This window comes from Pyrus communis, chromosome 5 (assembly GCF_963583255.1).
Source record: "Pyrus communis chromosome 5, drPyrComm1.1, whole genome shotgun sequence".
Classification (NCBI taxonomy): Eukaryota; Viridiplantae; Streptophyta; class Magnoliopsida; order Rosales; family Rosaceae; genus Pyrus; species Pyrus communis.
Window position 1 is genome coordinate 11,504,876 of NC_084807.1, and position 72,089 is coordinate 11,576,964.

At 39.3% G+C, this 72,089-nt stretch overlaps 1 protein-coding gene across 1 annotated transcript; it reads right to left on the reverse strand.

Annotated features, from left to right (window-relative positions):
- Positions 1-31,103: 31,103 nt before the first annotated feature.
- On the reverse strand, positions 31,104-50,555 carry LOC137734284 (uncharacterized). Its single transcript, XM_068473576.1, has 7 exons — positions 49,871-50,555; positions 49,419-49,504; positions 48,335-49,295; positions 42,573-43,505; positions 32,087-32,623; positions 31,544-31,708; positions 31,104-31,346 (listed from the first exon to the last, which is right to left on the reverse strand). The coding sequence occupies exons 1-7, from the start codon at positions 50,543-50,545 to the stop codon at positions 31,104-31,106; spliced, it is 3,600 nt and encodes a 1,199-aa protein (XP_068329677.1). The 5' UTR covers positions 50,546-50,555.
- Between the last annotated feature and the right edge of the window lie 21,534 nt (positions 50,556-72,089).

Below are 72,089 nucleotides of genomic sequence, written 5' to 3' on the forward strand. Positions count from 1 at the left end.
TGGGAATGCATGTGTTGTGCATGGTTGTGAAGCTGGAATTAAGGGGGAAAGCCACGGCAATGAAGATGGGTGCATGTGTTGGATGATTTGTTTGTTGGTTAAAGCTTGTGAGTGAATGATTAAAGATGCATGTGGATGAATTATACAATGGAAAAGTATGGGAGTGACACTAGGTTGAATGATGATGAGTGCATGTGAGTTGAAATGCATGTGGAATGAAGATGGAGAAGGTGGTGTAATGATGCATGGTTGTAGTTTAGGGTGTTGAATATGGATTTGCATGGCTTTTGAAGTGATTGTGGGTTTTGGAATTGGAAGGAAATGCATGGCCTTGGGGTTGGTTTAAGAGAGAATGGGCTAGGCCCTTTGTTTTATGTCCAAAGTGAATACAAGGTCTTCAAATTCGTCCAACACTTTGGCTCCAATCATATGCTATCCATTCCAAGCCCAATTTTGCTCCAAAATGCTCCAAAATGCATCTTTTTGCTCCCTTAGCCATATGAACCTAAAAACACACGAAAATGGCTTAATCTACTAAAACAACCATGAATTAACAACAAAGATGCACGAAAACAAGCTAAGTAAGTCGCCTAAATATGCTCCTATCATGGCTAAGGGTTGTTGATTGGGCTAAAGGTTTTGCATGGCTCAAAGGATTGTTTGATTGGGCTAGGCCCTTTGTTTTATGTCCAAAGTGCATACAAGGCTTTCAAATTCGTCCAACACTTTGGCTCCAAGCACATGCTATCCATTCCAAGCCCAATTTTGCTCCAAAATGCTCCAAAATGCATCTTTTTGCTTCCTTAGCCATATGAACCTAAAAACACACGAAAATGGCTTAAACTACTAAAACAATTATGAATTAACAACATAGATGCACGAAAACAAGCTAAGTAAGTCGCCTAAATATGCTCCTATCAAATTCCCCCACACTTAGCTTTTGCTAGTCCTCGAGCAAAACAAAATAATAACAAATAAACAAAACGACACTAAACAAGTAAAACACAACCTAAACCTTCCAACAACCGTCTTAGGGATTTCCAATGCACATGACAAGTTAAAAATCATTATTCTCACAGATTTTAGCCATCTTTACACTTAAGTACATTCTTAATCATAGTCACCACATACTAGTTCACAATTAAGCAATTAAAACACATTTCAAATGTAGTAACATGCTTTAGAGAATTTACTCAATTCCTTACTAGAATGCACTCTATTTTCACACAGATTTTCTGACTACACACCCTACACTAGTTATATGTGAGAGATTGATGTAAACATGAAAGACTAGTATCTCACATATGTTATAACAAAGAAAGAATTTTCTGGATTTACGATAATGACATGAATATGATCTCATGAATGGAATGCTACTACTTAGAATGAGAACCAGTGATTCCATAAGCTCATATCAAATCCAAACTCCACATTATTGAACACATAACGATCAAGATAGAAGTCAAAGGGGTGTAACGGGGCTAGGGTACTGGTTAACAATGAAAGGTGAAGGATAAACAAACATTCTTAAAGCAATAGTGAGCAAAGTATTGAATTAGGCACTTAGAATTCCCTTTAGAGCGCGGAAAACAACTTTTAGACTAATAGGGGAAATTCAAACAACTCTTATTTTTCTTTTCTTTTTTTTTTCAAATTTTTTTTTTTCTTCTTTTTTTTTTTTTTTTTTAGCCGTGCCTATGGCACAACAATTCTCATCAATAATCCTTCCCCCACACTTATTTTCTGCAACATATTAATAAAAAAGGAATTCATTTTCCGTCATGCTTACTATGCTTTAAGAACAAAGGCATGGATGGTCCTATTCTAGGCTAGGTAAGGATAACATGGGTTAACAAAGAACATAGGCTAAACAAGGCTCAAAGGGGTTAAAACTTACAACAAATACGAAATATGGGAAGTAAGGCTATTTGGCTATGGTGGCAACTACACAACTTTATCTTGATATATGTTATGCAAATCAATGTCATGCTTTGAATGAAATGGATATAAGTTCTAGCATTTAGTTCTATCATGATACAATTGCATTCTAAGTAGCAACCAAGCAAGGAATAATGAGATCATGCAACAACTTTAGAAAACAAAGAATCACAGAAAATAACTCTCCAAAGAAGGTAATGGCTCGAGTCTCACAGGGTTGTAGCGTTTGTTTGAGTTCCTTCCTTCAAGCATGTTACAAAAACGAATTTTTCTTTTATGATTGCATGTGAAGTCATACATTATAACCATAACCAAGCATATACCAAGAGTAAATCAAACTTTCATCCATGTTTATAACTCTTTTTAACCGTCATGCAATTACAAACCAAATCCTTATCATTGTGTTGGAAGGTACCCTAAGACACAAACACACAAAAAGCACTTAAAACACTCTTTTTAGGCTTTTCAAAACATTTTTTTCAAATTTTTATGTGATTTTCGGAGTTATAAAACAAAACACACTAAAACACTCTAAAACAATTTAAAAACACCTTAAAACAGCAAGGAACAACATTTGAAGTTATGGGTGATAAAATCCCACGAATTTGCATTAACAACATTAGTTACCCCCCCACACTTAAATCAAACATTGTCCTCAATGGTTTAAGCATAGATTCACACAAAACATAAGTAAACACACAAAAAGCACTTAAACATACTAAACATGGCAAAATGTAATTAACAAAGAGAAGAGTTTAGGGACGCAAATCTGGTTATGGAGTGTAAATTCCCTCTTCTCCTTGGTGATTGCATTGAGGCTTTTATCTTTGTGATTCCATAGGCTTACTCTTGAACTGGTTTCCGCCCATCGTTGATTTTCCTTTGTGCTACATAATCTTGAACTGGGCAGCAGGATTCTTTTGGTCTTCCCCAAAGGTCTGAGCTTCCTCCTTTTATCTGTTTCTTTGTTCAATCTCTCCAATTCGTATTGAAGAGGGTTAGAGGATAGCTCAGCATTGCTTGTCTCTACATGCTTCAATGCTCTACTTTCACTTGCCTTACTTACTCCCCTTTGCAGAAGTGGTCCCTTCTCTGGAAGTGTATCAATCGTTGAAGATGACTACTCGAGAGCAACGCTAGGTAAGCAATCAGGAATAGATTCCAGGCAGTTGGCCCCAGAACAGAAGACTGACTCTAAGTGCCGGCTGATTGCTTCTTTTACTTTGCCATGCGAGTAAGAACAAGGACAAAGAAAAAGACAGGGAAAGAGCATGATATGAGATACTTTTGCTTTTGACCTTGATGATATGAGATACCTTTGCTTTTGACGAAGCGGTGAATGACTCAGCACACTTCAATCCGCCGTTTCCTCCTGGGTCATCTGTACTCCAGGCATCTGGTATCATCTTTGGGGAAGAAGAAAGAATTGAGTATTTCGAAAGGCTTTGCTGGGAGTGCGCCCTCAGAGGCGAGGGAGAGTTGGGCATTTTCTTCAGGTTTTCCTTGCCATAAAAGACGAAGGTCGACATATATAGAGATAATATCAAGTGGTGGTACTGTTCTTTTACCATTGTCGACAAACGTTTTGATCCCGCAAATCCGGCTTTTTGAAATAGCAGGCGCCTCTTCGATTTCTGAACGACGCCCCTTCGATTTCTGAGCAAACGCCCCTTTGCTTTCTGAACGACACGTAGTAGTGCGGATGCGGTTTCTTTTGACAAAGCTGCACGCGTCTTCTGAAAAGCAGAGAAAGCGTCGCCGGACTTTGCGCTTGTCCGCTAAAGATGTGTAGTTGCGATGATGGCCTTCACGTGTTTTCAGCTTTGTCAGAAATCTTTTGACAAAGTTGAACGCGTTTTCTGAAAAGCCGAGGGAACGTCGCCTAACTTACGCCGGAAAATCCGGCTCTTTGAATCGGTGGATGCGTCGCCTTGGCTTTTATAGAGCTATCGATCACCGCCAACATACACACTCTGAAGATCTCCCATTCTTTGAAAATCGTCTCCGGCCCTTTGAAAATTTACTCCCTCCACCCCTTCTCTTTGAACACTTTTGAAAAAAATGGCAAACTCATCGAACCTTAGCTTAGATTTGAGTCTCAGCAGAGATCCGGTTGCGCCCCGTCAAGGTAATGTATGGCGCCCTTCTTTTTTATCTTCTAACGGTCTTCTTACAGGTGAAGACTCCGTGATGCAGGATGCCACAACAGCTACAATAGTAGCTAGGAACCTCCTCACTCCAAAAGATAGTAGGCTGCTGTCAGGACGGTCCGATGAGTTGGCCGTTCAAGAGTCCCTCGCACTTAGTGTTCAGTGTGCGAGCTCTGTGTCCAACATGGGCCAACGCCTGCTTGCCCACTCCCGTCAGGTGGAATCATTGATGGCAGAGGTGGAAAGTCTTAAGCAAGAGATACAGCAGCTTAAGCACGAGAATAGAAGTTTGCATGTGCTTGCAAATAACTATTCGTCGGGCATGAAGAGGAAGCTTGATGAGCTGCAAGAATCTGAGGGTCGAATTCACAGTGACCGTCAAAGGCTTGCGGCTTATCTCCAGAGGCACCTTTTTCCTGGGTCATCCAGCGTTTGGCCAAGTATTGAGGCCTGGAATGCTCTAGCTCTGATGCCTCCCGCTTCGACGCCTTCTGCTCCGACGCCTTCTGCTCCGACGCCTCGTAGTGGGGCTTCACGTAAACATCCTTTGTGAAGGCTCCATCTTTCTGCCATGTTTATTTTTATTCTTTTTTTTTTTTTATTATGAACATGCTTTGCTTTATTAAGTGCATTGGGTTGCCTCCCAAGTAGCGCTTTCTTTTACGCCTTGCAGCCGGACGAAGAACCCAATCACTCCAGGATATGTTCACGAATCGGATGAAAACTCCGAGTCATAAACTAGTACCTAAAACAAGAAACAAAACAAGATTAAGAATCTGGAATAAAAAAAATAAAAAGATCAAACGAAAATAAAACAATCCAAGGGATTAGCAAATTTTCTAATCCCCGGCAACGGCGCCAAAATTTGATGCGAGAATTATACGCACACAAATTAAACCCTCTTTTTGACAATTGTAGTAAGTATGTAAGTAGGGATCGTTCTGGACCGGGGATTAGGAGGGATTGTTAATCACTTGGATTTGACTCAAAAACGCTAAAAACACAATCTAAAACACTATACTAGACTCAAAGAATGCAAAACTAAACTTTAAAACACTAAGACAAACCAAAGACTCAAAATGCTTTAAAGCATAAACTAAATTGATTTCTAACTAAATTGAACAATAAGGTAAAGGGGGATTTAGGTTTTGATTAAACTAAATGACAGATTGTAAATTAAAGCATAAGGAAATGAAGTAAACACAAAATGAATGAATCAACAGCTAATAAAAAGAGATAGCACAAATGGAGATGAAGCTAGAGATTCGATTTCACCATTGCTAAGCCAAGTCCATGCTTGTTAAGTCAGATTATACTCATCCCTCTACTTATTTCTTGGGTTTGTTTCACTTAGATATGATCAGCCATATGATGTGTGGATTTGATCAAATGTCTCTAATCATGAGCCTAATTATGATGTGCAACTTTGGTTCCTAATCAAGACTATGTAGTGCACAAGAAACTTTCACAAAACCAAAGGGAACACTCGGCAGGATGTTTGCAAAACATTCCCTTCATTCATTCACATATCTACCAAGATTATGCATGATGTGTGCTTTAATCTTGGCTAAACAACCTGTGGTTAATTCAAATGATGATCAAACATTAAAATCAACACACTAAGTCACAATTAAATCGGAGAATGAAACAAGAAATAGATAGATTAAATGAGAATTCCGAATTAACTACATGGCAATCTTGCAAGGCTACATCGAATCCCTAGAGAGAGATTAGTTACACTTCATGTTTACAAAAGGTTTGACATAAAAATATATAACATGAGTGAACATAGGATTAAGAAGAAAGAACCCTTGAAGCAAAACTGATGTCGAAATCCTTTAAGAAATGGGAGAGTGTATCTAATGGAATGAAGCCGAGAGGAAGTTCCTCATGGTACAAAACAAAGAGAATGAAAGAAACACGTAAACATTCCAACAACTCAAACTTGAATTGTATGAATGTTTAGGCCCTCTTATCTTCCTCTTCGTCGTAGCACAAGGTCTAAGGGATGTTGTTGGTGTGTTGAATGGATTGGGGAATTATGGAAATGGATGAGGAGTGGTGTTTGGATTATAAGGGAATGGTAGCTCAAGGCAATGAGGGAAGATTGGATGTGTTTGTGATGTGTTGTGTATGAAAATGAGATGTGATTTTTGTGTATGAATGCATGGGTTTTTATAGGGGGAATGGGAGAATATGTGGGTGATTGTTTAAGAGTGAATGTGGTTGTTATGATTGAGAGTGCATGTGGATGAAATGATGAAGTAGGAAGGTGGAAATGCATGTGTATGTGGGTGATTGTTTAAGAGTGAATGTGGTTGTTATGATTGAGAGTGCATGTGGATGAAATGATGAAGTAGGAAGGTGGAAATGCATGTGTTGAATTGGTGGTGCAATGATGAAAGAGTAAGTGCATGTGTGTGTGAATGGTGGTGCAATGATGAAAGAGTAAGTGCATGTGTGTGTGAATGGTGTTTCTTGATGGTTTTGGGGTTGTGATGCATGTGAATGCATGTGGCTAAGGGTTGTTGATTGGGCTAAAGGTTTTGCATGGCTCAAAGGATTGTTTGATTGGGCTAGGCCCTTTGTTTTATGTCCAAAGTGCATACAAGGCTTTCAAATTCGTCCAACACTTTGGCTCCAAGCATATGCTATCCATTCCAAGCCCAATTTTGCTCCAAAATGCTCCAAAATGCATCTTTTTGCTTCCTTAGCCATATGAACCTAAAAACACACGAAAATGGCTTAAACTACTAAAACAATTATGAATTAACAACATAGATGCACGAAAACAAGCTAAGTAAGTCGCCTAAATATGCTCCTATCACTCCACGCGTTTTCAACTTTGTTAGAGATCTTTGACAAAGTTGCACGTGTTATCTGAAAAGCCGAGATTGTATCTGAAGAGCGTTGCCCAACTTTACGCAGGAAAATCCGGCTTTCTGAATCGGTGGTCGTGTCGCCTCTCCTTTTTATAGAGGTATCGATCACCTCCAACATGGACACTTTGAAGGTTGCTCATTCGTGAAAATCGTCTCCGGCCCTTTGAGATTTTGCTCTATCCACCCTTATCTTTTAACACCTTTGAAAATGGCTAACCCATCTAACCTTTGCTTAGATTTGAGTCTCAGCAATGATACGGGTGCGCCGCGTCAAGGTAATGTATGGCGCCCGTCTTTCTTATCTTCTAATGGCCCTCTTACAGGTGAAGACTCCGTGATGAAGGATGCAACAACAGCTACAATAGTAGCTAGGAACCTCCTCACTCCTAAAGATAGTAGGCTGCTTTTAGGATGGTCTGATGAGTTGGCCGTTCAAGAGTCCCTAGCTCTCAGTGTTCAGTGTGCGGGCTCTGTGTCCAACATGGGCCAACGCCTACTTGCTCGATCCCGTCAACTTGAATCATTGATGGCAGAGGTGGAAAATCTTAAGCAAGAGATCAAACAGCTTAAGCACAAGAATAGAAGTTTGCACGTGCTTGCAAATAATTATTTGACGGGCATGAAGAGGAAGCTTGATGAGCTGCAAGAATCTGAAGGTCAAATTCAAAGTGACCGTCAAAGGCTTACGGCTTTCCTCCAGAGGCACCTTTTTCCTGCGTCATCTAGCGTTCCACCAAGTATTGAGGCCTCGAATGATCCATCTTTGATGCCTCCCGCTCCTGGAGTTTTGCCAAGTAGTGGGGGTTCACGTAAACAACCTTTGTGAAAGTTACATTCTTTTTTTTTTTGTTTTTTTTTTTCGCACTTGTAACTTCTCGGAGATCAATGCTTTATTTTATTCAGTGTATTGGGTTGCCTCCCAAGTAGCGCTTTCTTTATCGTCTTGCAGCCGGACGATGGTATGCTCATTCCTCACTTAGAGGCCACGGCATGGAGGGGTATGTCCTCCACGGTATGCTCCTTGAACATTTTCATAATAAGGCTCACTGAATGGGCGGGGATAACGATCCTCCCTGATGGTGGTGTTTTGGTTCCGAACGTCCATGTACATGCTCCCACCACCTTGAAATTGATTGGGTACCTGCACCAAAGAAGGTAACAACCTATTAGTTGAAATGGGGATCAGAATTGGGATTGGAGACTTACTAGGATGTTGTGGCAATGCCCCTAGGGCAGCCACCATCTCGCCAATTTTAGCACAAGGCACGGGCATATTGGATGGTTTTAGGGTAGTGGCGTGCTCTTTTTGGTCCAATCCAATTCCTTCCTCGATGGTGGTTCTAGATGCATCCTTCTTGATTGGTGCTGAACGTTCCGGCCCTATATTTTTCATTGTACCAATGGCAAAACAAGAACGAACATCATTAGTATTCTCAATGGATTCAGAAACTTTAAAGTTAATCGTATCACCACCAAACTCCATAGTTAAGGCTCCCCTGGCCATGTCAATCTTGGTGTGGGCTGTTTTCATGAAAGGTCGTCCAAGTAAGAGTGGCGATGGTGGAGAGTGGGTTGAATCCTCCATGTCAAGCACATAGAAATCTGCAGGAAAAATCAAGTGGTCCACCTGCACCAAAACATCTTCCAAAACTCCTCTCGGGTATGCATTAGATCGATCAGCTAATTGAATAATGACACCATCATTTTTAAGCTCTCCTAGATTCATAGATGCATAAACAGAGTATGGCATGACATTAATTGATGCACCTAAATCTAGCATAGCATGTTCGAACCTTGTATTACCAATTACACAAGGGATAGTGAAACTACCTGGATCTTTGCATTTAGGTGGCAGCTTTCTTTGCAATATGGCAGAGACATTCTCACTTACATGTACCACCTCTTTTTCCCGAATCCGTTTCCTTGTTGTACAAATCTTCTTCAAAAACTTCGCATACTTCGGAATTTGCTTTATTGCATCAAGGAGCGGGATATTGACATGCACCTTCCTAAACGTCTCCAGGATGTCTTTTGCATCCTCCTCTATCTTGGCTTGCATAAACCTGCTAGGAAAGGGCACGTTTGGTGGAATCCATTAGAAACAATTGAGTTTGGACCTACCTTACATTTGCTGGACGGCCTAGAAGCTTGAAGTGGTTGCGGCAAAGGTTGCTCCACCCTTGCCGTGGCTTTGCCCTTCCTCTCTTCCTCTTTCAACAGCTTTTCCTCCTCGTCTTGGCTTGATTTTGGTGGTTGTGAGGTGGTTCCAACTTCCTTGCCACTTCTTAAGGTGATTGCATTGGCGGTTTCAAAGCCACCCTTTGGATTGACCACCGTAGTGCTTGGTAACTTACCATTTTCACGAAATTGTCCCAAAAATTCGGCCATTTGGCCCATTTGCTACTTTAGCTCATTAACCTCCTTTGCTTGGTTCTGCATTCCCTGCGCCATTGTGGTTAGTAACTGATATGTTTTATCATCATTCATAGACGTACCTGAGTTGGTTTGGGATGATTGTGCTTGAGGAGGTGGTTGTGGTGCCATTGGCCTTGGAAAGAAACCCGGGGGTTGTCGGAATCCACTTTGTTGGGCATATTGTGGTGCATCTCTCCATCTGAAATTGGGGTGGTCACGCCATCCCTGATTGTATGTGTTGGAGAAAGGATCACCCCTTGGTTGGTTCTGATTCCCATAGCCCATAGCATTGGCAGATTCCCACCCTCCGTTCTCAATTAATTGAGGGCATTGATCAGATTGGTGTCCTTAAATGGAGCATACACCACAGATTGTAGTTCCTTGCATTTTAGGGCCTTCAACAAACTACGATAACATAGACGTAAGGTTAGCCATCTGGGATTGTAACTCAGAAATAGAACTTACCTCATTTACATGCTGTGGCCGTGGGGTGTCTCTCTGCCCAACACCTTCATATTGTTGTGCATTGACTGCTCGATTAGCAATGAGAGTTTTGGCATCCCTAGGTGTCTTGTCCACTAGAGCTCCTCCTGCGGATGCATCCAACATTTGCCATTCAAGTGGTAAAAAACCTTCGTAAAAATATTGAAGAAGTAGCTCCTCCTTCATCTGGTGCTGTAGACATGAAGCAACAAGAGTTTTAAAAAGTTCATAATAAGTTGGAAAAGATTCACCTTGGCTTTGCTGAATTCCACTAATCTTCTTGCAAAGAAGAATGACTCGTGATGTCGGAAAGAACTTCTCTAAGAAGGCTCGCTTCATACTCTCCCATGATGTGACAGTTCCGGGAGCCAACTCATACAACCAATCCTTGGCCTTCTCCAACAAAGAAAAAGGAAAAGCCTTCATCTTCAATATGTTGCTGTCCACGTTCACCGGTGTCATACTTGAGCATACGACTTCGAACTCCTTTAAATGCTTATTGGGGTCCTCCATTGATAACCCATGGAACTTGGGTATATGATGTAGCAAGCTAGATTTCAACTCAAATTCATCGGTCTTCTCAGGGGCTGCCCTAGGGTATTGGATGCAAAGAGGGGCTGCATTGGCCAAACCCGAGGCAGAAAGCTCTTTGATGGTTCGATTGTCCACTGCCATGGTTGGTACTTCCTCTTCAACCTCAATTTCAACTTCTTGCTCCTTTAATTCAGGTTCGGGACTAGGAGGATTAGACTCTTGCAATTTCTTGTTCCTTCTCAAAGTCCTCTCGAAATCGCCGTCAAAGTCGGAGATATGCTCACGAACAGGTTGTGAGCTACGGGTCATAAATTAGTACCTACACACAAGAGTAAACAAGATAAGTAACCAACTTAATAGACTCGGCACAAAAACAAAACACATACACACGGTGCAAAAATTAAAACAAAACAGAAAGTAAACAATTTAAACAAGACTCAAGACAAGGGATTAGCAACTTTGCTAATCCCCGGCAACGGCGCCAAAATTTGATGCGTTACGAATGTGACACACACAAATTAAACCCTATTTGTGACAATTTTAGTAATGATGTAAGTAGGGATCGTTCTAACCGGGGATTAACTAGGGGTGCTAATCTAATATAAATTGACTTAAAAACACAAAAACTAAACTTAAAGACTCTTAACAAGACTACTATGACTCAAAACAGATTTGAAACACTCAAACTGCCTAAAACAAACAAATTGACTCAAACAGAACTAGAACTTGATTTGGACGAATTTGAAAGTGTTTATGACTCCAAATGCTTAAAGACACAAAATAAACAGATTTGAATGACTAAGACTCAACAAAATATGGGGGGATTGTGTTTGGACGAATTTAAATTAAATGGACAGATTGTAAAGAAAACATATTGTAAGATAAATTGTGATAGAATTGAATGGATGGGAAGCTAGCTAAGGGGTTCATCTCCACACATGTTATACTTGCATATAAAACGATTTCCAATTACTTTTCAATAAACCAAGAATTCTCAACGCCCCAGATTAACCGTGAATTGCACTAATTAACCCTCAGATTTTCCTAACGTTATTGAATTGGATGATTGCATACGACAACCCAAAACATTCCCCACAAGTCCCCTACATGATTGCATAATAGAGATACAAGCAAGAATCATTAAGTTCTATGAAAACCATAAGCATTGACGAAGCACTTGTTACTATGATTGCATGAAACTTATGCCAAGAATTTACTTAACGCGATTGAAATCATCAACCTTTACTACTTGTGAATATAATTCCATAACGATTAGGTGAAATTTCCTTATATCCTAGCATCCAATTTATGCATGATAATTAAGCGTGCACTCTCAACCAACACACACAAATCAATGTAATTCACGTAGATAAGTAAATTGAATTCACAACTTATGAAACACAATTAGAAGTAATCAAATCATATCGCAAGCATAAACATGTATTTCGAATCCCCCCCTAGCCAAGGGGGGTTTAGTTCCTCATACGCACAAAACAAAGAGAAGTGAAATTAAACATTGAAATCAAAGGAAAAGAAACACCTAAAAATTCCAACAACTCAAACTTGAATTGTATGAACGTTTAGGCCCTCTTCTCTTCCTCTTTGTTGCGGCACAAGGTCTAAGGATAGGTTTTGGGGTGGTATTTGTATGGAGGAATGGATGTGTGATGGTAGGGTAGTGTTTTGGAGGGATGGGGAGTGGTTGGAGTGGTTGCAATGGAGGAGAAAAGTGTTTGGTGGCTGCGGCAAGGTGGTAGAAATGCTGGAAATGGGTATGAAATGCACGGCCAAGGATTCTTTTCCTTGGTGTGAAGTGTGTATGGTTTTTATAGGGAGAGAATGGATGGGAGAGCATGTGAATAACAGCTAGGAGGGAATGATTAAAGAGGGAATGCATGTGGAAGTGTGGCTGATTGTTTTATGAAGGGGGAAAGCTGGAAATGCAAGGGAATGTGCACGGCAAGGCTGGAATTGGTGGTGAATGTGGCTGCCATCATGAAGAGTGATTAATTAATGTATGTAGGGTGCAGCTAGGTTGGAAAGGTGTGGAAAATGGCTGGAATTAGGGGAAGGAAATAGGTTTAATTCAGAAATAAAAGGGCAAGGTGGCTGCAATGATGAAGTGGGAAAGCTGGAAATGCAAGGGGATGTGCACGGCAAGGCTGTGCATGAATGGGCTAGGCCCTTTGTTTTATGTCCTAAAGTGCATACAAGGCCTTCAATTTCGTCCAACACTTTGGCTCCAAGCATAAGCTATCCATCCTTAGCCCAAAAGTGCTCCAAAAGGCTCCAAAATGCACTTCTTTGCTCCTTTAGCCCTTAGAACCTGAAAACATACGAAAATAACTTAAAAGACTTAAAGAACTAAGAAATAACAACGTAAATGCACAAGAACAAGCCAACTAAGTTGCCTAAATATGCTCCTATCACTAATCCAATGAAATAAGGAAAATCTGATGGTTAGTTGTGCGATGCAACTAACTTGGGGCGTTGTCATTCATAGTCTAACGGAATAATAACTGGAAATTGGTTTGTATGCATATATCATGTGTGGAGAAGGACCCTCTAACTAGCCTTTCACCCATTTATTTCACTTAAATTCATTTTTCCAAAGTTTTTTCTACAAAGCTTTTGTTCTAAATTTTAAATTCGTCAAAAACAATCCCCCTTTCATTTAGTCTTGTTATTTGAGTCAAAATCTGTTTTCTTTGAGTCTTTTGAGTCAAGTCAAAATCTTACAATACATATGCAAAGGGTAAGGCTTTTTGGCTTTGGGCTTAAACTAAACAAATTCATCTTGTTATTTGTTATGCTAATCAATTTCATGCTTTGAATGAAACGGGTATGAGTTCTAGCATTTGGAACTATAGTGATGAAACGCATTCTAAGTAGCAACCACGCAAAGAATAATGAGATCATACAACGACTTTAGAAAACAAAAAGTTCACAAATTAATAACTCTCCAAATAAAGTTTAGGCTCAAGTCTCTCTGGGTTGTAGCGTTAGTTTGAGTTCCTTCCTCCAAGCATGTTACAAAAACTGATTTTTTTCCTTTTTGTGATTACATGTGAATTCGTTAAAGACAACTACAACTAAGCATAACCCAAAGAGCATATCAAACTTCCATCCATGTTTGTAACTTTCTTTAACCGTCATGCAATTAAAAACCAAATCCTCATCATTGTGTTGGAAGGTATCCTAAGACACAAACAAACACCAAAACAAAAATGACTCTAAAAACAACTCTTTTTGGGTTTTTCAAACACTCTTGTTCGATTTTTTTTTCAAATTTTCAAATTTTCAAATTTTCTGTTATATGACACAAAAACACTTCAAAACACACTAAAAACACTTAAAAACAGTGAGTAACAACTTTAGAAGTGATAGGTGATAAAATCCCACAAAAATCATGCAAAAACAGCTTGTTTACCCCGCCCCCCAACACTTAAACCAAACATTGTCCTCAATGTTTTAAGTATAGACTCACAATCAAACAAAACAAATAACACAACTAACAAACATGACAATCATGGCAAAGTAAAAGCAATAAAGAGTAGGGTTTAGGAATGCAAATCTGGTTGTTGGAGCTGGAATTCCATCATCTCCTCGTTTGAACACATGGGTTGCCTCCCAAGAAGCACTTGCTTTAACGTCTTCCAGCTGGATGATACCTCCTTTTAAGCTTCAATAAGGCTCACGACATGGAGGGGTATGTCCTCCATGGCATGCTCCTTGAAATTCTCATAGTAGGGCTTCAAACGGTGTCTATTCACTTTAAATTCATGTCCCGTCTTCAAACTTTGAATTTGGACTGGACCATAAGAAAAGACATTAGTAATAACAAAATGACCAATCCATTTAGAAGGTAACTTACCCGAAAACAAACGAAGGCAAGAATTGAAAGGTAACACTTTCTGCCCTATGGAGAACGTCTTGCTATAAATCATCTTGTCATGGAAAGCCTTTGTTTTCTCTTTGTAAATGCGAGCGTTCTCATAAGCCTCATTCCTTATCTCCTCAAGCTCATTCAATTGAAGCTTCCTATGAATTCCAGGGGCATCTATGTCCATATTGAACGTCTTAACGGCCTAATATGCTTTATGTTCCAATTCAACGGAAAGATAGCATGGTTTCCCATAGATGAGCCGAAATAAGGACATTCCAATTAGTGTTTTGTAGGCGGTATGATATGCCCATAATGCATCATTTAAATGCAAACTCCAATCCTTCTGAGTTGGCCCAACGGTTTTCTCCAAAATCTGCTTGATTTCTCGATTACAAACCTCGGCTTGCTCGCTTGTTTGAGGATGATAAGGTGTTGAAACCTTATGCGTGACATTATACTTCTTGGGCAACGCCTCAATGGTCGGATTACAAAAGTGCGAACCTCCATCACTCATAAGAACCCTTGGCATTCCACATCTTGCAAATATGTTAGTTTTCACAAATTCTGCAACTACTTTGGAATCATTAGTGCGGGTGGCTTTGGCTTCCACCCATTTAGAAACATAATCAACCGCAAGTAAAATATAAACAAAACCATGAGTGGAAGGAAAAGGACCCATAACATTAATACCCCAAACATCAAAAATTTCGACAGAAAAGATAGCGTGTTAGGGCATTTGGTCTTTGGGACCTATATTGCCCATTCTTTGACAATGATCACAAGTCACACAAAAAGTTCTAGCATCCTTAAATATAGTAGGCCAATAAAATCCACATTCTAAAACTTTATGTGCTGTTCTTTGTGTGCCAAAATGATCCCCACATGCATAAGTGTGATAGAAAGTTAAAAATTGAATTAAACTCCATTTCATGCACACACCTACGTAGAATCTGATCAAGGCAACATTTCCACAAATATGGGTGGTGCGTTACGAATGTGACACACAAATTAAACCCTATTTGTGACAATTGTAGTAATGATGTAAGTAGGGATCGTTCTAACCGGGGATTAACTAGGGGTGCTAATCTAATATAAATTGACTTAAAAACACAAAAACTAAACTTAAAGACTCTTAACAAGACTACTATGACTCAAAACAGATTTGAAACACTCAAACTGCCTAAAACAATCAAATTGACTCAAACAGAAACTAGAACTTGATTTGGACGAATTTGAAAGTGTTTATGACTCCAAATGCTTAAAGACACAAAATAAAACAGATTTGAATGACTAAGACTCAACAAAATAAAGGGGGATTGAGGTTTTGACGAATTTGAAAACAAAACTTAAAACTTTGTAAAACGAATTTGGATTTAATGAATGGAATGAAGGCTAGCTAAGGGGTTCATCTCCACAAATGTTATACTTGCATATAAAACGATTTCCAATTGCTTTTCAATAAACCATGATTCTCAACGCCCCAGATTAACCGTGAATTGCACTAATTAACCCTCAGATTTTCCTAACGTTATTGAATTGGATGATTGCATATGACAACCCAAAACATTCCCCACAAGTCCCCTACATGATTGCATAATAGAGATACAAGCAAGAATCATTAAGTTCTTTGAAAACCATAAGCATTGACGAAGCACTTGTTACTATGATTGCATGAAACTTAAGCCAAGAATTTACTTAACGCGATTGAGATCATCAACCTTTACTACTTGTGAATATAATTCCATAACGATTAGGTGAAATTTCCTTATATCCTAGCATCCAACTTATGCATGATAATTAAGCGTGCACTCTCAACCAACACACACAAATCAATGTAATTCACATAGATAAGTAAATTGAATTCACAACTTATGAAACGCAATTAGAAGTAATCAAATCATATCGCAAGCATAAACATGTATTTCGAATCCCCCCCCTAGCCAAGGGGGGGTTTAGCTCCTCATACGTACAAGACAAAGATAATTAAATTTAACCATTGAAATCAAGGAGAGGAAACACCTAAAAATTCCAACAACTCAAACTTGAATTGTATGAACGTTTAGGCCTCTTCTCCTCCTCTTTGTTGTGGCACAAGGTCTAAGGAAAGGTTTTGGGGTGGTGTTTGTATGTGGAATGGAGTGGGGAGTGGTTGGAGTTGGAAGGGGCATGCATGGCTTTGAAAGGGAAGTGCTGGAATGCAAGGTTATGCACGGCAAAGGCCTCCCTTTGGTGTGAAGTGTGTATGGTTTTTATAGGGAAAGAATGGATGGGAGAGCATGTGAATGACAGCTAGGAGGGAATGATTAAAGAGGGAATGCATGTGGAAGTGTGGCTGATTGTTTTATGAAGGGGGAAAGCTGGAAATGGGATGGGAGTGCACGGCACACCAAGGATGTGCTGGAAATGAATGTGAAAGCCACGGCAAATGATTGTTTAGGTGCATGTGGCTGAATTATTTGTTGGGAAAGCATGTGAGTGAATGATTAAAGATGCATGTGGATTAAAGAGGGAATATGGAAGAGAATGTGCTGCAATGATGAAGTGGGAAAGCTGGAAATGCAAGGGGAGGCCACGGCAAGGTGTGGATGGTGCTGGAATTGGTAGGTTATGCACGGGTTAGGATGGTTTTTGGGAAGAGAATGGGCTAGGCTCTTTGTTTTATGTCCTAAGGTGCATACAAGGCCTTCAATTTCGTCCAACACTTTGGCTCCAAGCATAAGCTATCCATCCTTATCCCAAAAGTGCTCCAAAAGGCCCCAAAAGGCTCCAAAATGCATCTTTTCGTCAAATACGTCTTATGATCCTGAAAACACACAAAAGAAGCTTGAAGAATTAAAATAACTAAGAATTAATAACATAAATGCACGAAAACAAGCAAACTAAGTCGCATAAATATGCTCCTATCAAATTCCCCCACACTTAGCTTTTGCTAGTCCTCGAGCAAGACAGAAAAACAAAACAAAACCTAAACCTTCCAACAATGGTCTCAGGGATTCTTAATGCACATGACATGTTCAAGAACATTACTCACATTGATTTTAGTCATCCTTATGCTTAGGCACATACGTAATCATAACCACTCCTTACTAGTTCTCATTTAATCAATTTAAAACAACATTTGAATGTAGTAACATGCCTTAGAGAATTCACTTAATTCCTTACAAGATACTCTCTTATTTTCACACAGACTTTCTGATTACACACCCTACACTAAGTATATGTGAGAAGATTGATGTAAATATGGAACTAAACACTCACGTATGTTTATAACAAGGAAAGCACTTTTCTGGAATGTATATGAATATGATCTCATGAAAGGAATGCTACTAATTAGATGCGAGAACCAGGGACACCATATACTTACATCAATTCCAAACTCCACATTATTGAAAACATAATGATCAAGATTGAAGCATAAGGATTGTAACGGGGTAAGGGTGATTGGCTAACAATGAAAGGTAAGGATAACAAACGTTCTTTTAAGCAATAGCAAGCAAAGTAATGAAATTTGACACTTAGAATCACTTATGATTGCAGAAACTCACTTAGACACACAAGGGAACAATTCTCACAACTCTTAGGGCCATATTCAACGTTTTGGACCCTTTCTTCAACTACCACAAACATGTGAGCTTATTTTCACTTATTTCATCCTCTTTTTCTTTCTTTTCACAACTTTTTCTTTTCTTTTTCTTTTTCCACGATTTTATTTTTTTTATTTTTTTTATTTTTTTTTAATCATGCCTTACTTCTTTTCGTGGCATATCAACACACACACACAAATTCCCCCACACTTGTTGTTTTGCAAAATTGAAAGGATTCCCTCTAAGTCATGCTTACTATGCTTCAAGAACAAGGGTATGGGTGGTCCTAATCTAGGCTAGGTAGGGATGATATGGGTAAACAAAGAACAAAGGCTAACAATGGCTCAATGGGGGTATGACCTACAATATATAGTGCATGGGTTGGCTGTTTGGTTGGCGGCTTCACTACACACTTCATTTTGATATATATTATGCAATCATGCTTTGAATGGAATGGATGCAAGTTCTAGCATTTGGAACTAAATGATGAAATGCCTTCTAATTAGCAACCAAGCAAGAATAATGAGATCATGCAACGAGTTTGAAAACAAGAATCACAGATTAATACTCTCCAAAGAATGTTTAAAGCTCAAGTCTCTCAGGGTTGTAATGTTATTCTAAGTTCCTTCCTTCAAGCATATTACAAAAACTTTTTTTTTTCTTTGGGATTAAACAGGAATTCATAAATAACAACTATAACCAAGTATAAACCAAGAATATATCAAACTTCCATCCATGTTTATAACTCTCTTTCACAGCCATGCACATAAAAATCAAATCCTCATCATTGTGTTGGAAGGTATCCTAAGACACAAACACACAAAAACAAACACAAAACTGACTCAACTTGACTCTTTTTAGTTGTTTCAAACTGTTTTTCGGATTTTTTCAAAGTAACACATAAAAAGACTTCAAAACATGTTAAAAACACTTAAAACAGTGGGAAACAAGTTTAGACATGTTAGGTGGTAATACCCTACGAATTTCATGCAAAAATATCTCAAAACAGAATGTTACCCCCCCACACTTCAATCATACATTGTCCTCAATGTTTTAATCCTAAAATCACACCAAACAAAAGTAAACACATAAACAGCAACTAAACATACTAAACATGGCAGAATGTAACTAACAAAGAGAAGAGTTTAGGGATGCAAATCTGGTTATGGAGTGTAAATTCCATCTTCTCCTTGGTGATTGCATTGAGGCTTGATCTTGGTGATTCCACAGGCTTAATCTTGAACTGGGCTGGAGGATTCTTTTGGTTTCCTCTAATCGTTGATTTTCCACAGGCTTAATCTTGAACTGGGCTGGAGGATTCTTTTGTTCAATCTTTCCAATTCGTATTGAAGAGGGTTAGAGGATAACTCAGCATATGCAGTTGTTGCGTTTGCTGACTATCCACAAGATTGATGTTTCATTGTCACTCGTCTTAGCTGTTCTTCAAGCAGATGTGGTCCCTTCTCTGGAAGTGTATCAACCGTTGAAGATGACTACTCGAGAGCAACGCTAGGTAAATAACTAGGGAATAGATTCCAGGTAGTCGGTTCCAGATCGGAAGACTGACTCCAAGTGCCGGCTGATTGCTCTCTTTCACTTTGCTATGCGAGTAAGAACAAGGACAAAGGAAAAGACAGGGAAAGAGCATGATATGAAATACCTTTGCTTTCGCCCTTGATGATGTGAGATACTTTTTCTTTTGAAGAAGCAACGAATGAATCAGCACATGCATTTGTTGTGCTTGTCTCCACATGCTTCGATCTACCGTTTCCTCCTGCCTCATCTGTACTCCAGGCATCTAGTATCTTCTTTGGGGGTACATCAATGGTTGAATAGGTGTTCTCAAGGGAAGAAGAAAACTGAGCATGTTGAGAGGTTTGGTTGCAGCTACATTCTCGGCCGAGAAGAAAAGTAATGCGTTTTTGGATGTATGCCTTGCCATGAATGTTGACGTATATAGGAATTTTAATGGCAAGTAGTAGTACGGATGCGGCTCTGTCACCCACGCTTGTTGGCAAAAGTGTGTAGTTGGGATAATGACCTCCACGCGTTTTCAACTTTGTCAAAGATCTTTTGACAAAGTTGCACGCGTTATCTGAAAAGCCGAGATTGTGTCTGAAGAGCGTTGCCGAACTTTATGTAGGAAAATCCGGCTTTTTGAATCGGTGGTTATGTCGCCTCTCCTTTTATAGTGGTATCGATCACCTCTAATATGCACACTTTGAAGGTTGCCCATTCGTGAAAATCGTCTCCGGCCCTTTGAGATTTTACTCCATCCAACCCTTCTCTTTTAACATCTTTGAAAATGGCTAACCCATCTAACATTTGCTTAGATTTGAGTCTCAGCAGTGATCCGGGTGCGCCGCGTCCGGTTAATGTATGGTGCCCGTCTTTCTTATCTTCTAATGGCCCTCTTACAGGTGAAGACTCCGTGATGAAGGATGCAACAACAGCTACGATAGTAGCTAGGAACCTCCTCACTCCTAAAGATAGTAGGCTGCTTTCAGGACGGTCTGATGAGTTGGCCGTTCAAGAGTCCCTAACTCTAAGTGTTCAGTGTGCGGGCTCTGTGTCCAACATGGGCCAACGCCTACTTGCTCGATCCCATCAAGTTGAATCATTGATGGCGGAGGTGGAAAATCTTAAGCAAGAGATCAAACAGCTTAAGCACGAGAATAGAGGTTTGCACATGCTTGCAAATAATTATTCGACAAGCATGAAGAGGAAGCTTGATCAGCTGTAAGAGTCTGAAAGTCGAATTCAAAGTGACCGTCAAAGGCTTGCGGCTTTCTTCCAAAGGCACCTTTTTCCTGCGTCATCTAGCGTTCCACCAAGTATTGAGGCCTCGAATGATCCATCTTCGATGCCTCCCGCTCCTGGAGTATTGCCAAGTAGTGGAGGTTCACGTAAACAACCTTTGTGAAGGCTCCATCTTTTTTTTTTTTTTTTTTTTTTTTTTTTTTTTTTTACGCATTTGTAATTTATCGGAGATCAATGGACATGCTTTATTTTATGCAGTGTATTGGGTTGCCTCCCAAGTAGCGCTTTCTTTATCGTCTTGCAGCCGGACGATGGTATGCTCATTCCTCACTTAGAGCCCACGGCATGGAGGGGTATGTCCTCCACGGTATGCTCCTTGAAATTCTCATAGTATACATCAATGAATGGGAGGGGATAGTGATCCTCCCTGATTCTGGCGTTTGGATTCCTAAATTCCCTGTAACTGATCCCACCACCTTGAAATTGATTGGGTACCTGCACCAAAGAAGGTAACAACCTATTAGTTGAAATGGGAATCGAAATTGGGATTGGAGACTTACAAGGATGTTGTGGCAATGCCCCAAGGGCAGCCACCCTCTCGCCAATTTTAGCACAAGGCACAGCCATATTGGATGTTTTTAGGGTAGTGGCATGCTCGTTGTGCTCCAATCCAATTCCTTCCTCAATGGTGAATCTAGATGCATCCTTCTTGATTTGTGTGGATCCTTTCGGCCCTATGTCCTTATGCACATCTGGATCTTTGCATTTAGGTGGCAGCTTTCTTTGGAATATGGCAGAGACATTCTCATTTACATGTACCACCTCTTTTTCCCGAATCCGTTTCCTTGTTGTACAAACCTTCTTCAAAAACTTCGCATACTTCGGAATTTGCTTTATTGCATCAAGGAGCGGGATATTGACATGCACCTTCCTAAACGTCTCCAGGATGTCTTTTTCATCCTCCTCTATCTTTGCTTGCATAAACCTACTAGGAAAGGGCACGTTTGGTGGAATCACATTAGAAACGATTGAGTTTGGACCTACCTTACATTTGTTGGACGGCCTAGGAGCTTGAAGTGGTTGCGGCAAAGGTTGCTCCACCCTTGCCGTGGCTTTGCCCTTGCTCTCTTCCTCTTTCAGCAACCTTTCATCCTCTTCTTGGCTTGATTTTGGTGGTTGTGAGGTGGTTCCAACTTCCTTGCCACTTCTTAAGGTGATTGCATTGGCGGTTTCGAAACCACCCTTTGGATTGACTACCGTAGTGCTTGGTAACTTACCATTTTGACGGAATTGTCCCAAAAATTCGGCTATTTGGCCCATTTGCTTCTTTAGCTCATTAACCTCCTTTGCTTGGTTCTGCATTCCCTGCGCCATTGTGGTTAGTAACTGATTTGTTTTATCCTCATTCATAGACGTACCTGAGTTGGTTTGGGATGATTGTGCCTGAGGAGGTGGTTGTGGTGCCATTGGCCTTGGAAAGAAACCCGGGGGTTGTCGGAATCCACTTTGTTGGGCATATTGTGGTGCATCTCTCCATCTGAAATTGGGGTGGTCACGCCATCCCTGATTGTATGTATTGGAGAAAGGATCACCCCTTGGTTGGTCCTAATTCCCATAGCCCACGGCATTGGCAGATTCCCACCCTCCGTTCTCAATTAATTGAGGACATTGATCAGATTGGTGTCCTTGAATGGAGCATACACCACAGATTGTAGTTCCTTGCGTTTTAGGGCCTTCAACAAACTGCGATAACATAGACGTAAGGTTAGCCATCTGGGATTGTAACTCAGAAATATAACTTACCTCATTTACATGTTGTGGCCATGGGGTGTCTCTCTGCCCAACACCTTCATATTGTTGTGCATTGAGTGCTCAATTAGCAATGAGAGTTTTGGCATCCCTAGGTGTCTTGTCCAATAGAGCTCCTCCCGCGGATGCATCCAACATTTGCCGTTCAAGTGGTAGAAGACCTTCGTAAAAATATTGAAGAAGAAGCTCCTCCTTCATTTGGTGTTGTGGACATGAAGCAACAAGAGTTTTAAAACGTTCATAATAAGTTGGAAAAGATTGACCTTGGCTTTGCTGAATTCCACTAATCTTCTTGCGAAGAAGAATGACTCGTGATGTCGGAAAGAACTTCTCTAAGAAGGGTCGCTTCATACTCGCCCATGATGTGACAGTGCCGGGAGCCAACTCATACAACCAATCCTTGGCCTTCTCCAGCAAAGAAAAAGGAAAAGCCTTCATCTTCAATATGTTGCTGTCCACGTTCACCGGTGTCATACTTGAGCATACAACTTCGAACTCCTTTAAATGCTTATTGGGGTCCTCCATTCATAACCCATGGAACTTGGGTATACGATGTAGCAAGCTGGACTTCAACTCAAATTCATCAGTCTTCTCAGGGGCTGCCCTAGGGTATTGGATGCAAAGAGGGGCTGCATTGGCCAAACCCGAGGCAGAAAGCTCTTTGATGGTTCGATTGTCCACTGCCATGGTTGGTACTTCCTCTTCAACCTCAATTTCAACTTCTTGCTCCTTTAATTCAGGTTCGGGACTAGGAGGATTAGACGCTTGCCATTTCTTTTTCCTTCTCAAAGTCCTCTCGAAATCACCGTCGAAGTCGGAGATATGCTCACGAACAAGTTGTGAGCTACGGGTCATAAACTAGTATCTACACACAAGAGCAAACAAGATAAGTAACCAACTTAATAGACTCGGCACAAGTAAGGAAATAAGGTGCCACACACGGTGCAAAAAAAAAAAAAAAATTAAAACAAAACAGAAGCTAAACAATTTAAACAAGACTCAAGACAAGAGATTAGTAACTTTGCTAATCCCCGGCAACGACGCCAAAATTTGGTGCGTTACGAATGTGACACACAAATTAAACCCTATTTGTGACAATTGTAGTAATGATGTAAGTAGGGATCGTTCTAACCGGGGATTAACTAGGGGTGCTAATCTAATATAAATTGACTTAAAAACACAAAAACTAAACTTAAAGACTCTTAACAAGACTACTATGACTCAAAACAGATTTGAAACACTCAAACTGCCTAAAACAATCAAATTGACTCAAACAGAAACTAGAACTTGATTTGGACGAATTTGAAAGTGTTTATGACTCCAAATGCTTAAAGACACAAAATAAAACAGATTTGAATGACTAAGACTCAACAAAATAAAGGGGGATTGAGGTTTTGATGAATTTGAAAACAAAACTTAAACCTTTGTAAAACGAACAGATTTTAAAACGAATTTGGATTTAATGAATGGAATGAAGGCTAGCTAAGGGGTTCATCTCCACACATGTTATACTTGCATATAAAACGATTTCCAATTGCTTTTCAATAAACCATGATTCTCAACGCCCCAGATTAACCGTGAATTGCACTAATTAACCCTCATATTTTCCTAACGTTATTGAATTGGATGAATGCATACGACAACCCAAAACATTCCCCACAAGTCCCGTACATGATTGCATAATAGAGATACAAGCAAGAATCATTAAGTTCTTTGAAAACCATAAGCATTGACGAAGCACTTGTTACTATGATTGCATGAAACTTATGCCAAGAATTTACTTAACGCGATTGAGATCATCAACCTTTACTACTTGTGAATATAATTCCATAATGATTAGGTGAAATTTCCTTATATCCTAGCATCCAATTTATGCATGATAATTAAGCGTGCACTCTCAACCAACACACACAAATCAATGTAATTGACATAGATAAGTAAATTGAATTCACAACTTATGAAACGCAATTAGAAGTAATCAAATCATATCGCAAGCATAAACATGTATTTCGAATCCCCCCCCTAGCCAAGGGGGGGTTTAGTTCCTCATACGTACAAGACAAAGATAAGTAAATTTAACCATTGAAATCAAGGAGAGGAAACACCTAAAAATTCCAACAACTCAAACTTGAATTGTATGAACGTTTAGGCCTCTTCTCCTCCTCTTTGTTGTGGCACAAGGTCTAAGGAAAGGTTTTGGGGTGGTGTTTGTATGTGGAATGGAGTGGGGAGTGGTTGGAGTTGGAAGGGGCATGCACGGCTTTGAAAGGGAAGTGCTGGAATGCAAGGTTATGCACGGCAAAGGCCTCCCTTTGGTGTGAAGTGTGTATGGTTTTTATAGGGAGAGAATGGATGGGAGAGCATGTGAATGACAGCTAGGAGGGAATGATTAAAGAGGGAATGCATGTGGAAGTGTGGCTGATTGTTTTATGAAGGGGGAAAGCTGGAAATGGGATGGGAGTGCACGGCACACCAAGGATGTGCTGGAAATGAATGTGAAAGCCACCACAAATGATTGTTTGGGTGCATGTGGCTGAATTATTTGTTGGGAAAGCATGTGAGTGAATGATTAAAGATGCATGTGGATTAAAGAGGGACTATGGAAGAGAATGTGCTGCAATCATGAAGTGGGAAAGCTGGAAATGCAAGGGGAGGCCACGGCAAGGTGTGGATGGTGCTGGAATTGGTAAGTTATGCATGGGTTAGGATGGTTTTTGGGAAGAGAATGGGCTAGGCCCTTTGTTTTATGTCCTAAAGTGCATACAAGGCCTTCAATTTCGTCCAACACTTTGGCTCCAAGCACAAGCTATCCATCCTTAGCCCAAAAGTGCTCCAAAAGGCCCCAAAAGGCTCCAAAATGCATCCTTTCGTCAAATACATCTTATGATCCTGAAAACACACAAAAGAAGCTTGAAGAATTAAAATAACTAAGAATTAATAACATAAATGCACGAAAACAAGCAAACTAAGTCGCATAAATATGCTCCTATCAATGGGTCATCCCACACATAAAAACGTGCATCATTTTTAAGTTTATCACGTGCTTGGAACTTGTTTAGACACCAAATAGTTCACTAAATCGGCATACCATGGAACACTTACCTCTATGGACAGTAGCTGCTCATCTGGGAATGTCTCTGAAATAGGCACGGCATCCTCCTCATGCACCATACGGCTCAAGTGGTCAGCTACCACATTTTCACTTCCTTCTTGTCCTGGATTTCGATATCGAACTCTTGGAGAAGAAGCATCCAACGAATAAGCCTTTGTTTGGCCTCCTTCTTCGCAAGTAAGTACTTCAACGCTACATGATCAGAGTAGATTATAACTTTAGTACCAAGTAAATAAGAACGAAACTTATCTAAAGCAAAAACAACAGCAAGAAGTTCTTTTTTCGTTGTGGAGTAGTTCAATTGAGCATCATTTATGGTCCGGGATGCATAATATATGACATGTGGTTGCTTGTTCTTCCTTTGGCCTAAAACAGCTCCTAATGCATAATCCGAGGCATCACACATAAGCTCAAAAGGGAGGCTCCAATCTGGTGGAACTATGATAGAGGCCGAAGTGAACATCTCCTTGAGGTGTTTGAAGGCCTTCTCACATACCTCATCGAACTTGAATGGGACATCTTTCTGAAGGAGATGGCAAAGAGGGTTGGAAATCTTTGAAAAGTTCTTGATGAATCGCCTATAGAATCTGAAGGAAGATTTGTGAAAAACAAGTTCATTTGAGCAACATCAACAACATGCAATTAACAATTAAAAGGCGGAATCATGTTTATATGCACTCAAAAACAAAACTTAACCCATGAACTTCAAAGCCTAGTAGATAGGTGAACCAAGACTCAACTCAAAACAAAGTGAGTTGAGAAATCAATACCTTTGTAGATTCCTCTTTGCATAAGCAAAGGCTAATCACCCAAAGAGAGGGCCTTCATTCCTTGCATCTTAGATCCATGGATTTGGATGGATGAAAAGGTTTCTCCAAGTTCCCAAAATTGAGAACCTCTAAGTCTCCACACCAAGGCATATTGTAGAAGAAATGAGTGACCTAGAGGAAGTAAGATTGCTAGCTTTTCCACTCTAGATTGGCCGGCCTCTTTGAGAGCAAAGGGAGGTTTGTGTTCTCATCTTTACTCCTAAGAAAACCCTTAGGATGAAATGGCTATAAAGTTGTCTTTATACCACCTCACAATGGAGTGGCAAACTTGCAATTAAGCCAAGTTCACTACCCTCCTCTAAATGGCCGGCCTAAGGGGATTTATTGGGCTATTTGGGCCTTTGTGAATCATTATTCATTAAGTTGTCATACAACTTAAGTCAATGGACTTGACGTTCGAAGCCCATTGGGCCTTAAGGTCCAAAACTATCCCGAGGTCTTTAACAAACTTATTCGTTTGATTAATTAACATATTAATTAATCCTTGCCATAAATAATTAAACCATTTAATTATTCTTACTCATCTCCGTTGAATCTTCAATCTCTACCTTACACGGTGTACGATCCTTTAGGTTCCATTTAGCAAGGCAGTGGGCGATTCAAACTCTTTCAAATCGATTGTGAATTGAAACTTACTTTCAATTCTCCCGTTAGTGATAATACACTTTTAGGGCTTCCACAAACCATGGTTGACGCCTAGCAGCATGTCATGGTTACCCAAGCTAATCAGAAGAGGTGGAGAACCTATTCAGTTTTAGGATTACAAATGCAGTACGGTCTTTCTCTAATACAATACTCTTGACCACATTGTTTGGTTTGATAGTTTATTCATGTCTACTATCCAATGTGAGTCTTGTGCTTATATGATTACCTTGAATGTGATTTGGAACACATTCCTAAATCTCATTCATACTTTGGCCAAAGATTCTTAATCATATCATAGAGTATTCTCCCTCAAACAGTTTGAAGGTTAGAGATCCCTTGTTACGCATTCACTTGCCTCCATGGCTAAGTGGCTTAACCCCAACGATGCCGTGGACACCCTCCTGATGGAGTGACTTTGACATAATCAAAGATTAAGGACCTAACCACAAGACAACTGTGATGCCTCAGGTCAAAAGACTAATTTGCATTATCCCAACCATGAGTTCTCATGTGACATGAATATGAGAACTCTTCGTTGATCGTGTTCAGTGAACTCATTCTCTATTGAGCACCTACGTACTTGGCTTGATGTCATACACACCAATGACTCGAGACTAGTCACTCTCCCTGAGAGAAGACATAGCACGTACTGATCTTAACGGACTGTCAATGCCCAATTGACAATCCTATGATCAGGAACGTTTAGGATGTGTCAACGAAAGAATGGTCTCATGAATCTAACTTCTTTAGATCGCATTCTTCCAATCACATATTCCTTGGACTTATCGTTTAAGCATATAACATTTATATGAGACGGGTCAAACAATAATATTTGCCCTTTACATTTAAACTACATTAGTTTAACTTTGTGAAATGTCCGTAAAGTATCATCGTATGATTGGTTTTAGGGCACATTTCCAACAATAATTAAACCATTTAATTATTCTTACTCATCTCCGTTGAATCTTCAATCTCTACCTTACACGGTGTACGATCCATTAGGTTCCTTTTAGCGAGGCAGTGGGCGATTCAAACTCTTTCAAATCGATTGTGAATTGAAACTTACTTTCAATTCTCCCGTTAGTGATAATACACTTTTAGGGCTTCCACAAACCATGGTTGACGCCTAGCAGCATGTCATGGTTACCCAAGCTAATCAGAAGAGGTGGAGAACCTATTCAGTTTTACGATTACAAATGCAATACGGTCTTTCTCTAATACAATACTCTTGACCACATTGTTTGGTTTGATAGTTTATTCATGTCTACTATCCAATGTGAGTCTTGTGCTTATATGATTACCTTGAATGTGATTTGGAACACATTCCTAAATCTCATTCATACTTTGGCCAAAGATTCTTAATCATATCATAGAGTATTCTCCCTCAAACAGTTTGAAGGTTAGAGATCCCTTGTTGCCCATTCACTTGCCTCCATGGCTAAGTGGCTTAACCCCAACGATGCCGTGGACACCCTCCTGATGGAGTGACTTTGACATAATCAAAGATTAAGGACCTAACCACAAGACAACTGCGATGCCTCAGGTCAAAAGACTAATTTGCATTATCCCAACCATGAGTTCTCATGTGACATGAATATGAGAACTCTTCGTTGATCGTGTTCAGTGAACTTATTCTCTATTGAGCACCTACGTACTTGTCTTGATGTCACACACACCAATGACTCGAGACTAGTCACTCTCCCTGAGAGAAGACATAGCACGTACTAATCTTAACGGACTGTCAATGCCCAATTGACAATCCTATGATCAGGAACGTTTAGGATGTGTCAATGAAAGAATGGTCTCATGAATCTAACTTCTTTAGATCGCATTCTTCCAATCACATATTCCTTGGACTTATCGTTTAAGCATATAACATTTATATGAGACGGCTCAAACAATAATCTTTGCCTTTTATATTTAAACTACATTAGTTTAATTTTGTGAAATGTACGTAAAGTATCATCATATGATTGGTTTTAGGGCACATTTCCAATAGAATCTTGCATGTCCAAGAAAACAACGAACCTCTCTAACCGAAGTACGAGAGGGTAAGTAGTCTATTTTTGATTTATCAACTTTAATACCCTTAGCCGAAACAATGTGTCCTAAAAGTATGCCTTGTTTTACCCTAAAGTGACATTTTTCCCAATTTAAAACAAGGTTAGTTTCAATGCATCGTTTCAAGATTAATGTGAGATTATCTAAACAATCATCAAACGAATCACCAAACACGCTAAAATCATCCATGAAAACTTCAATAATCTTCTCTACAAAATCTGAAAAGATACTTACCATGCATCTTTGAAAGGTGGCTAGTGCATCACATAAACCAAATGGCATTCGACAATAAGCAAAAGTACCAAATGGACAAGTAAAAGTAGTCTTTTCTTGATCATCTAGAGCTATAACAATTTGATTATATCCCGAATAACCATCAAGAAAACAATGAAAAGAATGACCGGCTAACCTTTCAAGCATTTGATCAATGAACGGCAAAGGGAAGTGATCTCGCCTTGTGGTGGCGTTGAGCTTTCTATAGTCAATGCACACTATCCAACCTGTTTGGATACGGATTAGTACAAGCTCATTCTCGACATTCTTCACCACAGTCACTCCGGATTTCTTTGGCATAACTTGAACCGGTGAAACCCAACGGCTATCCGAGATAGGATAAATCACTCCATAATCAAGAAGCTTGATAATCTCATTTTTCACAACTTCCATCATTGGAAGGTTAAGCCGGCGTTGAGCCTCTTGAGTTGGTTTAGCCCCCTTCTCTAGAAGTATGCGATGCATGCATGTTGTAGGACTAATATCCTTAATGTCGGCCAAGATTCATCCTATGGCTGTTTTGTGCTCTTTCAACACCTGAATCAATTTCTCCTCCTCCATTGCCGTGAGTGTTGAAGAGACAATGATGGGCAATGTTTCTTTTTCTCCCAAATAGACATACTTCAAGTGATCCGGCAATGGTTTAAGCTCAAGAATGGGTGCCTGAATCACTGAAGGTAACAACTTGTTAGTAGAAACGAGAATTGGTATTAGGTTTGGAGGCTTACCAAGGTGTTGTGGCAACAACTCAAGGGCAGCAACCATCTCGGCCTCATCTTCACATGTAGGCACGGCAAGGACCTCTTCATACATGCCATGGGTTTGATCCTTTCCTGCCCCTTGGTTTGGTTTTTGAGTCTCATTCCTTTTGTAATGGTCGTTTCAAGAGGATCCCTCTCCAAGGAGTCAAGATAGTCCTATGCCAATGAATCGAATGTATCAATAGAAAAACAAGAATGATCATTTTTAGGATATTTTATAGTTTCAAAAATATTGAAATTAATAACTTCCCCATCAAATTTCATTGTTAACGTCCCCTTGAACACATCTATCTTGGTGGGGTTGTTTTCATGAAAGGTCTCTCAAGGAGGATCGGCAATGGGGTAGAGTGGGCTAAATCCTCCATGTCAAGCACATAAAAGTCCGCTGGAAAGATCAAATTGTTAACCTACACCAAAACATCTTCCAAAACTCCTTTTGGATATGCATTAGAACGATCGGCCAATTGAATAATCACACCATCATTTTTAAGCTCTCCTAAGTTCATAGATGCATAAATTGAGTAAGGCATGACATTAATTGAAGCTCCTAAGTCTAACATAGCATGTTCAAACTTAGTATTGCCAATAACACAAGGAATTGTAAAACTACCCGGTTCTTTGCATTTAGGTGGTAATTTCCTTTGTAATACCACAGAAACATTCTCACTTACCTGGACCACTTCCTTGTTCGAAATCCTCTTCCTTGTTGTGCAAAGTTCTTTCAAGAATTTGGCATACTTAGCAACTTGCTTGATTGTATCAAGGAGCGGAATATTGACTTGAACTTTCCTAAAGGTTTCCACAATGTCCTTCTCATTCTCTTCTTTCTTTGATTGCCTAAACTTGCTAGGAAAAGGCACATTTAGTGGAATAGACCTAGAAAAATTCGAATTTGGACTTACCTTGGTGGTGTGGGACGATTTTGGTGCACTAGGGGGCTGCGGCAAGGTTTGTTCCACCCTTGTCGTGGCTTTATCCACTTAATCCTCTTCGGGCAGCAACTTTTCGTCCTCTTTTTGACTTGATGTGGATGGATTTGGCTTGGTTCCAACCTCTTTACCACTTCTCAAAGTGATAGCCTTGGCCGTTTCAAAACCTCCTTTTGGATTGACAATGGTTGAGCTAGTTAGTTTGCCTTCTTCTCTAAACTGCCCCATGAACTCCGTCATCTGCCTAATTTGCTTCTTCACTTTGCCCATCTCTTTGGCTTGATTTTGTAGTCCCTGAGTCAAAGAAGTTAGTATTTGAAGCATTTTATCATTGTCCAAAGACGAACCTGAATTTGGTTGGGCAGATTGTGGTGGAGGTTGTGGTGGTACGTATGGCCTTTGATAGAGCCCAGGAGATCGCTGTCTATATCCTCCTTGTTTCTGAGGTTGTTGAGGCTCCCTCTACTTGAAGTTTAGACGATCTCTCCAACCTGGATTGTATCATTCCTTTGCTGATTTTGGCTTTGATAACCTATGGCATTGGCGCTTTCCCATCCTCCATTCTCTATCAATTGAGGACATTGATCATTGAGATGTCCTTTCATAGAGCACACTCTACATATGGTCGCACCTTGCACTTTGGATCCATCGACAACCTGTGACACAAAAACAGTGAGATTAGCCAATTGAGCATGAATTTCAGAAATTGCACTTACCTCATTCACTTGTTGTTGTTGCCGTGGGGGTTCTCTTTGTCCAACACCTTCATATTGTTGTGCATTCAAGGCTCGGTTTGCAATTAAGACCTTGGCAGCCACCGGTGTTTTGTTAACCAAAGCACCTCCCGCTGAAGCATCTAGCATTTGTCTCTCAATTGGAAGGAGTCCTTCGTAGAAATATTGAATTAAAAGTTCTTCCTTCATTTGATGTTGAACGCACGATGCAACTAAAGTCTTGAAACGCTCATAATACGTTGGAAAAGACTCTCCTTGGTTTTGTTGAATGCCACTAATTCTCTTCCTCAAGAGAATGACTCTCGAAGTTGGGAAAAACTTCTCTAAGAATGCTCGGTTCATGCTTTCCCAAGAAGTGACGGTCCCGGGTGCAAATTCATAGAGCCAATCCTTAGCCTTTTCCAAAAGAGAGAATGTAAAGGCTTTCATCTTCAAAATGTTCCCATCGACATTAATGGCTGTCATGCTCGAACATACCACTTCAAACTCCTTAAGATGCTTGTTTAGATCTTCCATAGACAACCCATAGTACTTGGGAATGTGATGCAATAAGCTTGATTTCATTTTGAACTCATCGGTCTTGCCTTGAGCTGCCCTAGGGTATTGAATGCATAAAGGCACGACATTGTCTAACCTCGAGGCTGAAAGTTCCTTGATTGTTCGATTATCCACAGCCATGGCTTGATCTTCCTCTTCCACTTCTTCTTCTTCAGATTCGGCCTCAGAACTAGGTGGACTAGGTTCTGGATGCCTCATCTTTCTTCTCAACGTTCGTTCAAAATTGACGTTAAACTCCAATATATTCTCACGAACAGGTTGAGAACTACGAGTCATAAACTAGTACTTATAAGAAAGAAACAAAACAAATCAGCAACCACTCTTGAAGAGCACGGCAAACACAAACAAAAAGAAAGAAACACATGACACACTTGACCTTAAGACACACTTTGACACGACACAAACAAAAGGGATTAGCAAGTTTGCTAATCTCCGGTAACGGCACCAAAATTTGATGTGAAAATTAACTTGACACACAAATTAAACCCTATTGTTGACAATTGTGGTTTATATGCAAGTAAGGATCGTTCTAGACCGGTGATTAACTAGGGATGCTAATCTACTCAAAACTGACTCAAAAACATAAAACTAGGCTTAAAAACAGAAAACTAGAATCTAATGACTCAAAACAAGCTAAATAAACTCAAAACACACAAACTAAGTTAAATTGACTCAAAACAGGTCATAGAAAGTGATTTGGACGAAAATTGAACTAAAAAGACTCAAAAGACTTAATACGCCAGATTCTGACGAATTGAGACAAAACAAACACAGGTAAGAACTAATGGGTTATTTGGATGAATTTTGACCTTTACTTGACTCAAAACACTAATAGAACTAAACTTAAACAGATTCTAACTAAGTTAAAACACTAAATATTAAAGGGGATTGAGTTTGACAAAATTAACTAAACTGGGCAGATTGCAAAACTAAACAGATTAGACACTAAATTGGTTGCATTGAATGGGTAAAGGCCAGTTAGAGGGTTCTTCTCCACACATGCACATATGCGACACAAAATGATTTCCAGTTATTATCCCTTTAAACCATGAATGACAATGCCCCAAATTAATTGTGAGAAGCACAAATTAACTTTCAGATTTTCCTAGTTTCATTGAATTGGATGGGATACGCATCGACAACCCAAATTATTCTTTTCACGTTCCCTACATTAACAGCACAATAGAGATACAATCAAAGATCATTATGCTTTGTGAAAATCATAAGCATTGACTAGGCATTCGTAACTATGAACTGCATGATACTTTTGCCCTGAATTTACTTAACACAATCATGACTAGTGACCTTTACTACTTGTGAATATAAGTTCATAATGATTAGGTGAAATTCCCTTATATTTTAGCATCAAATTCATGCATGAAAACTAAGTATGCATCCCAAATCAACACACAAGAACAAGTTCTCAATAAATCAGTTAAGTAATTTGCATTCACAATTCAAGCAACAAAAACTGGAGGAAATCAATTCATATAGTATATATGTCCATGGCTTTGAATTCACCTCTAACTAAGAAAAACTTAGTTACACATGTTCATAACAATTGAAAAGCAAATTAAAATAAACATGGAAATGAAACGAGGGAAGAAAGAACTTTGAAAGTCTCCAATAGATGTAGATTGATTGCGGCACAAGGTCCTTTTTCGCCTATGGAAGCCACGGCAAACTCCTTCTTCTCCCAAGGTTGCGGCAAAGGTGTATTTCTGAATGTATGGGGTGTGGTGTGGTGTGAATGAATGAATGAATGAATGGAAGGATGAATGGCTGTACGAAGGGTGTAAGGGGGGTGTGGCAAAGCTTAGATATATATATATAGTGCACGGCAAACCCTAGGAAATCAGAATTAGGGTTAGAATTTAGCAGAAACAAAGGATTAGGGCCCTTACGGTGCGGCACAAGGCTTGGAAAATAAGTCATAGCCCAATTAATTTCTGATATGGACTTATACAATCCAAATCCACAAGGAAAAGGGCCGATTCAAATCAGAATCCAAGAGGAAAAAGGTTAGGGAAATTCACCAGAAATTAGGCCTTCTAGAAACTGTGTTTTGTGGCAGATTTTGGTACTTCTAGAAAGGATAAAAGGGGAAGGGTGTGGCACTCTTTTAGGAGCAAATAAAAGTTCTAGAAATCATGTATTTAGGCCCCCTTGTAGTTGGAAATAAGGTAGAACAAGATTAGGTTAGGATAAGATAGGATAAGGTTTGGATAAGATAAGGTTGTTTGGATAATGTTCCATGTTTCTTGCTCTTTCCTTATCTTCTTTGTCTTAAACTTGTTTCTACAGATTTATTGCATGTTCCTAGCCTCATTTGACTCCAAATTCGTCCATCCACCTTGCTCCATATGCAAGCTATCCATAATGAGCCCAAAACTGTTCTAAAAGGCTCCAAAATGCACTTTCTTGCTCCTTTTGCCATTAGGACCTACAAACATACGAAAATAGCTTAAAACACTATAATAAGTAGTAATTAGCTAACTAAATGCAAGGAAATAACATAAATATGCTCCTATCACTTTGGCATGGCAGATGTCTGATGCGAGTTTTATACGCGCACAAATTAAACCCTCTTTTTGTCAAATTGTAGTATAGGTGCAAGTAGGGATCGTTCTGGACCGGGGATTAGGAGGGATTGTTAATCTCTTGGAAACTGACTTAAAAACGTAAAAACAATATAAAACACTAAACTAGACTCAAAGAATTCAAAAATACTTTAAAACATAAACTAAACAGATTCTAACAAGTTCAAAAGACTCAAAACTCTTAAAAACACAAACTAAATTGATTTCTAACTAATTTGACATTAAAGTAAAGGGGGATTTAGGTTTTGACAAAATTAAACTAAATGAACAAATTGCAATTAAAACAGAATGTAAATATGAATGTGAATAAAATATGGACGATGGAATAGCCAAGGGGTTCTTCTCCACACATGTTACACTTGCATACAAGATTGATTCTCAGTTGGTCTTTCGATAAATTATGAAACTCAACGCCCCGGGTTAATTAGGTCCGCTTAAATTAATCGTCAAGTTTTCCTTAAGTTAATGAATTGGATGGGTTAGCGCAACGCAATTCACCACATTCTCCAAAAGTCCTTTACGTGAACAGCACAATAAAGATACAATCAAAGATCATTAAGCATTATGAAAACTATAAGTGTTGACGAGGCATTCGTTACTATGATGAGCATGAAACTCGTGCCAAGAATTCATTTAACGCGATTGTTTATAAGCAACCTCCACTACTTGTGAATATAAGTTCATAACGATTAGGTGAAATTCACTTATATTCTAGCGTCATATTTATGCATGAAAATTAAGCGCGCATTCTTAATAAACATTCATAAATAAGTTATCAATCAAACGGTTAAACAAATTGAATCCACAACTTATGAAATTCCAACGAAAGTTAATCAATTCATATTGCAAATATAAACATAGTTTCGAATCACCCCCTAGCTAAAGGGGGTTTAGTTCCTCATAACTTTGAAATCAAAGAAACACCTAAACATTCCAACAACTCAAACTTGAATTGTATGAACGTTTAGGCACTCTTCTCTTCCATTCCTCATACGTACAAAACAAAGAGAATTGAATTTAAACTTTGAAATCAAAGAAACACCTAAACATTCCAACAACTCAAACTTGAATTGTATGAACGTTTAGGCCCTCTTATCTTCCTCGTTGTTGTAGCACAAGGTCTAAGGTGAGGTTTGGGGAATTATGGAAGTGGATGAGGAATGGTGGAAGGGGGACTCACGGTTTGGGAATAATGGAAGTGTTTGAGGGGTGTTGTGTTGTGAATGAGATGTTCATGAATGAATGAATGCAAGGGTATTTATAGGAGTAGTGGAGGGAACATATGGCTATGTCATTTGTAGGTGAAGTAGGTGGATGTTGTAGGTGAAGTAGGTGGATGTTGTAGGTGATTATGAGTGATAAGTGATAAGTGTATGATATGTTAAGTGATAAGTGAATGATTATGATAAGTGATAAATGAATGTATGATATGATAAGTGGTAGTGTTTAAGTATTTAAAATAGGGAACAAAGCCCTTCCTTGCATGGCAAGGAAGGGAGACACAAGGAAACACACGACAATGTCCTAAGATTGCTAGGAATGTTGTTTTTGTGTTCTAAAATGCGTAGGAGTTTTCAATGATGCTCAAACATGAGGTCTTTTTAGGATTTAACTTTCCTACTTCAAGTCTTCAATTTCGTCCATCCTTTTGGCTCCAAGCATATGATATCCATTCCAATCTCTAATTTGCTCCAAAAGGCTCCAAAAGGCATCCTTTTGCATACTTTGCCCTTAGAACCTGAAAACACACAAAAGAAGCATAAAGAACTAAAATAACTAAAGAAACATAACGTAAATGTACGAGAACAAGCCATTTAAGTCGCATAAATATGCTCCTATCAAATACCCCCACACTTAGCTTTTGCTAGTCCTCGAGCAAAACAGAAAAACAAAACAAAAAGAACAAAACACAACCTACACCTTCCAACAATCGTATCAGGGACTTCCAATGCACATGACAAATTAAAAATCATTATTCTCACAGATTTGAGCCATCTTTACACTTAAGTACATTCTTACTCATAGTCACCACATACTAGTTCACAACTAAGCATTTAAAACCATGTTTTGAATGTAGTAACATGCCTTAGAGAATTCCCTCAATTTCTTACTAGATGTACTCTCGTTTTTCACACAGATTTTCTGACTACACACCCTACACTAGGTGTATGTGAGAAGATTGATGTAAACATGTAGACGAACACTCACATATGTTATAATAAGGAAAGCATTTTCTGGAGTTAATAAGCATGTTTAGATATGATCTCATGAATGGAATGCTACTACTTAGACGCGAGAACCAGTGACACCATAAGCCCATACCAAGTTCAAACTCCACAAATTGAAATACACAACACTCAAGATAGAAGTCAAGGGTTGTAACGGGGCTTGGGGTATGTGGATAACAAAGAAGGGATATGGAAAACAAAGGTTTTTAAAGAAATAGTGAGCAAAACATTTGAATCAACTTAGAATTCACTTTTGAATGAAAACTCAACTTTTGAACAAAAAGGGAGAGTTTAGACAATTTACACCCAGAATTGGTGTTTTGGAACCTTTCTTCAATCACTTATTCTTTCATTTTTTTCTTTTCTCTTTTTTTTTTTTTTTTTTTTTTTTTTTCTTTTCTTTTGAATCTCAAAACATCAACACTTAAACATTCTCTCCCCCACACTTATTTTCTTTCATAATGTAACTCAAAAGGAATTCAATTAAGTCATGCTCACTATCTTTTAAGAACAAGGGTGGGGATTGTCCTAAACTAGGCTAGGTGAGGAAAATGTGGGTAAACAAAGAATAAAGGCTAAACAAGGCTCAACGGGGTTAAAACTTACAACATATACGAAGTATGGGAAGTAAGGCTATTTGGCTATGGTGGTGGTCACTACACAACTTCTTCTTGAATATGTGTTATGCAAATCAATAACATGCTTTGAATGAAATGGGCATGAGTTCTAGCATTTGGAACTATATGATGAAACGCCTTCTAAGTAGTAACCAAGCAAAGAATAATGAGATCATGCAACGACTTTAGAAAACAAGAAATAACAGATTAAACTCTCCAAAGAACGTTATAGGCTCAAGTCTCTCAGGGTTGTAGCGTTTGTTTGAGTTCCTTCCTTCAAGCATGTTACAAAAACGAATTTTTTTTCTTTTATGATTGCATGTGAAGTCATACATTATAACCATAACCAAGCATATACCAAGAGTAAATCATACTTTTCTCTATGTTTATAACTCTTTCTAACCGTCATGCAATTATAAACCAAATCCTTATCATTGTGTTGGAAGGTACCCTAAGACACAAACACACAAAAACGACTCAAAACACTCTTTTTAGGGTTTTTAAAACAAGTTTTTCAAATTTTTATGTGATTTTCGGAGTTATAAAACAAAACACACTAAAACACTCTAAAACAACTTAAAAACACCTTAAAACAGCAAGGAACAACATTTGAAGTTATGGGTGATAAAATCCCACGAATTTGCATTAAATAAACTTAGTTACCCCCCCCCCCCCACACTTAAATCAAACATTGTCCTCAATGTTTTAAGCATATGGTTCACACAAAACATAAGTAAACACACAAAAAACATTTAAACATACTAAACATGGCAGAATGTAATTAACAAAGAGAAGAGTTTAGGGACGCAAATCAGGTTATGGAGTGTAAATTCCCTCTTCTCCTTGGTGATTGCATTGAGGCTTTGATCTTTGTGATTCCACAGGCTTACTCTTGAACTGGTTTCCGCCCATCGTTGATTTTCCTTTGTGCTACTTCTTGAACTGGGCAGCATGATGGTTCATTTGGTCTCCCCCGAAGGTCTGAGCTTATCCCTTTTATCTGTTTCTTTGTTCAATCTTTCCAATTCATATTGAAAAAGGTTGGAGGATAACTCAGCCTATGTTTGTCTCCACATGCTTCAATGTATCATTTTCACTTGCCTTACTCGCTCCCCTTTGCAGAAGTGGTCCCTTCTCCGGAAGTGTATCAACCGTTGAAGATGACTACTCGAGAGCAACGCTAGGTAAGCAATCAGGAATAGGTTCCAGGCAGTTGGCTCCAGATCGGAAGATTGACTCCAAGTGCCGGCTGATTGCTTCTTTTACTTTGCCATGCGAGTAAGAACAAGGACAAAGAAAAAGACAGGGAAAGAGCATGATATGAGATACTTTTGCTTTTGACCTTGATGATATGAGATACCTTTGCTTTTGAAGAAGCGGTGCATGAATCAGCACATGTATTTCCTCCTGGGTCATCTTTACTCCAGGCATCTGGTATCATCTTTGGGGAAGAAGAAAAAATTTAGTATTTCGAAAGGCTTTGCTGGGAGTGCGCCCTCAGAGGTGAGGGAGAGTTGGGCATTTTCTTCAGGTTTGCCCTGCCATAAAAGACGAAGGTCGACATATATAGAGATAATATCAAGTGGTGGTACTTTTTACCCTTGTCGACAAACGTTTTGATCCCGCAATTCCGGCTTTTTGAAATAGTGGCGCCTCTTCGATCTCTGAATACGCCTCTTCGATTTCTGAGCAGGCGCCCCTTCGATTTCTGAACGACGCCCCTTCGCTTTCTGAACGACACGTGGTAGTGCAGATGCGGCTCCTTTTGACAAAGCTGCACGCGTCTTCTGAAAAGTAGAGAAAGCGTCGCCGAACTTTGCGCTTGTCGGCTAAAGATATGTAGTTGCGGTGATGGCCTCCACGTCTTGTCTGAAAAGAAGAAATCTTTTGACAAAGTTGAACGCGTCTTCTGAAAAGCCGAGAAAGCGTCGCCAAAATTACGTCGGAAATTCCGGTTTTTTGAATCGGTGGACGCGTCGCCTTGGCTTTTTTATTGAGCTATCGATCACCACAACAAACACTCTCTGAAGATTTCCCATTCTTGAAGATCGACTCCGGCCCTTTGAAATTTAACTCCATCCCTTTTCTTTGAACACTTTTGAAAACTGGCAAACTCATCGAACCTTAGCTTGGAATTGAGCCTTAGCAGTGATACGGGCGCGCCGCGTCAAGGTAACGTATGGCGCCCTTCTTTCTTTTCTTCTAACGGTCCTTTCACAGGTGAAGACTCCGTGATGCAGGACGCCACAACAGCTACAATAGTAGCTAGGAACCTCCTCACTCCAAAAGATAGTAGGTTGCTGTCAGGACGGTCCGATGAGTTGGCCGTTCAAGAGTCCCTCGCACTTAGTGTTCAGTGTGCGAGTTCTGTGTCCAACATGGGCCAACGCCTGCTTGCCCGCTCCCGTCAGGTGGAATCATTGATGGCAGAGGTGGAAAGTCTCAAGCAGGAGATCCAGCAGCTTAAGTACGAGAATAGAAGTTTGCATGTGCTTGCAAATAACTATTCGTCGGGCATGAAGAGGAAGCTTGATGAGCTGCAAGAATCTGAGGGTCGGATTCAAAGCGACCGTCAAAGGTTTTCTGCTTATCTCCAGAGGCATCTTTTTCCTGGCTCATCCAGCGCTTGGCCAAGTATTGAGGCCTGGAATGCTCTAGCTCCGATGCCTCCCGCTCCGATGCCTTCTGCTCCTATGCCTTCCGCTCCGATGCCTTCTGTTCCTATGCCTTCCGCTCCGATGCCTCCCGCTCCGATGCCTTCCGCTTCAAGAGTAAAGCCACGTAGTGGGGCCTCAAGCAAACAACCATTGTGAAGCACCATCTTTCTTTGTTTAGCAGTGCCTATCAATAAATCAAACATTTTCTCAATGTTACAATCATAGACTCACATAATTAATAAACAAACAAACAATAACAACTAAACAACCTAACAAGGCAGAAACGAAATAGCAACAAAGAGAAGAGTTTTTTTTTTTTAGGAATCTGGATTTGGAGTGCTTTCTAAGTCTTCCTTTGTTGAATGCATGGGTTGCCTCCCAAGTAGCGCTTGCTTTTACGTCTTGCAGCCGGACGGTACCTCCGTTTAAGCTTGACTAGGTTCCACGGCATGGAGGGGTACCTCCTCCACGACATGCTCCTCAAACATCTCGTAATAGGGCTTCAATCGATGCCCATTCACTTTGAATTCTTGCTGCGTCCTTGAACTTTTGATTTGCATTGCACCATGAGGGAAAACATAAGTGACAATAAAAGGACCAACCTATTTGGAACGCAACTTACCCGGAAACAAACGAAGGCGAGAATTGAACAACAACACTTTCTGCCCAATAGAGAACGTCTTGGCACGAATCATCTTGTCATGAAATGCCTTTGTTTTCTCCTTGTAAATCCGGGCATTCTCATATGCTTCATTTCGGATTTCATCAAGCTCACATAATTGAAGCTTCCTATGTAAACCTGCGGCATCAAGGTCCATATTGAACGTTTTGACGGCCCAATGTGCACGATGCTCTAGTTCGACAGGAAGATGGCATGGCTTCCCATAGATGAGCCGAAAAGGTGACATCCCAATGGGGGTTTTGTAGGCAGTGCGATACGCCCACAATGCATCGTTTAAGCGCAAACTCCAATCCTTCCTTGTAGGCCCCACGGTCTTCTCAAGAATCTGCTTGATTTCCCTATTCGAAACCTCGGCTTGCCCGCTCGTTTGAGGATGATAAGGTGTGGCCACCTTATGTGTGACATTGTATTTCTTGAGCAACGGCTCGATGGTTCGATTACAAAAATGGGAACCTCCATCACTGATTAGCACTCGTGGCATTCCAAACCTTGCAAAAATGTTAGTTTTTACAAAATCTGCAACCACTCGAGAATCATTAGTTCGGGTGGCTTTTGCTTCCACCCATTTCGACACATAATCCACAGCAAGCAATATATAAACAAACCCATGTGACGAAGGAAAGGGACCCATAAAATCAATACCCCAAACATCAAAGATTTCAACACTAAAAATGGGGGTTTGCGGCATTTGTTGTTTAGGACCAATATTGCCCGTTCTTTGGCATCTATCACAAGACATGCAAAATGTTCTAGCATTCCTAAAGATGGTAGGCCAATAGAAACCACATTCTAACACCTTAAGTGCTGTTCTTTGAGTGCCAAAGTGTCCCCCACAAGCATAAGTGTGACAAAAGGTTAGAATAGCATTAAACTCAGAATCGTGCACACACCTACGTATAACTTGGTCAGGGCAATATTTCCATAAATACGGGTCATCCCACACATAAAAACGTGCATCATTTTTAAGCTTATCACGTTGGTGCTTGTTTAGTTCATTTGGAAATTGTTTAGCCACCAAGTAATTCACTAAATCTGCATACCATGGTTCACTTACCTCAATGGATAGCAGCTGCTCATCGGGAAAAGTTTCAGGGATAGGTACGGCATGTTCATGCTCCTCGTGGATCATTCGGCTTAAATGGTCAGCCACTACATTCTCGTTTCCTTTCTTATCCCGGATTTCAATATCAAATTCTTGAAGAAGAAGAATCCAACGGATAAGCCTCGGCTTTGCTTCCTTTTTCGTGAGCAAGTACCTCAAAGCTGCATGATCAGAATAAACGATTACTTTAGTACCAATTAAATATGAACGGAATTTATCTAAAGCAAAAACCACAGCTAGAAGTTCTTTTTCCGTCGTGGAGTAGTTCAATTGGGCATCATTGAGAGTCCGAGAGGCATAGTATATGACATGCGGCCGCTTGTCTCTTCTTTGTCCTAGAACAGCTCCTAATGCATAGTCGGATGCATCGCACATGAGCTCGAACGGAAGGCTCCAATCTGGAGGTACAATAATGGGGGCCGAGACTAGCTTCTCCTTGAGTTGGTTAAATGCCGAATTACACTCTTCATCAAACTTGAATGGCACATCTTTTTGAAGCAATCGGCAAAGAGGGTTGGACATCTTGGAGAAGTCCTTGATAAAACGCCTATAGAACCCTGCATGGCCAAGAAACGAACGTACCTCTCTAACCGAAGTAGGAGAGGGTAAGTGACGTACAAGGTCTATTTTCGATTTATCTACTTCAATTCCTTTTTCTGAAACAATATGTCCTAAAACTATACCTTGTTTCACCATAAAGTGACATTTCTCCCAATTCAAGACAAGGTTAGTTTCAACACATCGTTTCAAAATTAAGGTTAGATTATCCAAGCAATTATCAAATGAACTCCCAAACACACTGAAATCATCCATGAAAACCTCAATGATCTTTTCAACAAAATCGGAAAATATACTTACCATACACCTTTGGAAAGTGGCCGGTGCGTTGCATAAGCCAAATGGCATGCGACGATAAGCAAATGTTCCAAAGGGACATGTGAATGTGGTCTTCTCTTGATCATCCGGGGCTATCACAATTTGGTTATATCCAGAGTATCCATCAAGAAAACAGTAAAAGGCATGACCGGCTAACCTTTCGAGCATCTGGTCGATGAATGGCAAAGGAAAGTGATCTTTCCTAGTCATGGCATTTAGCTTCCGGTAATCGATACATACTCGCCATCTAGTCTGAATGCGTGTAGGCACGAGCTCATTCTCATCATTCTTGATAACAGTTACTCCGGACTTCTTGGGAACGACTTGAACTGGAGAGACCCAACGGCTATCGGAGATAGGGTAGATCACTCCGCAATCCAAAAGCTTGATTATTTCCTTCTTCACCACTTCCATCATCGGAGGGTTGAGACGGCGTTGAGCCTCTCTGGATGGCTTAGTCCCCTCCTCAAGAAGTATACGGTGCATGCATGTGGTAGGGCTTATTCGTTTTGTGCTCTCGCAGCACCCTCACAAGCTTCTCCTCCTCCATTGCCGTGAGACTTGATGAAATGATGACGGGCAATGTTTCGCCTTTTCCCAAAAACACATACTTCAAATGGTCCGGCAACGGCTTAAGTTCAAGCGATGGTGCCTGAACAACAGAATGTAGCATCTTAGTGGAAACTGAATTTGAAAGTGAGAGTGGAACCTTACCATATTGTTGTGGCAATGACTCAAGGGCTGCCACAACCTCAATTATTTCTTCACTAGAACCCATTGCAAAGAATTCCTCCTCCTTGCCGTGGCCTTGCATTGGCCCAAATCCTTCATTTTTGCGCTCTATGGCCTTAGTGATGGTTGTTTCCAGGGCGTCCTCGTTCAATTCTTCAAGGTATACCTGCGCCAAAGAATCGATAACATCAATGGAAAAACAAGAATGGTCATCAACGGGATATCTCATAGTTTCAGAAATATTAAAATCAATCACTTCCCCATCGAATTCCATTGTCAAGGTGCCTTTGTATACATCAATCTTTGTTCGGGCCGTCTTCATGAATGGCCTACCAAGGAGAATCGGCTAAGATGTAGAATGGGCTGAATCCTCCATGTCTAGTGATGTGAAAATTATGTTGACACACAAATTAAACCCTATTTGTGACAATTGTAGTAATGAAGTAAGTAGGGATCGTTCTAACCGGGGATTAACTAGGGGTGCTAATCTAATTTGAATTGACTTAAAAACACAAAAACTAAGCTTAAAGACTCTTAACAAGACTACTATGACTCAAAACAGATTTGAGACACTCAAATCTGCCTAAAACAATCAAATTGACTCAAACAGAAACTAGAACTTAATTTGGACGAATTTGAAAGTGTTTATGACTCCAAATGCTTAAAAACACAAAATAAAACAAAAACGAATGACTACGACTCAACAAAATATGGGGGGATTGTGGTTGGACGAATTTAAACTAACTGGGCAGATTGTAAAGAAAACAGATTTTAAGACAAAATTGTGATGAATCAATGGATGATGGGATAGATAAGGGGTTCTTCTCCACACATGAAATATATGCAACGTAAATCAATTTCCAATTATCAATCCAATAAGTTATGAACCTCGACACTCCAAGTTAATTAGGTCCGCTTAAATTAACCTTCAGATTTCCCTAGAATCATTGAATTGGATGAATATGCATCGCAAACAAATTATTCCTAACAAATTCTCTATATGAACAGCATGATAAAGATATAAGTTAGAATCATTACGTTCTTTGGAAATCATAAGCATCGACAAGGCATTTGTAACTATGAAAAGCATGATACGCTTGCCAGGAATCTACTTAACATGATCGTGACTAGCAACCTTCACTACTTGTGAATATAAATTCATAACGATTAGGTGAAACAAACTTATATCCTAGCATCAAATTCAAGCATGCAAATTAAGCGTGCACTCTCAATCAACATACAAGAATAAGTTTTAAATCAAACGGTTAAGCAAATTGTATTCAAAACTTATGCAACGATAATTGGAAGTAATCAACTTATTTCACATATATAATCATGGTTTCGAATCACCCCCTAGCTAAATAGGGGTTTAGCCTCTCATGTTCATAACAAGAAAAATAAAATTGAATTTAAATATAAAGAACAAAGGATGGATTACACCTAGAACGCCCAACGAATCCACTTGAATTTCTGCGCGTCTAAGCCCTCCTTCTTATTCTCCTTGCTGCGGCAGTGAAAGTCTAGGTGAGTTTTGGATGTTTTTCTGGTTTTGGGATTGGGTTTATGGAGGTTTAGTGGTGCGGCAATGGTGGGGAAGGTGTGGAAGATGGCTGGAATGGAGGAAAAATGGAATGGGAAGGCTACGGCAATGGTTTTAAGTGGTGGTGGCTGCACGGTTTTTGGGAGAGAAATAGGGTAGAATGGGTGATGGGATCCACGGCCAAAGTGGGAAATTAGGGTCAAATAATATATGGGGGGCCACGACTTAGAAGAATAATTAGGATGAAAATGGCTGATTAAAATATCAATGAATGGCTTATTAAAATATCCATGAATGGCTTATGGTTGTAATTTTGGGTGAATGATGAATGGAATCAAAAGTTGCGGCTGATTAGAATAATAGGAATATGGTGGCTGAATGGTTTAGAAATATGAATGCATGCAATGAATTAGGTCGGCTAGGGTTTAGAGTTAGGGTTTTGTGCATAAAAAGGAACAAAATTGCCCTCCCTTGCACGGCAAGGGGAGGGGGGAAGATACAAGGGCACGGCAATGGTTTAAAGTGACCTAGGGCATTTGTTTTGTGTCCTAAAGTGCCTACAAGGCCTTCAAAGTGGCTAGAAAATACGGACGTTTAAGTTTAGGAAAGGTTACCAAAACGGGAAACCTAGGGTTAACCTTCCTACCTCATGTAGGAATCCTTGTTTGAGTAGGATTCCTCGTTTTGGTAAGAATTCATTGTTGGAGTAGGAATTCGTCGTTTCTTCAAATCTTCAACTCATTCATTCCTCTTTCGCTCCAAAAGACTCCAATTTGCATCTTCTTGCACACTTTGGCCTTATAATCTGAAAATACACAAAAGTAGCCTTAAACACTAAAATAGCTAAGTAAACACAACATAAATGCACGAGAACAAGCTAATTAAGTCGCATGAATATGCTCCTATCAAATTCCCCCACACTTAACTTTTGCTAGTCCTCGAGCAAAACAATACAACTAAACTAAACAAAACGAAATAAAACAAACCAAACATAACCTAAACCTTCCAACGTTTGCCTCAGGGATTTCCAATGAAACGTGACATGTCAAAGATCATTACTCACATAGCTTTCAGTCTTCCTTCCCCTCGAGCACATACTTAATCATAGTCACCATTCACTAGTTCGCATTTAATCAATTAAAACACATTTTGAATGTAGTAACATGCCTTAGAGAATTCCCTTAATTCCTCGCTAGTTATGCACTCGATTTTCACTCAGATTTTCTGACTACACACCCTACACTAGTTATATGTGAGAAGATTGATGTAAACATAAAGGCCTAGTACTCACATATGTTATAACAAAGAATGCAATTTCTGGAGTAATTAAACATGTTTAGATATGATCTCATGAATGGAATGCTACTACTTAGATGCGAGAACCAGTGACACCATATGCTCATACCAAATTCAAACTCCACAATTGAAATGCACAACACTCAAGATAGAAGTCAAGGGTTGTAACGGGGCTTGGGTTATTGGCTAACAAGGAAAGATAGGGATAAACAAAAGTTCTTTACGCAATAGCAAGCAAAGTATTGAAATTAAGTCCTAGAATTCCCTTAGAATGCAGAAATCAACTTTTAGACAAATAGGGAAGATTCAAACAACTCTTAGGGCCTAATTCATTGTTTTGGGCCCTTACTTCAACAACCAAAACTTTTCAACTATTTTCAACTCTTTTTTTTATTTTCTTTTCTTTTCTTTCTTTCTTCTTTTCTTTTTGCTTTCTTTCTTTTTTTTTTTTTTTTTTTTTTCCAACCGTGCCTATGGCACATAAACTCACATCCATAATCCTTCCCCCACACTTATTTTCTGCAACACCATAATCAAAAGGAATTCATTCATGCTTACTATGCTTCAAGAACAAGGGCACGGATGGTCCTATTCTAGGCTAGGTGAGGATAATGTGGGTTAACAAAGAACATGGGCTAACACGGCTCAATGGGGTTAAACTTAAACACAAAATGAGTGAAGGGCACATGGCTGTTTGCTTTGATGGTGGTCACTACATAACTTCATCCTGAATACGTGTTATGCAAATCAATAACATGCTTTGAATGAAATGGGCATGAGTTCTAGCATTTGGAACTAAGTGATGAAACGCCTTCTAAGTAGTAACCAAGCAATGAATAATGAGATCATGCAACAACTTTAGAAAACAATAATGCACAGATTTTAACTCTCCAAAAAATGTTTAGGCTCAAGTCTCACAGGGATGTAGCGTTTGTTTAAGTTCCTTCCTTCAAGCATGTTACAAAAACTGATTTTTATCATTTGTGATTACATGTGAATTCGTAAACTATAACTACAAACAAGCATAAACCAAGAGTATATCAAACGTCCATCCATGTTTGTAACTTCTTTAACCATCATGCAATTAAAACCAAATCCTCATCATTGTGTTGGAAGGTAACCTACGACACAAACAAACACACAAAAACAACTCTTTTTGGGTTTTTCAAAACAATTTTTCAAATTTTTATGGTATTTTCGGATTTTTAAGTCAACACACTCTAAAACACTCTAAAATAGCTTAAAAACACTTAAAAACAGTGGGAAAAAAATTTAGACATGTTAGGTGATAATACCCTACGAATTTCATGCAAAAATACTTAAAAACAGTGGGAAACAAGTTTAGACATGTTAGGTGGTAATACCCTATGAATTTCATGCAAAAATATCTCAAAACAGAATGTTACCCCCCCACACTTAAACTAAACATTGTCCTCAATGTTTTAGACACAATTAAACACAATACACATAACATAAAGTAAGCAACAAAGGAAAGGGTTTAGGGACGCAAATCTGAGTGTTGAGTGATTCCCAAGTTCGTCCTTTGTTGATTGCATGGGTTGCCTCCCAAGTAGCGCTTTCTTTTACGTCTTGCAGCCGGACGATGCCACATTGATCAACCTTCATGGGAACCCACGGCATAGTGGGTTGTCTCCTCCACATCATGTTCTACAAAGCTCTCGTAGTAAGGCTTCAAGCGATGCCCATTCACCTTGAACTCTTGACCTGTTTTGAAACTACGAACTTGGACTGCACCATGAGGAAAAACATTAGTAATAACAAAGGGTCCAATCCAACGTGAACGTAACTTACCCGGAAATAGACGAAGACGAGAATTAAATAACAACACTTTCTGTCCAACAGAGAAGGACTTGGTGCGAATCATCTTGTCATGAAAGGCCTTTGTCTTTTCCTTGTAAAGTCGAGCATTCTCGTAAGCTTCATTCCGTATCTCCTCAAGTTCATTCAATTGAAGCTTACGATGAATTCCCGCCTCATCTACATCCATGTTGAACTTCCTCACGGCCCAATGAGCCTTGTGCTCCAATTCCACCGGTAAGTGACATGGTTTGCCATACACAAGCCGAAATGGGGACATTCCTATGGGTGTTTTGTAGGCGGTCCTATAAGCCCACAATGCATCCTCTAACCTCAAGCTCCAATCTTTTCTTGTTGGGCCAACCGTCTTCTCAAGAATCTGTTTTATCTCGCGATTCGACACCTCGGCTTGCCCGCTTGTTTGAGGATGATAGGGTGTCGAAACCCTATGTGTAACTTTGTACTTCTTGAGCAGTGCCTCGATTGTGCGATTACAAAAATGTGAACCTCCATCACTTATAAGGACTCGAGGCATTCCAAACCTAGCAAAAATGTTAGACTTCACAAAATCTGCAACCACTTTGGAATCGTTAGTACGGGTGGCTTTTGCTTCCACCCATTTGGAAACATAATCCACCGCCAACAAGATATAGATAAAACCATGGGAGGAAGGAAAGGGACCCATAAAATCAATTCCCCACACATCAAATATTTCAACAGAAAGTATAGGGTTTTGTGGCATTTGATCCTTAACACTTATATTACCCATTCGTTGACAACGATCACATGTAAGGCAAAATGTCCTAGCATCCTTAAAAATGGTTGGCCAATAAAACCCGCATTCTAAAACTTTAAGTGCAGTGCGTTGGGTGCCAAAATGTCCCCCACATGCATATGAATGACAAAATGTTAAAATAGATTGAAACTCAGATTCATTCACACAACGTCGTACAATTTGATCAGGACAAAATTTCCAAAGGTATGGGTCATCCCAGACATAAAACCTAGCATCCTTTATCAGCTTATCACGTTGATTCCTATTAAGTGTGCTAGGGGTGTGTTTAGATACCAAAAAGTTCACCAAATCTGCATACCAAGGCTCACTTACCTGGATGGACATTAATTGCTCATCGGGAAAGGTTTCAGGAATTGGCGATGCTTCCTCATGTACCATTCGACTGAGGTGGTCAGCCACCACATTCTCTACGCCCTTCTTATCTCGAATCTCAATGTCAAACTCTTGTAAAAGCAACAGCCATCGAATTAGTCTAGGCTTAGCTTCCTTCTTCGTGAGCAAATACTTGAGAGCTGCATGATCAGTAAAAATAATAACTTTAGTACCAAGTAAGTATGATCGAAACTTATCTAATGCAAATACCACAGCAAGTAATTCTTTTTCAGTGGTTGAGTAATTCAATTGAGCATCATTTAGTGTCCTAGATGCATAATAAATAACATGAGGTTGTTTATTCTTTCGCTGCCCCAAAACAGCACCAATCGCATAGTCCGAAGCATCGCACATCAACTCGAATGGAAGGCTCCAATCTGGAGGTGTGATAATGGGAGCCGAAGTGAGAGCCTCCTTGAGGTGGTTGAATGCCTTCTCACACGCCTCGTTGAACTCGAAAACCACCTCCTTTTGAAGCAATCGGCATAGTGGCTGCGCAATCTTGGAGAAATCCTTTATGAAGCGCCTATAAAAACCTGCATGACCAAGAAACGAACGAATCTCTCTAACCGAAGTTGGAGAGGGTAAGTGACGAACAAGGTCTACCTTAGATTTATCCACTTCAATGCCTTTTTCAGAAATAATATGTCCTAGAACAATACCTTGCTTAACCATGAAATGACATTTTTCCCAATTAAGCACAAGATTCGTTTCAACACAACGTTTCAAAATTAAGGTCAGATTATTCAAGCAATGATCGAATGAATTACCAAACACGCTAAAATCATCCATGAATATCTCAATAATCTTCTCCACATAATCAGAGAATATACTCACCATGCATCGTTGAAATGTTGCAGGGGCATTGCACAACCCAAATGGCATACGTCGATATGCAAAGGTGCCAAAGGGGCACGTGAAAGTTGTCTTTTCCTGATCCTCCGGAGCTATCACAATTTGGTTATATCCGGAATATCCATCAAGAAAGCAATAAAATTTATAACCGGCTAACCTTTCTAGCATTTGGTCCAGGAATGGCAATGGAAAGTGATCCTTCCTTGTCATGGCATTTAACTTCCTGTAATCAATACACACACGCCAACCTGTCACAACACGAGTGGGTACAAGCTCTTGTTCTTCATTCTTCACCACCGTGACTCCGGACTTCTTTGGAACAACTTCCAACATGGGTGGATTAAGGCGACGTTGAGCTTCACGAGATGGCTTGGCTCCCTCCTCCAAAAGGATGCGATGCATGCATGTGGTGGGACTAATGCCTTTGATATCCGCCAAGGTCCATCCAATGGCAGGTTTGTGCTCCTTTAACACCCTTATCAACTTGTCTTCTTCTTGGGCCGTGAGTGAACTAGAAATGATGACAGGTAGTGTCTGATCTTCTCCCAAGAAAACATACTTCAAGTGACTAGGTAATGGCTTTAACTCAAGTGTAGGTGGCTGCACAATTGATGGAAGTAACTTGTTAGTCAAAACTGAATCTAAAAGTGAGAGTGGAGACTTACCAGAGTGTGAGGGCAATGACTCAAGGGCCGCGACCATTTCAAGCACTTCACTACAAGGGGGCACGGTAATATGGTCAGATTCCATGCCGTGGCTTGCCAGGCTTCCCCTACCCTCATTTCTTGCTCCTATGCCGTGCACTAAGGCTACTTCAAGTGCATCTTCGTTCCTTCGATTCAAATGTACCTGTGCCAAAGAATCAACAATGTCAATAGCAAAACAATTGGATATTTAATAGTTTCAGAAAGATTAAAACGAATAATGTCCCCGTCAAATTCCATGGTTAATGTTCCCGTATACACATCTATCTTTGTTCTCGCTGTTTTCATGAATGGACGGCCTAGCAAGATTGGCAATGATGGAGCATGGCTCGAATCCTCCATTTCTAAGACATAAAAATCTGCAGGAAAGATAAGATGATTGACCTGCACTAAAACATCCTCAAGGACTCCCTTGGGATAAGCGTTAGAACGATCAGCCAATTGAATTATAACGCCATCTTGTTTTAACTCACCCAGGTTCATAGATGCATAAATGGAATATGGCATAACATTAATAGAAGCACCTAAATCTAACATGCATTGCTCAAATCTAGTGTTTCCAATTGTGCATGGGATAGTAAAGCTCCCTGGGTCCTTACATTTTGGAGGCAACTTTCGTTGCAAAACCGCTGATACATTCTCACTTACTTTTACAACTTCCTTGTTTGAAATTCTTTTCCTAGTTGTGCATAATTCTTTTAAAAATTTTGCATACCTGGGTACTTGCTTAATAGCATCAAGTAAAGGAATGTTTACTTGGACTTTTCGAAAGGTATCCAAAATGTCCTTTTCGCTTTCTTCCTTCTTCGATTGCGCAAATCTGCGAGGGAAAGGAACATCGGGCAGATTAGTGTTCGAAATCACAACATTTGGGACAACCTTACCTGAGGTGGATGGATGGGGGGTCGTAGATGGTTGTGGCATGGGTGGTACCACCCTTGCCGTGGGGTGATTTTTCTCCTCTTCTTCGATTCGTATCTTCTCATCTTCCTTGTTTCCCACTTCTTTCCCACTTCTTAGTGTGATAGCTTTCGCAGATTCGAAACCACCCTTGGGATTGACTACCGTAGTGCTTGGTAACTTACCACTTTCACGAATTTGTCCCAAAAATTCGGCCATTTGGCCCATTTGCTTCTTCAGCTCATTAACCTCCTTTGCTTGGTTCTGCATTCCCTGCGCCATTGTGGTTAGTAACTGATATGTTTTATCGTCATTCATAGACGTACCTGAGTTGGTTTGGGATGATTGTGCTTGAGGAGGTGGTTGCGGTGCCATTGGCCTTGGAAAGAAACCCGGGGGTTGTCGGAATCCACTTTGTTGGGCATATTGTGGTGCATCTCTCCATCTGAAATTGGGGTGGTCACGCCATCCCTGATTGTATGTGTTGGAGAAAGGATCACCTCTTGGTTGGTTCTGATTCCCATAGCCCACAGCATTGGCAGATTCCCACCCTCCGTTCTCAATTAATTGAGGACATTGATCAGATTGGTGTCCTTGAATGCAGCATACACCACAGATTGTAGTTCCTTGCGTCTTAGGGCCTTCAACAAACTGCGATAACATAGACGTAAGGTTAGCCATTTGGGATTGTAACTCAGAAATAGAACTTACCTCATTTACATGCTGTGGCCGTGGGGTGTCTCTCTGCCCAACACCTTCATATTGTTGTGCATTGAGTGCTCGATTGGCAATGAGAGTTTTGGCATCCCTAGGCGTCTTGTCCACTAGAGCTCCTCCCGCGGATGCATCCAACATTTGCCGTTCAAGTGGTAAAAGGCCTTCGTAAAAATATTGAAGAAGTAGCTCCTCCTTCATCTGGTGCTGTGGACAGGAAGCAACAAGAGATTTAAAACGTTCGTAATACGTAGGAAAAGATTCACCTTGGCTTTGCTGAATTCCACTAATCTTCTTGCGAAGAAGAATGACTCGTGATGTCGGAAAGAACTTCTCTAAGAAGGCTCGCTTCATACTCTCCCATGATGTGACAGTTCCGGGAGCCAACTCATACAACCAATCCTTAGCCTTCTCCACCAAAGAAAAAGGAAAAGCCTTCATCTTCAATATGTTGCTGTCCACGTTCACCGGTGTCATACTTGAGCACACCACCTCGAATTCCTTTAGATGCTTGTTCGGATCCTCCATGGCCAACCCATGGTATTTCGGAATATGGTGGAGCAAGCTGGACTTCAACTCAAATTCATCGGTCTTCTCAGGGGCTGCCCTAGGGTATTGGATGCAAAGAGGTGCTGCATTGGCCAAACCCGAGGCAGAAAGCTCCTTGATGGTTCGATTGTCCACTGCCATGGTTGGTACTTCCTCTTCAACCCAATCCGTGGCCTCCTCTTCAACCTCAACTTCAACTTCTTGCTCTTCTAATTCAGATTCGGGACTAGGAGGATTAGACGGTTGCGATTTCTTTTTCCTTCTCAAAGTCCTCTCGAAATCACCGTCAAAGTCGGAGATATGCTCACGAACAGGTTGTGAGCCACGGGTCATAAACTAGTACCTGCACACAAGAGCAAACAAGGTTAGCAATCAACCTAATAGACTCGGCACAAGTAAGGAAATAAGGTGCCACACACGGCACAAAAACAAAACACACACACACGGTGCAAAAAAAAAAAATTTAAACAAAACAGAAACTAAACAATTTAAACAAGACTCAAGACAAGGGATTAGCAACTTTGCTAATCCCCGGCAACGGCGCCAAAATTTGATGTGAAAATTATGTTGACACACAAATTAAACCCTATTTGTGACAATTGTAGTAATGAAGTAAGTAGGGATCGTTCTAACCGGGGATTAACTAGGGGTGCTAATCTAATTTGAATTGACTTAAAAACACAAAAACTAAGCTTAAAGACTCTTAACAAGACTACTATGACTCAAAACAGATTTGAGACACTCAAATCTGCCTAAAACAATCAAATTGACTCAAACAGAAACTAGAACTTAATTTGGACGAATTTGAAAGTGTTTATGACTCCAAATGCTTAAAAACACAAAATAAAACAAAAACGAATGACTACGACTCAACAAAATATGGGGGGATTGTGGTTGGACGAATTTAAACTAACTGGGCAGATTGTAAAGAAAACAGATTTTAAGACAAAATTGTGATGAATCAATGGATGATGGGATAGATAAGGGGTTCTTCTCCACACATGAAATATATGCAACGTAAATCAATTTCCAATTATCAATCCAATAAGTTATGAACCTCGACACTCCAAGTTAATTAGGTCCGCTTAAATTAACCTTCAGATTTCCCTAGAATCATTGAATTGGATGAATATGCATCGCAAACAAATTATTCCTAACAAATTCTCTATATGAACAGCATGATAAAGATATAAGTTAGAATCATTACGTTCTTTGGAAATCATAAGCATCGACAAGGCATTTGTAACTATGAAAAGCATGATACGCTTGCCAGGAATCTACTTAACATGATCGTGACTAGCAACCTTCACTACTTGTGAATATAAATTCATAACGATTAGGTGAAACAAACTTATATCCTAGCATCAAATTCAAGCATGCAAATTAAGCGTGCACTCTCAATCAACATACAAGAATAAGTTTTAAATCAAACGGTTAAGCAAATTGTATTCAAAACTTATGCAACGATAATTGGAAGTAATCAACTTATTTCACATATATAATCATGGTTTCGAATCACCCCCTAGCTAAATAGGGGTTTAGCCTCTCATGTTCATAACAAGAAAAATAAAATTGAATTTAAACATAAAGAACAAAGGATGGATTACACCTAGAACGCCCAACGAATCCACTTGAATTTCTGCGCGTCTAAGCCCTCCTTCTTATTCTCCTTGCTGCGGCAGTGAAAGTCTAGGTGAGTTTTGGATGTTTTTCTGGTTTTGGGATTGGGTTTATGGAGGTTTAGTGGTGCGGCAATGGTGGGGAAGGTGTGGAAGATGGCTGGAATGGAGGAAAAATGGAATGGGAAGGCTACGGCAATGGTTTTAAGTGGTGGTGGCTGCACGGTTTTTGGGAGAGAAATAGGGTAGAATGGGTGATGGGATCCACGGCCAAAGTGGGAAATTAGGGTCAAATAATATATGGGGGGCCACGACTTAGAAGAATAATTAGGATGAAAATGGCTGATTAAAATATCAATGAATGGCTTATTAAAATATCCATGAATGGCTTATGGTTGTAATTTTGGGTGAATGATGAATGGAATCAAAAGTTGCGGCTGATTAGAATAATAGGAATATGGTGGCTGAATGGTTTAGAAATATGAATGCATGCAATGAATTAGGTCGGCTAGGGTTTAGAGTTAGGGTTTTGTGCATAAAAAGGAACAAAATTGCCCTCCCTTGCACGGCAAGGGGAGGGGGGAAGATACAAGGGCACGGCAATGGTTTAAAGTGACCTAGGGCATTTGTTTTGTGTCCTAAAGTGCCTACAAGGCCTTCAAAGTGGCTAGAAAATACGGACGTTTAAGTTTAGGAAAGGTTACCAAAACGGGAAACCTAGGGTTAACCTTCCTACCTCATGTAGGAATCCTTGTTTGAGTAGGATTCCTCGTTTTGGTAAGAATTCATTGTTGGAGTAGGAATTCGTCGTTTCTTCAAATCTTCAACTCATTCATTCCTCTTTCGCTCCAAAAGACTCCAATTTGCATCTTCTTGCACACTTTGGCCTTATAATCTGAAAATACACAAAAGTAGCCTTAAACACTAAAATAGCTAAGTAAACACAACATAAATGCACGAGAACAAGCTAATTAAGTCGCATGAATATGCTCCTATCATCTAGGACGTAGAAATTAGCCGGAAAAATTAAATGGTTCACCTGCACAAGCACATCTTCCAAAACTCCTTTTGGATACGCGTTAGAACGATCGGCCAATTGTATAATTACACCATCTTGTTTTAATTCACCCAAATTCATAGATGCATAAATAGAATAAGGCATGACATTTATGGATGCACCTAAATCAAGCATGGCATGTTCAAAACGATTATGTCCAATCACACAAGGAATCGTGAAACTACCGGGGTCTTTGCACTTGGTAGGCAGTTTACGTTGCAAAACAGCGGACACATTCTCGCTTACCTTCACTACCTCTTTGTTTGCCCTTCTTCTCTTTGTATTGCATAGGTCCTTGAGGAATTTAGCATACTTTGGAACCTGTTTGATTGCATCGAGAAGCGGTATGTTCACTTGCACCTTCCAGAACGTTTCAAGAATGTCCTTCTCGCTTTCTTCCTTTTTTTCTTGCATGAACCTGCGAGGAAAAGGTACATTGGGCAGATTAGGACGTGAAGTACATGAATTTGAACTTAAATTACCTGATTTGGCCGAGTTAGGGTGATTGGGGGCCTGCGGCATTGGGTTTTTCACCCTTACCGTGGGTGAGCTAGACACTTCCTCAGGTTGTGTCGTCTCTTCATCTACTTTCTGGGCAGATTTGGGATTGTTTGGCTCGGTCCCAACTTCTTTTCCACCCCTTAAGGTGATGGCCTTGGCGGATTCGAATCCTCCCTTTGGATTGACTGTGGTTGAGCTAGGAAGCTTTCCTTGCTCTCTAATCTGTCCAAGGAACTCAGAAATCTGCCCTATTTGTTTCTTCATATCCATCATCTCCTTCTCGTTATTTGCTATCCGGTTGTTTTGATTTTGCAACCCCTGCGAAATAGAGGTTAGTAATTGCATAGCTTGATCACTTTCCAAGGACGTACCTGAATGAGATGATGCCGAAGGTTGTTGGGGTTGTTGGGGTGCATACGGCTTGGAATAAAAACCAGGGGGGTTTGGCCTAAATCCTCCTTGTTGGGCAGCTTGTTGTGGCTCCCTCCATTTGAAGTTTGGATGGTCCCTCCATCCGACATTGTAAGTGTTCGAGTATGGGTTGTTTTGATTTTGTCCTTGGAAACCAATTGCATTGGCAGATTCCCACCCACCATTCTCGATTAGTTGAGGGCACTTGTCGGATGGATGCCCTTGAATTGAGCACACGCCACAAACTTGGTGTTCTTGTGCTTTTGGACCAATCACAACCTGAGAAACAAGAGAAGTAAGATTAGCAAGTTGTGATTGAATTTCAGAAATAGCACTCACCTCATTTACACTTTGTTGCTGTGGGGCTTCCCTTTGGCCCACTCCTTCATATTGTTGAGCGTTGAGCGCTCGGTTGGCTATGAGAATCTTGGCATCCCTTGGTGTTTTGTCCACCAATGCTCCTCCCGCTGATGCATCAAGCATTTGACGTTCGATAGGAAGGAGGCCCTCATAGAAATATTGAAGGAGAAGTTCCTCCTTCATTTGATGTTGAGGACATGAAGCTACAAGGCCCTTGAAGCGCTCATAATAAGCCGGGAATGTCTCACCATGATTCTGTTGAATACCACTAATTTTCTTCCGTAGGAGAATCACTCTCGAAGTAGGGAAGAATTTCTCCAAGAAAGCACGCTTCATACTCTCCCACGAAGTCACAGTTCCCGGGGCTAGTTCGTAGAGCCAATCTTTGGCCTTGTCCATAAGTGAAAATGGAAAGGCCTTCATCTTCAATATACTCCCATCCACATTGACGGGGGTCATGCTCGAACAAACCACCTCGAACTCCTTCAAGTGTTTGTTGGGGTCTTCCATAGACAAGCCATGGAATTTCAGAATATGGTGTAACAAACTGGATTTGAGTTCAAATTCCTCAGTCTTCCCCTCTGCAGCCGTGGGGTATTGGATACAAAGAGGCAATGCATTATCCAAACCCGAGGCCGAAAGCTCCTTGATGGTTCTTTTATCTGCTGCCATGGCTTGTTCTTCTTCAAAAATCTGATCCGTGGGCTTTTCTTCTACACCTACTTCGTCTTCTTCAAGCCCAGGTTGTGGTGGCTCTTGTTGACTCCTCGTTCTCCTCAAAGTGCGTTCAAAATCACCGTCAAAGTCGGAGATGTTCTCTATAATAGGCCGAGAGCTACGAGTCATACACAGTACCTAAAAAACAAGGAAACAAACAAACTAAGAATCTGAAATAAGAATGCACGAAAAACAAAAAAATATAAAAATAAAGACAAGGGATTAGCAAAGTTGCTAATCCCCGGCAACGGCGCCAAAATTTGATGCGAGTTTTATACGCGCACAAATTAAACCCTCTTTTTGTCAAATTGTAGTATAGGTGCAAGTAGGGATCGTTCTGGACCGGGGATTAGGAGGGATTGTTAATCTCTTGGAAACTGACTTAAAAACGTAAAAACAATATAAAACACTAAACTAGACTCAAAGAATTCAAAAATACTTTAAAACATAAACTAAACAGATTCTAACAAGTTCAAAAGACTCAAAACTCTTAAAAACACAAACTAAATTGATTTCTAACTAATTTGACATTAAAGTAAAGGGGGATTTAGGTTTTGACAAAATTAAACTAAATGAACAAATTGCAATTAAAACAGAATGTAAATATGAATGTGAATAAAATATGGACGATGGAATAGCCAAGGGGTTCTTCTCCACACATGTTACACTTGCATACAAGATTGATTCTCAGTTGGTCTTTCGATAAATTATGAAACTCAACGCCCCGGGTTAATTAGGTCCGCTTAAATTAACCGTCAAGTTTTCCTTAAGTTAATGAATTGGATGGGTTAGCGCAACGCAATTCACCACATTCTCCAAAAGTCCTTTACGTGAACAGCACAATAAAGATACAATCAAAGATCATTAAGCATTATGAAAACTATAAGTGTTGACGAGGCATTCGTTACTATGATGAGCATGAAACTCGTGCCAAGAATTCATTTAACGCGATTGTTTATAAGCAACCTCCACTACTTGTGAATATAAGTTCATAACGATTAGGTGAAATTCACTTATATTCTAGCGTCATATTTATGCATGAAAATTAAGCGCGCATTCTTAATAAACATTCATAAATAAGTTATCAATCAAACGGTTAAACAAATTGAATCCACAACTTATGAAATTCCAACGAAAGTTAATCAATTCATATTGCAAATATAAACATAGTTTCGAATCACCCCCTAGCTAAAGGGGGTTTAGTTCCTCATAACTTTGAAATCAAAGAAACACCTAAACATTCCAACAACTCAAACTTGAATTGTATGAACGTTTAGGCACTCTTCTCTTCCATTCCTCATACGTACAAAACAAAGAGAATTGAATTTAAACTTTGAAATCAAAGAAACACCTAAACATTCCAACAACTCAAACTTGAATTGTATGAACGTTTAGGCCCTCTTATCTTCCTCGTTGTTGTAGCACAAGGTCTAAGGTGAGGTTTGGGGAATTATGGAAATGGATGAGGAATGGTGGAAGGGGGACTCACGGTTTGGGAATAATGGAAGTGTTTGAGGGGTGTTGTGTTGTGAATGAGATGTTCATGAATGAATGAATGCAAGGGTATTTATAGGAGTAGTGGAGGGAACATATGGCTATGTCATTTGTAGGTGAAGTAGGTGGATGTTGTAGGTGAAGTAGGTGGATGTTGTAGGTGATTATGAGTGATAAGTGATAAGTGTATGATATGTTAAGTGATAAGTGAATGATTATGATAAGTGATAAATGAATGTATGATATGATAAGTGGTAGTGTTTAAGTATTTAAAATAGGGAACAAAGCCCTTCCTTGTATGGCAAGGAAGGGAGACACAAGGAAACACACGACAATGTCCTAAGGTTGCTAGGAATGTTGTTTTTGTGTTCTAAAATGCGTAGGAGTTTTCAATGATGCTCAAACATGAGGTCTTTTTAGGATTTAACTTTCCTACTTCAAGTCTTCAATTTCGTCCATCCTTTTGGCTCCAAGCATATGATATCCATTCCAATCTCTAATTTGCTCCAAAAGGCTCCAAAAGGCATCCTTTTGCATACTTTGCCCTTAGAACCTGAAAACACACAAAAGAAGCATAAAGAACTAAAATAACTAAAGAAACATAACGTAAATGTACGAGAACAAGCCATTTAAGTCGCATAAATATGCTCCTATCAATGTCACTAGCTCAATGATGTGGTAGAAACTAACACACAAATTAAACCCTATAAATTATGCAATTGTAGGATGAGTAAGTAGGGATCATTCTATTCCGAGGATTAGAAGGGATGCTAAACAACACAAATTAAACTTATAAAACTGAAAATTAAGTTAAACTAACAACAAAACAAGACTGGGGGAATTTTAGACGAATTTAATTCAAACAAAAGTAAAGTGCAGCAAGTAAATTAAGTTGTGAATGAGATATAGATGAAAGGATAGCGAAAGGATTCTTCTTCACACATGAATCATATGCATACAAATTTATTTCCAGTTATTCTTCCTATAAACCAAGAATGACAATGCCCCAAATTAATTGTGAACATCACTAATTAACTCTCAAATTTTCCTATGTTCATTGAATTAGACTCAGTGACGCAACCAAATTATTCTTCTCAAGTTCCCTAACTATGAAAAGCATGATAGAGATACATCTCAAAGATCATTAAGTTCTATGAAAATCATAAGTATTGACAAAGCATTCATACCTATGAAAAGCATGATACTCCTGCCAAGAATTTACTTAACTCAATCATGACTAGTGACTTTTACTACTAACAAATATAAGTTCATAATGATTAGGTGAAATTCCCTTATATTCTAGCATCAAATCCCTACATACAAACTAAGTATGCATCCTTAATAAACATACAAGAATAAGTTCTCTATAAAGCAGATAAATAAATTGCACTCATGTCTTATGAAACAATAACTAAATGTAATCAATTTATATAAAACATATGATCATGGCTTCAAATTCACCTCTAGCTAAAAAGAAACTTAGTTACACATGTTCATCATAACTGAAAAAGCAACTAAAATAAACATTGAAACTTAAAACAAAGAGAAAAAGAACTCTGAAAATTCCAACAGCTTCAATGGATGAATGGTAGGCATGGCACACCCTAAATCGTTGCAGGAATTTCATTTATATAGGGGGAATGGTTGAATCCAAGGAGAAAAAGGTTTTGGCATTTTGAATTATTTTAGGACTCTAAGAATCAGGTACAAAGTGTTGGAATGTGATTAGGATTCTTCCTTGCAGCTGGAGATAAGATAAGATAAGATGGGATAAGATAAGATAAGATAAGATAAGATAAGATAATATAAGATAGGATAAGATAAGATAATGTTCCTCTCCAACTAGGATTCCTCTTTCTTGTGTAATTTCTTGCCTTCCAAGCCTTAACTTTAATTTCTCTAGATTTTAGCACATGTTTACCACCTCTTAAACACCAAAAACGTCTAGCCCATATGTTATCCAATCCAAGTCCAAAACTGCTCCAAATTGCTCCATTTAGCTATTTATTGTCATCCTTACCAACTGGACCTACAATAATATGAAAATAACTTAAATTACCAAAATAAATGGAAATAAACTAAGTAAATGCAAAGAAATAAGATAACAAAGTCGTATAGATATGCTCCTATCACTCATATCTAGCAACCCTATCTTTCTCCCCTTGGAAGAAGTCAAGTTAATCACAAGCCTAGAGGTAGCCGATGAACCCTTGCCAGCAGTTGAAAAAGTCTTTAGCTTTTTCTCAACCGGCATCTCTATAGTAGGTAGGGAAGATCTCATTTTCCCACCTTCATTTACCGCGGGCTCCATAACGGCGATCAGATGAGCTAGTGCCTCCGCCTTGATCTGCTTTGTCTCTTCTCTCAAGGGTAGCCCACCTTTCTCCCACCGAATAGGACTAAGCAGCTAACGCCATTCACGGTACTCAGCAGGGATACCTAAAGCAACATGCACTTTCTTCATGTCTGGAGAGGTCTTAAGAGTTGACCCGAATTCCAAATCTACATAAGCAAAAAAGGACAATCAACAAATTAGAGAGCAGCTTAGCAAAAGCACAAAGCAGCCGAGGGACTAAGGAGTCTACTTACCGGTAATGAAAGTTGTCAGAACACGCAATTCAGGGGAAGAATTAGACTCCCACTCTCCACTTACCTCCAAAGTCTCCTTAGCCCGGTCATGATCTCCCTTGCTCGAATGATCAAACAGCCTATGGCAGGATCGCAGCTGCCCAACTTCCTCGATGTGGCCTATGTCAAAGAAGTACCAAAATTCGTTTACAGTTAGATCGAAGTCATAGAATTGGCTTAGATTGAGGAACCCCACCATCACACAAATCACATTCGGAGAACATTAAGTAGGGGCACACTTTATGAAGCAAAACACCTTTTAGAAGAAACGCGGCATGGGAAAAGTAAATCCCAACTCAAAGTAGTAGGGGTGAAATTTGATGGCTCTTCGAGCCCAACTACATGGCTCATGGCTACTATCTTTCTTGACACGTTTCACATGCACCTTCAGCATAATGGCATGCCTATATGCCTCAAGGAAGTCTCTAAACAAGTCATCATAGCTAATGTTGAAGTCAACAGCCTTGAAATAACCCACCTTACTCAAAGACCCACCTTGATGATATAACGGCAGAACATCATCATCACCCTTGTGGGTTGAAGAAGACATGCTCGAAGAAATTCTACAAAGACGCAAGGAAAATTCGTTAGATGACTACAAAAAAAAAATAATGCACTGGGCCCCACAGCTTAAGACCACATGAGCCTAGCAGTCGTGCCAAGCCCCACGGCCTGGTCCATCACCCTCTCCGCCCAAGAAGGCCTTGCGACCTAAATTAGAAGAAAGCGGGGGGCAGGTGCAAAGGCCTTTCCTTCCTTCCTCACTAGCACAGGCCTTAGCCCAGCAAAAAAGAAAAATAAATAAAAAAATAAAAAAGGCCTACACCTCCCACTTGGGCCCAAGCCCAGCGCCCCAACGCCTTACACGCCTAGCTGGAGCCAGGCTTGGTCTCGTAACCCACGCCATTGCACTTGAACCTCAGTCTGTGTCGAGTTTGAAGGAAGATTTGTGAAAAACAAGTTCATTTGAGCAACATCAACAACATGCAATTAACAATTAAAAGGCGGAATCATGTTTATATGCACTCAAAAACAAAACTTAACCCATGAACTTCAAAGCCTAGTAGATAGGTGAACCAAGACTCAACTCAAAACAAAGTGAGTTGAGAAATCAATACCTTTTAGATTCCTCTTTGCATAAGCAAAGGCTAATCACCCAAAGAGAGGGCCTTCATTCCTTGCATCTTAGATCCATGGATTTGGATGGATGAAAAGGTTTCTCCAAGTTCCCAAAATTGAGAACCTCTAAGTCTCCACACCAAGGCATATTGTAGAAGAAATGAGTGACCTAGAGGAAGTAAGATTGCTAGCTATTTTCCTCTAGGGTGGCCGGCCTCTTTGAGAGCGAAGAGAGGTTTTTGTGTTCTCATCTTTTCTCCAAAAAAACCCTTAATGAATTTTGGCTATAAAGTCATACTTATTCCTTAATTCATTTGAGTGGCAAACTTGTAAATAAGTCCAAAACCACTCCTTCTCTAACATGGCCGGCCATATGGGATTTATTGGGCTATTTGGGCCTTTGTGAATCATTATTCATTAAGTTGTCACACAACTTAAGTCAATGGACTTGACGTTCGAAGCCCATTGGGCCTTAAGGTCCAAAACTATCCCGAGGTCTTTTAACGAACTTATTCGTTTGATTAATAATCATATTAATTAATCCTTGCCATAAATAATTAAACCATTTAATTATTCTTACTCATCTCCTTTGAATCTTCAATCTCTACCTTACACGGTGTACGATCCATTAGGTTCCTTTTAGCGAGGTAGTGGGCGATTCAAACTCTTTCAAATCGATTGTGAATTGAAACTTACTTTCAATTCTCCCGTTAGTGATAATACACTTTTAGGGCTTCCACAAACCATGGTTGACGCCTAGCAGCATGTCATGGTTACCCAAGCTAATCAGAAGAGGTGGAGAACCTATTCAGTTTTACGATTACAAATGCAATACGATATTTCTCTAATACAATACTCTTGACCACATTGTTTGGTTTGATAGTTTATTCATGTCTACTATCCAATGTGAGTCTTGTGCTTATATGATTACCTTGAATGTGATTTGGAACACATTCCTAAATCTCATTCATACTTTGGCCAAAGATTCTTAATCATATCATAGAGTATTCTCCCTCAAACAGTTTGAAGGTTAGAGATCCCTTGTTGCGCATTCACTTGCCTCCATGGCTAAGTGGCTTAACCCCAACGATGCCGTGGACACCCTCCTGATGGAGTGACTTTGACATAATCAAAGAATAAGGACCTAACCACAAGACAACTGTGATGCCTCAGGTCAAAAGACTAATTTGCATTATCCCAACCATGAGTTCTCATGTGACATGAATATGAGAACTCTTCGTTGATCGTGTTCAGTGAACTCATTCTCTATTGAGCACCTACGTACTTGTCTTGATGTCACACACACCAATGACTCGAGACTAGTCACTCTCCCTGAGAGAAGACATAGCACGTACTGATCTTAACAGACTGTCAATGCCCAATTGACAATCCTATGATCAGGAACGTTTAGGATGTGTAAACGAAAGAATGGTCTCATGAATCTAACTTCTTTAGATCGCATTCTTCCAATCACATATTCCTTGGACTTATCGTTTAAGCATATAACATTTATATGAGACGGCTCAAACAATAATCTTTGCCCTTTACATTTAAACTACATTAGTTTAACTTTGTGAAATGTCCGTAAAGTATCATCGTATGATTGGTTTTAGGGCACATTTCCAACAGAGTTTCCATCACACCGAGCCGACAGCAGCCATGCCGAAGCCCTTCCAACAGCCTTTTCAAACCTCTCGACCCCGTCAAGCCAAATTTCAAGCCCGAGGCTCCCAAAAATTAAGAATACAAGAAAAATTAATTTTTTCTTACCTCGGTGCAGAGTGAAGACGAAGAAAGCAACGAAAGACTTTCCTTTGCACAAGCAAGTGTTGAAGATTGCTAGGGGAGGGGGAACAAATATCATCTAGCTTGCACTCTCTTGTAGGGTAGAATAAATTGCTCTCTGAAGTTGATTTAATAATCTACTTAAGGTAGATTTAAATGGACTTTAGAAGTAATTTATTTCCCTTTCCTAGAAGGATCTAATTTCCAATTAAAGAAGGAGGGAATCTACATCAAAATAGGAAACAATCTTATGTTTCCTAAAGCAAAGGAAGATCTCTACACCTGCTGCCTTTTTGTAAGCAGCCCAGTAGGTGTGGGGGCATTTGTGGTGCCAAAAATAATCAAGAAAATTATGAAGGCGACACATGGACTTTTGGGTTAAAAGGACCAAATTACCCTCGAGGCACACCGGAATTCCCACGCGCATGCAACGAACAATGACGGCTCAAACCATGGAAGAGTCAAAGGTGATAAAATGGTATTTATTCAAATCTCTCTCATCACACCTCATCAAATCCTCACTCAAAAGGTAACTCTTAATTTTCCTATTCAATTTGGGATTAATTGACAAATTAATTGCAAGATATTATTTCACATAATATCTTACAAGTACATTGAAATTCCCACCATATATGGTTGGACCCTATTTCTCCAAATAAGGCCGGCCACACTCTTATAAATAGCCTCATTTCTCCACGAAAATCCTAAGTTCATTCTTTCCCAAAAATTCCCAAACACATTTTCTCTCAAATTCTAAGTTTAACATCGGAGATTCTTCGGTCAAAGTCCCCCCTTATTCATCGTGGGCGTGTGAGGTTTTTGACCTTAATCTTAGGTGTTATTATTTTGCAAGTATATTTTCGTCAAAGGAGAAGACGGTGGAAATTTGTATCCACAACTAAGAGAACGTGTTTTGTCAATTGTACGTCACTGAAAAAAAATTATTAATAGATTTGAACTTGGCAACAATGCATACTGTGTACTTCTATATTCTTTTTTTTTTTTTTTTTTTTTTTTTTTTGGGGACCAGTATTCTAGTACAACTATAGTTACAACAGGAGACAAATCTTATCTCTTGGGCACGGATTTTGTGCGTATGGGTGTACATGACCCGGTTGGGTCTAATGACGTCATAACTATAGTCCAACAATAACAATCTGATGCCAGCTTAACAAAATTTGACACAATAATGACACCGTAACAATAATAATAAAATCGGGTCAAAATTGAGTTATGCACAACCCATGACGGTCTCGTTACAATGTCATTGGATTGTTTGAAGTATTGTTATAGTGTCGTTGTGACGTCGTAGACTGTTGTTGGAATGTCATTATTATGGCATCATTAGATTGAACGAGATTAGGCAATGGGTCTGCAGGAGAGAAAATCTTATCTTTCTAGTCTCTACTAAACCATTTCTTTCTTATTCAATCAACCCAGACGTAGCCGAAAACTTAAATCTCTTCACGATCTTATAATTACTTAAACTTGAAAAATACAACACTGAATTCATAACTTGTTACTAAATTGAGCTAATTAGATATTAGTCCATTTACGTACTAAATTATTAGGTTTAATTCTGTAAATTTTGTTTATTGATCAAGGTTCATTGACTTTTGATCCAACTAAGCAACTTTCCTTTTGTATGATGATCTGTCATCATACTTTTAAAACTTGCACATTGCAAATATTTTCTTAATACCTTTTATACCCTCAGGTTATTTTCCGCATCCAAATATTTTCTAAGTACACAAGTGACCCTTTACCATATTGGTGAAAAGGTGTTGAGCCCTTACATGACGCAGTGGGTTCAAACCCCATTAGTGGCTAATTTAACATCTTATCTAAAAAAATATCTTTTGACAAAAAAAAAAAAATATTCTAAATACATTAATGATATGAAGGTTAAATGATTTTAATTTTTTGTTCATATCAGTTACGTTTTTGTTTCTTAATTAGTTATTTGTATTATTTTTTTTTAATCATGAGGCAAAATTATATTTCTTTCTTTTATTTGCGTCATTATTTGCAATATTATATGCCAAATTTTGTGGCAAAACTCAATTGTGCTTTAGACTGGAGTCCCAGGTAACCATGGATTTTCCATTGGGATGGAACTAAGCATCAATTTATCAGGATGTCCATATGAACCTATATAACGTTTATTCAACCAACACGTCGGGTCCAAATGGAACTAAGGCTTTCAAGGTTTGTTGAACCTACATATCAGGGTTTTCACTAAACCTGCACGTCTGGTTCTACTTGTTGACAAAGAGAAAAAGAAAGAGACATAACGGAGAATCTAAATGGTTCTCCCCTCCAATAAAATTTGGCCAACCGTCCTCTCTCTCTCTCTCTCTCTCTCTCTCTCTCTCTCTCTCTCTCTCTCTCTCTCTCTCTCTCTCTCTCTCTCTCTCCAAGAAGCAAACAAAGGATCATGAACACCACCTCAATATTAGAAAATGAATGCAAACTATCCCTCTCTTTATAATTTTTATCTCAATAAACAAACAGAATTTATAATTTTTTTTTAAAAAAAAAAGATATTATCTACATTAAGAGAGATGGGTGATTGAAGTTCGCCTTTGATCAGAATCGAACCTTAGACCTTTTACTTACAAATAAAGAAAAATATCACTAGACCATAGTACTAAGTAACAACAGAACTTCATACTTTAAAAAGTAAAGAAATTTTAAAATAAATATATATACAACGTGTGTATGTGTGTGTGTACTCGCACACAACAAAACCATCGTTTTCTTAAGGCAGTCAACGGCCCCATTCAGCCACCAACTTTAAATTTCCTAGGTATTTAATTAATTCAATTGTCTTCATCATCAATAACCCTTCTAACAGTTAACCCACTGCATACGCGCAGGTCCATTAGGTTTTTTTTTTTTTTTTTTTTAATTTTTTTTTTAATTTTTTATGAAACTGTAAGTACATTAGCTAGATTCAACACCTTTTCTCTTGGTGATCACAATTTACTAAGCTTAACTCAAATCTCCAACTAATTAAAAATGAATCCATATTTACTACCATGCAATTTGGAGTTGCATTTAGGATGTAATATTTGTTTGCTTCTTTTTAAATCTTCTATGCGCCTATATATATACACTTATTCAGAGAGAAATTAACCATAACTAGAAGCAATAGTTTAATCAAATCATGTTTTGCAAGTACAGTATACTGACGTAAAATATATACATATATAATATATAACATATCATTGCGATCGTAAGTTGTTGTCAACTTTTCCTGATGCATGGTATATATATAGAGAGTTAATAACAGTACTAATTTGGTTGCTTTAATTGTGGTAATGATTTTTAACGATTTGTATCATAATTTAGCTAAGAGTAGTTGGTGCTAGACCAAGATTCTGGGGTGCTTACGTGCAGGGCCAAAAGCAGCGTTCAGTTCACGTGGGTTCATTGGAACAAAATTTCAATCTCAGTGTTAAGTCTTCAAGAAAGACTGTCTTCCCTTAAGAGTAAAGCGGAAGAAATGAACGTAATTAGGGAACTTAGAAGCCTGTACTAGTTACTGTGCCCTAGCTTAAGCTTTGGCAGCAGTGCAACAGTAATACTATGATGCTTATCTTAATCAACTGGATCCCTTTTGATTAAGGTAATTGAACCCCCATTATCTAATCCCAATAAAAAAATTGAGATACTGGTAAAGTTAATCCACAAAGATCTATGGACCACTTGAAAGAAAAATTAGTTAAATAAAAAATAATCAGTTAAAAATGCTATCAGTTGCAATCTTCCATGTGAAGGCACCTATCGGGCTTCGAATCTACCACAATGTTGCATGTTCTCACTCTCCCATAAGCCGCTTTTCACTCGGAAGTGGCTTGAGATTGTTGCACCGTTTCTTGTCCTCGATGGGAAACGAAGACCAATCAAAAGCCATTGCGACTTTGGTTTAATTAAATTAATTGAAGTTGCACTGAGCATTGGGAATATTTTAAGGACTAAACAGCCGACCAAACTGAGGTTGCCATGTGATAGATGGCGATGGATTTGGAGTCACTGTGTTCATCTCTTCACCTGCTTGCTTAGCCTGATTGAAATGAATTAGTGCTAATAGCAATTGGCTTATTACTAGCTATAACGTCAAAGCTTTATATGTTTGTTTGTTTGGGCCGGGGTATGATATTTGTTGATGCTTAATTGGTTGGTAGATAGATCATGGATGCACATATGGTTCCTTCTCTAACGCTAGATAATTTTCAGGCCATGCTCCTTCATTTTATGATTACTTACACCTTTAATACCAGTGGGGTACTAAATTGGGAACGCCGTTGAAATTATTGATTTCTTTAAAGCAAACAACTAAGAACCATTTTTGCACATATTGTAAGAAGACGAAGTTAGGTTCGTATTCCTCATTTTTGTATTTCATTGATCGAAATCTTATTTCTTTTCAATTTTTTATCAATGTTCTTCAGTGTTAGAAACATTACAGATATATGCACTTATATTTATGGGCAAGTTGGGTATCATATATTTCTATATTTAATTTGTACTCCATTTTTTTTTTTTTTCAAACATATATGTACCAATTTTCTTTCTCGTTTTAATTTGTACTCATATATTTTTTTTTTTTTTTTTAGTGCCAATATTTTGAAACTTTTATTTGCATCCATAATCTTTTATCATTTATTTGTATCTGTAATTTATTTATAATGTACACATTTTTTTTATCAAAAATGTACCATTTATTATATATGTGCACTACTACATTTAACAGTTACTGCGCCGAAACCAGAGCCGTCGCGCAAAGAAGAATTTTATCTCCCAAAATATTGCATGGTGAATACATCGTTGACATCATGTCATAGCGCAAAGTTCGTGAAGTTAGGGTTTTTGCAATAAATACACTAAGTTTGTTGCAAAAACAATTTTGCACGACAAAGTAAATATTTGCCGCACTAAGTTTTAAGGAACAAAGCCTTTCGTAGCGCAATATTTAACACCACGAAGGTAATTTCATCACACTAAGTTTTGAGGAAACGAAGAATTCATGGCGCAATATTTACCACCACAATGGGTAGTTTGTCGCACTAAATTTTAAGGGAAACAAAAATCTTAGTTATGCAAGATTTAGAACCACGAAATATGTCGTCTCCTTGAAGTAATGCCTACGAGAGCATTTCCTTACGTAGGTATTTGCACGACGAACACTTTCGTTGTTCAAACATTAGGTCAATGACATTTTGCCATTTTCCAGTAATTTAAAAAATATTGAATTATAAGTAATTTGTCGATGAGTTTTGCACGACAAATTGTTTCATTTCCTTTACTGTAGTGCAATGAAGTAATTTCATCGCGCAAACTTTTTTTGTTAATTGTTTAGAATTTAATTTTTAACAAAATAGTTGATATTTTAAATTAGTTTAATCAAAATAAAAACAGTAATTGAAAGGAAAAACAAATTTATATCAGATAAAAAAAGAAAATGCACGTATAACAAAGGAAATTTTTCAAAAAACAGAATATAGATAAAAAAAACCTATGATTCAAAATCGTCCAGGTCAACTTTGGCAATGGGCTATGTATATGCTGGGTCGAGGGTGCATGAGGAGGAGGTGCAGCTGGCGAGGGCAACTGGAGACCGAACAGCCGAAGAGTGTCCATGAGCTAAGTGAACCTACTGTCTTGGAGCACGATGTGCGCATTCAGGGCCTCTAGCTACTGCTCCAATTTCACAACTTGCATCATCAATATTGCGACTAGTCCCATGCTCGTGCTGGAAGAGGAGGCAGTCTCATGATGGTGGGCATTCCCCATGCCCCGATAAACTTTCCTTGGCCTATGACTGAGGCTCTGATCGAGGGTGTCTGTCATGATGCGAAGGCCCGCATCTTGATCAGGAACGGCGAAGGCCTCAATCAAGGTGTCTGGGGGAAGCTGTGAAGCCGCCTGTAGAACAGCCTAACTCTTCTCCACCATAGTGGCATGTAACAATAAAAACAAACAATTTACTTAAAATATAATTAGTATTTATATAAAATGTCATTAATATTTATATAAAATATAATTAGTATTTATATAAAAGATTGTTAATATTATATAAAATATGATTAGTATTTATAGTAATTATGAATTTGAGAATTACAAATACTTACATGGAGCTGCTCCTTTAGCTCATTGTCGGGACACACGTAAGCCTCCTTGAACATGTCAATCTCAGGAAACTTTGACCCTGCCTGCAATTAAAAAATGTCAACAAATCTGTTATTAGTTGTGTATTAAAGATTAAATTTTAAAATAAATATATGTTTACCTAACATCGCTCCTCCATCCTATAGAAGAAGCGTCGTGAGCCGAAGTGGTGAAGAAGTTTCTTCTTTGACCTATTTATTGCATTGGCCTTCACTCTTTTCTGTTAAACAAAAAGCGTATTAGTGCGTATGTTAATAAAAAAAAAATTTATTGAAATATAGTTAAATATTATTAAGTGTTATTAAAGTAAAATAATAAATATTTTATTTACCAGGTACTTTTTTTTTGTCCTAAAAATGGCCGCAGAGCCACACCCAATCTTCGAGGCGATTCACTGACTCCTTGGGGCACCCAGCTGCTAGAGCAATATCTAGATCCTCATATTTCTCTTAATGCTTGTGGAGATTGATCTTCCACTGAGTGAACTGGCTATAGGAAAAGTTAAAAAAAAAATATTTTTAATTAGTTTCTTAAAAAAATTAATAATAGAATTTGAAAATACTAACCAATAACTCATGAACAACAGTAACCTTGACCTCAGCCTAGACAACTCTCCAAGACTCCCACTGGAGAGGGCAATAGCTCTTAACAACTGAGCCAATGTCATACACCAAGGAGATGTGTTGTTCCTTTGTGGACAACCGCCCAATGTTGAGGATCCTAAGTGATCTTGATAAGATTGTTTGTCGTGTGGTGACCTTTGGGGTCTTCAGGAGTCTGCATAAACCTTTAATGTTTTTATGAATTGCAAAATAAATAAAAAATTAGGTCAAAGCCAACTA

What these genes read in the sequence shown, in the direction of transcription:
- LOC137734284 (XM_068473576.1), bottom strand. Translation starts at nt 50,545, where the DNA reads ATGCCATTTGGGTTGTGCAATGCCCCTGCAACATTTCAACGATGCATG. An exon ending in CGTTGTGTGAATGAATCTGA is followed by an intron (nt 49,296 to 49,418) that starts GTTTCAATCTAT and finishes TAAGGATGCTAG; the next exon opens with GACATTTTGCCTTACATGTG. An exon ending in AGTTTTTCCCAACTTCGAGA is followed by an intron (nt 31,709 to 32,086) that starts GTCATTCTCTTG and finishes TTTGTGTCACAG; the next exon opens with GTTGTCGATGGATCCAAAGT.